The sequence below is a fragment of the Mobula birostris genome, chromosome 1 (assembly GCF_030028105.1).
Source record: "Mobula birostris isolate sMobBir1 chromosome 1, sMobBir1.hap1, whole genome shotgun sequence".
Classification (NCBI taxonomy): Eukaryota; Metazoa; Chordata; class Chondrichthyes; order Myliobatiformes; family Myliobatidae; genus Mobula; species Mobula birostris.
Window position 1 is genome coordinate 76,361,579 of NC_092370.1, and position 72,089 is coordinate 76,433,667.

The following is a 72,089-nucleotide window of genomic DNA, read 5'->3' on the forward strand; positions in this document are numbered from 1 at the left end:
GGGGGGGTGGGGCATTAGTGGAAGTCAGAGAAGTCAATGTTCATGCCATCAGGTTGGAGGCTACCCAGACGGAATATAAGGTGTTGTTCCTCCAACCTGAGTGTGACTGCGTCTTTACAGTAGAGGAGGCCGTGAATCGACATGTCAGAATGGGAATGGGATGTGGAATTAAAATGTGTGGCCACTGGGAGATCCTGCTTTCTCTGGCAGACAGAGTGTAGGTGTTCAGCAAAACGATCTCCCAGTCTGCGTCGGGCCTCACCAATATATAGAAGGCCACATTGGGAGCACCGGACGCAGTATATCACCCCAGCCAACTCACAGGTGAAGTGTCGCCTCACCTGGAAGGACTGTCTGGGGCCCTGAATGGTGGTAAGGGAGGAAGTGTAAGGGCATGTGTAGCACTTGTTCCGCTTACAAGGATAAGTGCCAGGAGGGAGATCAGTGGGGAGGGATGGGAGGGACGAATGGACAAGGGAGTCGCGTAGGGAGCGATCCCTGTGGAAAGCAGAGGAGGGGGGGAGGGAAAGATGTGCTTAGTGGTGGGATCCCGTTGGAGTTGGCGGAAGTTACGGAGAATTATATGTTGGACCCAGAGGCTGGTGGGGTGGCAGGTGAGGACAAGGGGAACCCTATTCCTAGTGGGGTGGCGGGAGGATGGAATGAGAGCAGATGTGCGTGAAATGGTGGAGATGCGTTTGAGAGCAGAGTCGATGGTGGAGGTAGGGAAGCCCTTTTCTTTAAAAAAGAGGACATCTCCCTTGTCCTGGAATGAAAAGCCTCATCCTGAGAGCAGATGCAGCAGAGACAGAGGAATTGTGAGAAGGGGATGGCATTCTTGCAAGAGACAGGGTGAGAAGAGGAATAGTCCAGATAGCTGTGAGAGTCCATAGGCTTATAGTAGACATCAGTAGATAACATCGACTTCTCAAACTTCCACTAATGCCCCACCTCCCCCTCATACCCCATCCATTATTTATTTATTTATATACTCACTTTCTTTTTCTCTCTCTCCTTTTTCTCCCTCTGTCCCTCTCACTATACCCCTTGCCCATCCTCTGGGCTTCCCCCTCCCCCTTTTCTTCCTCCCTAGGCCTCCTGTCCCATGATCCTCTCAAATTCCTTTCTCTTGGATACATCCCTCCCCCTCCTGTCTTCTCCTATCATTTCGGATCTCCCCCTCCCCCTCCCATTTTCAAATCTCTTACTAGCTCTTCTTTCAGTTAGTCCTGACGAAGGGTCTCGGCCCGAAATGTCGACTGTACCTCTTCCTAGAGATGCTGCCTGGCCTGCTGCGTTCACCAGCAACTTTGATGTGTGTTGCTTGGAATTGCAGCACCTGCAGATTTTCTCGTGTCTATGTTAGAAGAGTTGGGTTGATTGAAACTCTCAGATTCGGAATCAGATTTATTATCACATGACATGAAAGTCGTTTTTTTGCAGCAGCAGTACAGCACAAAGATAAAATTGCTATTAATTACCAAGTAAATAAATAGTTCATACAAAAAGAAATGAAAACAAAAGTTTGAGGATGACCTGCTTCCACCTCTGTGGGTCCTGAGGTGGCTGGTGAGCCCAGTGTTGGAACCACAGATTCTTGCAGAGATGGTGGACAGGGTGGGGAGGTGGCTCATTTGTGAGCTGTGCTCCTGCTTCACTGATTACAAGTTCAAGTTCAATGCCATCTGACTGTATATACATACAACCAAACAAAACATTGCTCTTCCAGACCGTGGTGCATCTACACAACATATATTACACACAGCACATCAAGCAAAATATTATACTAGAAATAAGTTAATAAATTATAATTCAAAATGCGTATATTAAAGAGCAGCACAGGTAAACAGTAAACAACTCCCTGCCCTCGTGACAAGATCTCAGTGGTGGCAGGGTATTCATTAGTCTAACAGGGAAGAAGCTGTTACCCAGTCTGGCAGTTATAGTCCTGATGCTTCTGTAACTCCTTCCTGATGGTAATTAATCAAAGAGATTGTGGGATGATTGGTAGGTATCATCAACAATACTTTGGGCCTTTTGTCTGCAATGCTCCTGGTAAATGTCACAACTAGTTGTGGGGGTGGGGGGGGGGGGAGACCTCAGAGATCTTTTTGGTGGTTTTTACTGTCCTCTGTAGGGTCCTGCAGTTTGATGCCTTGCAGCTTCCATACCACACAATGATGCGCCCAGACAGGACACTCCCAATGGTGCTCCTGTAGAAAGATGTTAGAATGGGGGTAGGGAACATTGCACACCTCAGCCTGCTCAGAAAGGGTAGACGCTGCTGTGTCTTCTTGACTAATGAGTAGGTGTTGTGGGTCCAGGTTAGATCGTCCATTATGTGGTCACCAAGAAATCCGAATCAGAATCACAATCACAATTAGATTTAATATTGCTGGAATATGCTGGAATATGGTCAGGCCACACTTAGATCCCCTCCAGTTCGCCTACCAGCCCCGACTAGGAGTTGAGGATGCCATTACCTTCCTGCTGAACCGTGTCTACGCCCACCTGGACAAGCCAGCAAGCACTGTGAGGGTCATGTTTATTGATTTCTCCGGTGCATTCCACACCATCCGCCCTGCTCTGCTGAGGGAGAAGCTGACAGCGATGCAGGTGGATGCTTTCCTGGTGTCATGGATTCTTGATTACCTGACTGGCAGACCACAGTACGTGTGCTTGCAACACTGTGTGTCCGACAGAGTGATCAGCAGCACTGGGGCTCCATAGGGGACTGTCTTGTCTCCCTTTCTCTTCACTATTTACACCTCGGACTTCAACTACTGCACGGAGTCTTGTCATCTCCAGAAGTTTTCGGATGACTCTGCCATAGTTGGATGCATCAGCAAGGGAGATGAGGCTGAGTACAGGGCTACAGTAGGAAACTTTGTCACATGCTGTGAGCAGAATTATCTGCACCTTAATGTGAAAAAGACTAAGGAGCTGGTGGTAGACCTGAGGAGAGCTAAGGTATCGGTGACCCCTGTTTCCATCCAGGGGGTCAGTGTGGACATGGTGGAGGATTACAAATACCTGGGGATACGAATTGACAATAAACTGGACTGGTCAAAGAACACTGAGGCTGTCTACAAGAAGGGTCAGAGCCGTCTCTATTTCCTGAGGAGACTGAGGTCCTTTAACATCTGCCGGACGATGCTGAGGATGTTCTACGAGTCTGTGGTGGCCAGTGCTATCATGTTTGATGTTGTGTGCTGGGGCAGCAAGCTGAGGGTGGCAGACACCAACAGAATCAACAAACTCATTTGTAAGGCTGGTAATGTTGTGGGGATGGAACTGGACTCTCTCACGGTGGTGTCTGAAAAGAGGATACTGTCCAAGTTGCATGTCATCTTGGTCAATGTCTCCCATCCACTACATAATGTACTGTGTGGGCACAGGAGTACATTCAGCCAGAGACTCATTCCACCGAGATGCAGCACTGAGCGTCATAGGAAGTCATTCCTGCCTGTGGCCATCAAACTTTACAACTCCTCCCTTGGAGGGTCAGACACCTTGAGCCAATAGGCTGGTCCTGGACTTATTTCATAATTTACTGGCATAATTTACATATTCCTATTTAACTATTTATGGTTCTATTACTATTTATTATTTATGGAGTAACTGTAACGAAAACCAATTTCCCCCGGGATTAATAAAGTATGACTATGAAATTTGTTGTCTTTGCCACAGCAGTACATTGCAGCACATAGAAAACATAGAAGAAACAACACAAAATACAATAAGTATATATAGGTTAAATAGTTAAGTAAGTAGTACAAAAATAGAAATACAAATGTAATGAGGTAGTGTTCATGGGTTCAATGTCCATTCAGAAATCAGATGACAGAAGGGAAGTTGCTGTTCCTTAATCACTGTGTGTGTGCTTTCAGGCTGCAGTACCTCATTCCTGATGGTAGCAATGAGAACAAGGCATGACCTGGGTGATGGGGAGTCCTTAATGATCGATGCCACCATTCTGAAGCATCACTCCTTAAAGATATCATGGATACTACAGGTCATTGAACTTTGTGCTCTTCACTCTCTCCACAGCAGAGCCATTAATGTGCAATGGAGAGAGATTGACCTGTCCCTTCCTGACATCCACAATCATCTCTTTTGTCTTGTCCATGTGGAAACTCAGTTTGTGGTTCTCACACTATTTGACAAGCCTCTCAACTTCCTCTCTGTATACTGCCTCATCATTGTTGCTGATGAGGCCAACCACTGTAGTATCAGCAGCAAACGTGATGATGCAGTTTGAGCTGAATCTGGCAATGCAAGTGTGAGCAGCAGCGGGCTGAACACATAACCCTGGGGGGCACCAGTACTCAGCATGATGGAGTTTGAGATGTTGCTGCCAACTTGGACTGACTGGGGCCTTTCTGTCTAGAAGTCCAAGACCCAGTTTTGAGTCCCAGTGAGAACAATTTACCCACCAGCATCTGTGGGATGATTGTGCTAACTCCTGAGCTGAAGTTGATAAACTACATCCTGGTGTACGACGCAAATTTTTCTAGGTGGGACAGGACAGTGTGGAGGGCCGAGGCTATGGCATCATTAGTGGACCAGTTTGAGCGGTAGGTGAACTGGAAAAAGTCCAATGTAGCTGGAAGGTGGGATTTTATACAATCCATTACCGGCCACTCAAAGCACTTCATCACTGTTGAAGTCGATGCCACTGGGCAGTAATCATTTGGACCAGTCACTGTTGCTCCCTTGGGCACCGGAATGATGGTGACTGCCTTGAAGCCTGCGGGGACAGTGGGCTATTTCAGAGAGATATTGAACATGTCCATTTAGTCCTCTGGTAGCTGAACTGTACTATCCCTTAGCACCATATCAGCTACATTGTCTGGCCCTGCAGCTTTGCTTGAATTTACCCTGGCTAGGGTCTTCCTCACCTTGGGTGCGGTCAGACAGGGTGTCTGTTTCTCAGGAAGAGAGGGGGTTTTCCTTAATGTCACATCATTCAATGTCAAATTGTGCATGGAAAGCAGGCAGCCTATCAGAAAGGGAGGCTTTGCTGTCGTTGACACGCAGGGTAGACTTGTAATCAGTTATGTTTTGTATAGCTTGCTTCTACTCTTCCCTCCAAGCTGCGTGGGTTTGCAGCTGCGCAGTAACTCAAATGCTCCTGCGCACATACCCTTCATTGCTGTGCAGCTGAAGTTTTCTTTTATATAATGTTAATATAATTTTGAAATTATACTAACAGAATTTGGAAATCTTTGTTAATATATTTGTGAAATACCCTGTAATTAATTATGTGCTAATGAACATAACCCATACATTTTCTAAATAATAAACATACCACAGCCTTTATATTGAAACATTTTAGAATTTCAATGTATTTACATTGTCAGTGTTTCAAGTTACAACACTGTTGCAAATTATAACAATAAAAACAGAATGGAAGTTGATAGCTCATTGTTAATAAACTGCCAGCCTGCTGAATGCCGGTGCCACCTAGTCAAAACATTTTGCTTTAGTCATTGAGCTTGTCAGTTGTTTTGACTGCCTGCTATCGTTTACTTGTGTTGTGTGTTGTGCTTTGTGTTTGTTTGATGTGCATATTACAAAAAAAATTCTAAAGTGCCGCACAGTTTTCAGGCCATGTAAAAGTTTCCTGCTCAGAGCAATGTTTGGATGGTGCAGCTGTAAAAAAACTAGAGGGAACATTGCTTGCCACATGTCCCTGGTGTCACGAAAGTGCCTGTGGATTTTCTGTGTATACTCATGCCTTGCTTTTCTAATGGCAGGGCAGGACATGGCTCTTGCTGACCTCAGTCAGGTCTCTGGCTCTGTGGCTCAGAAGGGAAGAAGGTAGATAAGGCAAGCTGTAGTGATAGGGGATTCTTTGGTTAGGGGAACAGGCAGGAGGTTTTGTGGATGAGAGTGAAATTCCTGAATGGTATATGGCCTCATGGGTGCCAGGATCAATGATATTTCTGATCGAGACCACGGAATTCTTAAGTGGAAGTTTGAGCAGATAGAGGTTGTTGTCCACATCCGTAACAATAGCCTGGGTAGGAAGGGTGGTGAGGTTGTACAAAGTGAGTTTAGGTGAGTTTGTGATCTCAGGATTGCTACCTAGGCCACAAGCTAGTGAGTTGAGAAATAGGAAGTTCATACAGTTTAACACATAGCTAAGGAAGTGGTGCAGGAGCAAAGGCTTCAGATTTTTGGATCACTGGGCTCTCTTCCAGGTAAGGTGGGACCTGTACAGAAGGGATGGTTTGCACCTGACCTGGAGGAGGACTAATTTACTGGCAGAAAGGTTTGCTACTGCTGCATGGGGAGTTTAAACTGGAGTTGCAGGGGGTTGGGAACCAGAGTGCCAGAGCAAATAATGAAGTGGTTTTGGGGAACAATGCTATAAGTTTGCATACCAAGTCAGGAACTAAAAGGTTGTGAATGGTGGGAACAATGTTCTGAGCTGCATATATTTCAATGCAAGGAATATTGCAGGAAAGGTGGATGAGCTTAGTGCATAGATCAGTACATGGAATTATGATATTATAACCATTAGTGAGACTTGGTTACAGGAGAGGCAGGGCTGGCAGCTCAATGATCCAGGCTTTGTTGTTTCAGACATGATAGAGTGGGAGGGATTAAAGGAGGAGGGTTGTCGTTATTCGTCAGGAAAAATATCATAGAGGTCTCAGACAGAACAGAATGGAGAAGTCATCTACTGGGCTATATGAGTGGATCTGAGGAATATGAAAGATATGACCTCATTAATAGGGTAATATTATAGACCACCCAATAGTCCATCGGATTTAGAGGAACAAATTTGTAGAGAGATTGGAGACTGTTGCAAGAAACATAAGGTTGTGATAGTTGGTGATTTCAACTTTGCACATATTGACTGGGACTCCCATACTGTAAAAGGGCTGGATGGAATAGAGTTTGTTTAATGTATTCAAAAGAGTTTCCTTAATCAGTACGTTGAGGTCTCAACTAGAGGGAGTGTGATACTAGATCTGCTATTAGGGAATGAGACAGGAATAGGGGAACACTTTGCATCTAGTGATCATATGCCATTAGTTTCAATGTAATTTTGGAGAAGGCTAGGTTTAGGCCTCAGGTTGAGATTTTAAATTGGAGAAAGACCAATTTGATGGTATCAGAAGGATCTGGTAATTGTGGATTGGGAAAGATTGTTTTCTGGCAAAGGTGTGCTTTGTAAGTGAGAGGCCTTCAAAAGTGAAATTTTGAGAATAGAGTTTGTATGTTCCCACCAGAGTAAAATGCAAGGATAACAGGTTTATTGAACATTGGTTTCTGAGAGATATTGAGATCCTCATTAAGGAAAAGAAGGAGGTGCTTAGGCAGGAAGGAGAAAATGTGGTACTTGTGTAGGAAATGCAAGAGAACACTTATGAAGGAAATCAGGTGGACTAAAAAAAGGCATGATGTTTCTCCAGATGAAGAAGAGTCCCAGTGGCTCCTGCAGATATATTAGAAGCAAAAGGATAGAAAGGGACAAAATTGTCCTCTGGAAGTTCAGAGTGGTTGATCTATGTAAGGAGCCAAAAGAGATGGAGGAGATTTTAAATGGATTTTTTGCATCTGTATTTGCTCAGGAGACAGACATGGACATGGAGTCTGTAGAAGTGAGGCAAAGCAGCAGTGAGGTCCAGGGTTTGTTGTCCTGAGTGGATAAATCCCCAAAGCCTGGCAAGGTGTGCCCTCGGAGCCTATGGGAGACCAGCACAGACATTTCAGGATTCCTAACAGAGATACTTAGCAACTCACATAAAAAATGCTGGTGAACGCAGCAGGCCAGGCAGCATCTATAGGAAGAGGAACAGTCGACGTTTCGGGCTGAGACCCTTCGTCAGGACTAACTGAAGAAAGAGATAGAAAGAGATTTAAACGTGGGAGGGGGAGATCCAAAATGATAGGAAAAGACAGGAGGGGGAGAGATGGAGCTAAGAGCTGGAAAGTTGATTGGCAAAGGAGATATGAGGACCTCTCCCTTCTCCAGCCTCATATCCCTTTTGCCAATCAACTTTCCAGCTCTTAGCTCCATCCCTCCCCCTCCTGCCTTCTCCTATCATTTCGGATCTCCCCCTCCCCCTCCCACTTTCAAAACTCTCTCAATCTCTTTCTATCTCTTCTTTCAGTTAGTCCTGACGAAGGGTCTCGACCCGAAATGTTGACTTTACCGCTTCCTATAGATGCTGCCTGGCCTGCTGTGTTCACCAGCATTTTTTATGTGTGTTGCTTGAATTTCCAGCATCTGCAGGTTTCCTCGTGTTTGAGAGATACTTAGAATGTCTTCAGCCAAAGGATTGGAAAAAAGCTAATGTTCTATTGTTTAAAAAAAGCTCTAAGAATAATCCAGAAAATTATAGGTTAGTAAACTATGATATTCTTTGACTCTATGACTCAGTGTCTTCCAGTTTTAGATTCCCCTTGACTGGGGAAAAAAGAAACTTTGGCTAGTTACATTATCTATGCCCCTCATTATTTTATTCACCTCTGTAAGCCAGTCCTCAGACTCCTATGCTCTATGGAAAGAAGTGTCAGCATACCTAGCCTCTTCATAATACTCAACCCCGCAGTCCTGGTAACTCTTGCACACTTTCCAATTTGCTGACATCCTTCTAATAGCAGGGCGACCAGACTTAATACTGTACAACAGTTGTGATCTTACCATTACTCGTGCAGCTTTAACACCCCTTCAGACACCTCAACTCCTGTATTCTGTAACTTTTTGTGGGACTCATGGTTTCTCAGCTGTCGGACAAGTCTCGATGTAGGATGACATAGAAGGCATTATTGGAAGTCTACGATATCCTTCAAAGCACCTGGTCACCTTCTCAAAGATCCAGCCAAACTGGTCAGATAGGATTTCCTCTTAACGAAGCCATGCAGGCTTTCTTAGATTAATCTGTGTCTTTTCAATTGCAGAATGATCATGTTCCTCTGACCTTTCCCTGATAATTTTATTACCACCGACATTTGACTTTCTCTGTAACTGTAACACTTCATTTTGCACTGTTACTGCTTTTCCCTTGTTCTGTCTCAGTGCACTGGGACCATGAAATGATCGCACAGATCGTTCGCAAAACAAAGTTTTTCACTGTACCTCGGTACATGTGATGACAATAAAGCAAATTACTCACTGGTCTGTCATTACCAGGCTTATTTCCATTGTCCTATTTGAATAAAGATACCACATGTGTTGTCTTCCAATCATCTGACACCTCTTCTGTGACCAGAAATTTTAACATTTTTGTCCCAACTTCAACAATCTCCTGCCTTGTTTTTGTAGAAGTCTAAGATACATTTCATGAGGCTCCCTCGGAAAACTGATACCGCCTGCTTTTCAATCTAGCAGTATCTGAACAACAGAAACATCGAGAACTAAAAGTGATTTTAAATGTATTTATTTTGTACACCCGAATCTCGGAGAAAGCAATATTTATTACTTTGGTAAACTATCATCGGCCAATGCAATTTTGTACGTTGCGGCGGCGCTTGCGGGCTGCGGAAATTGCGCCGAGTAGCCAGTTACAGGCGGAAGTTGTCGTGAGGTTATGACTTATGACCCGACGGGAATAAGCTCTACTCGCCGGTATAGTGGAGGCGGGGCTTACAGGCTTGTGCGCATTGGCCAGCGAGCCGTGACGTGGCCGGCTGAGACGCTGAGGGAAAGAGTGGTGAGAGGAGAGAGGTAGGAAGGAAGGATTGAGGTGATAGGGAGGGTTGACGTGTAGGGAGAGGTGGGAGGGAGGGATTGAGGTGTAGGGAAGGGAGGAGTACCGAGGGAGAGGGCAAGAGGCATAATACTGTCATAAAGGGAAGAGAGTGAATAGACAAGGGCAGAGGATAGAGAGAGTGAGGGGACAGAGAGCAGGGAGAGGATTGAATTAGAGTTGATGGAGGAGGGGGAGAGAATGAGAGTGCGTGATTGAGGGGTGGAGGCAGAATTCCAGCGACAAAGGAAGATAGTGTTTTCAAGATAGAACGAGAGGGAGATAGTAGAAGAGCAATCAAGAGTGTGGAGGGAAAGAAAGAGGGTGGAGGTGTTGAGGATCTTGAGGAAACAACAGTGAGTGGGATGGATCAATAAATTCCCGGACAAATGGCTGAGTTTGAGGAGGATAATCTTCAGAAACAAGTGAGTACTTCATTGTGTGTGTGTGTGTGTGTGTTTGTTTCTTTCTCTGTACTCGGTCTCTCCCGAATCTGTTATATGATGTCTTCTCAGGCCGTACCTGGGGTCTGGAGCTGGCTTATTTGGACCCTGAGGTGAACCATGAGGTCATTGTGAGAGCTGCAGGTTCTCCCACAGATGGGGCATGATGGGGCCAGTGTGATGGGCAGTTTGTCAGGCCCTTCCACCTACTCCTGACATGTGGCCTTGAAGTTCTTGGTACCCTCCAGAGGATGACTGCTCCTCCTTGCGGGTCAACAACTCAGGATTCTGTGTGGATGTTAACTTTTCCAAGGAGGATTTGAGAACATCCTTGAACCTTTTCCTCTGCTCACCTGGTAACTTCTTTTCACGGCTGAGCTCGGAATGGAGTTTTTTTTTAAGAGTCTGATGTCAGGCAGTCTAGTAATGTTGCCTGCCCCATTAGAACTGGCTAATTGTAATTGGGTCCTGAGAGAGGGCACTGATACTGATTTATCCTATCAAAGTGGAGCATATTTGGCATCTGCACTAGTGTATCTATGTATGCTCGTAGTGCAATCACTCGAGTCGAGTATGGTGTTTTCCTAAGGGGTTGTCTATTGGTGGGCCCTCAGGTGGCTATAGAGGCCAATCCAGGATCCGCATATTCTGGTGCCATGTGGGAAAGTGCAAGTGGTTGGGTCTTTTGGTTGTTCAGTCTCTCCTTTCGCAGCTGTCACTTCTTTTCCGTAGTACAGTAGAGGTCAGCTCTCTTGTGAACAGATTTCTTCCAGGTGTATTTCCCTCTCCAGGTGTCTTCCTAATTTGTAGATGTAATGTTGAATTTGATCAGGCTGATTTTGATGTTATCTTTGAAGTGTTAATGCATGTATGTGCAGATGCAATGAAGATCTTACTTGGATCACAGGCACAGAGCATCATATAAGTAGCATTCATAAGAAAAACAAATAAAATATTGGTAAATTAGTGTATTATTGTCACGTGTGCTGAAATATAGTGGAAGACTTGTCTTACAAACTGTTCATATGGACCAGATCATGAGACAGTGCGAGGTAAATGGTTACAATAACTGGTGGATACAGCCCAACCCATCAGAGGCAAAACTTGATAGTGTGGAGCACTACCACAAGCAGACAGTATTCATCATCAAAGACCCCCCCCCCCCCCCCACATTCTCGCAATTACGTCCCACACGACCAGGTCCCACAACAGTTATTACCCTCCGACCATTGGGTTCCTGAACCGGTGCGGATAACTTCATTCACCACAGCTCTGAAGCGGCCTACAGACTCGCTTTCAAAGATACTACAACTCATGCTCTCGTCTTATTTTTATTTCCACAGTTTGTCTTTTGCACATTGGTTGTTTGTCGGTCTTTGTTTATATATCATTTTTAGTAAAATTCTGTTGTATTTCTTTCTTCCTCTGTAAATGCTGAAGGCAAATGAATCTCAGTATATGGTAACACATACTTTGATAATAAGTTTATTTTGAACTTCAAGAGTGCAGAATAAAGTGTTACTGTTACAAAGGAAGTGCAGTGCAGGTAGACAATTGGGTGCAGGGTAGAAGGGTGAGGTTAGGAATCCATATTAAAATACCAGGGAACATTTACAAAGACGGTGCCAGGAGCTGAAGGACTGAGATGTGGGGAGAGGTTGGACAGGTCAGGACATTTTTTTGTTGGAGTGCAGGAGACTGAGAGGTGATCTAATAGAGATCTACAAAATGATGAGAGGGATAGATAGCATGAATATACTCCGTCTTTTTGCAGGGTTGCAGAATCAAGAACTAGAGGGCATTGGTTAAGGTGAGATGGTAAAGATTTAGTAAGAACTTGAGTGGCAACTTTTTCATCCAGACAGTGGTCAGTATATGGAATGCGCTGTCATGGGAAGTGATTAAGGCAGCTACAATAACAACTTTTAAAAGACATTTGGACAGGTACATGGATAGAAGGTTATGGGGCCAACACCAGCAAATGGGACCAGCTTGGATGAACATCTGTTCTTGTTTTCCCTTGTACTACTTCAATACACTCTTGTACTGAATTAATCTGTGTGAACAGTATGTAAGGCAAGTTTTCCACTGTACTTTGGTATATGTGACAACAATAAAGCAATTTGCCAAGGTAAAAGAAAAAGAAACATTTTTGCAATCTTTCCAGTTTAATGACATCTTTCATATTAGCAGAGTGACAAAAACTCCAAGTGCCTTGTGCATACACACTTCCCGACTTACATACTTCGTGCCCTGACTGATGCCGGCCAGTGTGCCAAGCACATTCTTCACCACACTGTGGACCTGTGTCTCCACTTTCAAGGAACCATGTACTTGTACTCCAAGGTCCCTCTGTTCTACAGGACTCACCAGGCCCTGCTATTCTACTTGGATTTGACTTTGCAAAATGTAACATCTTTCACTAACTAAATTAAACTCTATTTGCCAGTCTTTAGTCCATTTACACAACTGATCAAGAATCCTCTGTAATTTTGATAAGTTCTTTCATTGTTCACTATACTACCTATTTTAATGTCATCTGTAAATGTACCATTTGTACATTCTCTTTTCAATTATTGATACAGATGACAGACAACGATGGAGCCACATGACAATAGTAAACCAATGTCAATTCTGTAGCATCACACATCAAAGTTGCTGGTGAACGCAGCAGGCCAGGCAGCATCTCTAGGAAGAGGTACAGTCGACGTTTCAGGCCAAGACCCTTCGTCAGGACTAACTGAAGGAAGAGTTAGTAAGAGATTTGAAAGTGGGAGGGGGCTCTGTAGCATACTTGTGTTCAGTTCTGTTGACCTCAATAGGAAGGATCTGGAATCTTTAATGAGGGTGCAGAGCAAATTTATCAGGACACTGCCTGGATTAGAGAAAATGTTGAGTGAGCTGGGGCTTTTCTCTTTGGGGTGAAGGAGGATGAGAGGTGGCCTGATAGAAATGTATAGGATGATAAGAGGCATAGATAGAGTGGACAGGCGGCACCTTTATCCCCAGGGTAGAAGTGGCTAATACGATAGGGCATAATTTGAAGGTGAATGGTGGAAAGTATAGGGGGATAGAAACATAGAAAATAGGTGCAGGAGTAGGCCATTCGGCCCTTCGAACCTGCACCGCCATTCAGTACGATCATGGTTGATCATCCAACTCAGAACCCTGTGCCTGTCATGTCAGAGGTGTTTTTTTTTAACAGAGATTGGTGAGTGCAGGGAATGCATTGCTCGGGGTTAGTGGTAGAGGCAGATATATTAGGGATTTTTAAATGAATTGCAAGGCATCTGACCACAAGGATTGAGAAAATCACTGGTGACTCCGCAGGCCTGGGCAAGGTTGTATGGAAGACCAGCAGTTGCCCATGCTGCAAGTCTCCCCTCTCCACGACACCAATGTTGTCCAAGGGAAGGGCATTAGGACCCATACAGCTTGGCACCAGTGTCGTCGCAGAGCAATGTGTGATTAAGTGCCTTGCTCAAGGACACAACACGTTCCCTCGGCTGGGGCTTGAACTCACGACCTTCAGGCAGCTAGTTTAATGCCTTAACCACTTGGCCACGTGCTCACACATAAATGTTATTTTATGTTGTTTGTACTGTGGGTGGGTACCTTGGTCTGGAGGAACATTGTTTCATTTGGCTGCAGTACATGTATATGGGTGAATAACAATAAACTTCAACTGGAAACTTTTGGATAGGCAAGTGGATAAAAGACAAATTGAGAGCTATGTAGGAAGGAAAGGTTAACGCGATCTCAGAGTAGGTTAAAAGATGAGCACAACATTGTGAGCTGAAGGGTCTGTATTTTGTTGTGCACACTGTTGACACTGGGACAGGAGCAGAAATCAGCAGCTCAGTCCATGGAAACCCTCTCAGTGAGGTTATAGATGATCTGATCTTGGCCTCTGCCACTTCCCCAACCTTTCTATGTACCTCCTGTTGTACACGTCTGTCAATCTAAGTGGAGCTTCCCTTGTTTAGAAAATTTAGTCACTGTTAATTCATTTCTCAATGGTAAACAGCGTTGTGTTGTGGTTATTAAATCTCCAATTTTTTCTTCCTTTTCAGATTGATGAGATAGAAGCTCTGTCATCTATCTATGAGGATAATTGGACTGTTGTCGATGAGGCTGCGAGAATCTTTTCTATCAGGATTATTGATCCACTTCCTGAATGGACTATTTGCCTCCAGGTATCCTCAGTGTGTAAGACCACAATAGACAAGAGCTGAGTAAGGCCATTCACCCCATTGAGTCTTTTCCACCATTCCATTATGGCTGATTTATTTTTCCTCTCTACCCCATTCTCTTGCCTTTTCTCCATAACCTTTGATGCCCTTACTAATCAAGAACCTGTCAACCCCTGCTTTAAATATACCCATTTACTTGGCCTCCAGGGCCATACGTTTGCAAGAAAAAGTCTGTGAACCCTTTGCAATTGCCTGGTTTTCTGCATTAATTACTCATAAAGTCTGATCTTCATCTAAATCACAATAATAGACAAACACAACTGCCTAAACTAATTACATAAGCAAGCTGCCTCCAGACCTCCAACCATCAGTCATTGATCCCGCATTCCAAAACTTGCAGATGTCAGGCCTCCACTCTTTGGTCCTTGGCCCGGGTTCATAGATCCCTGACCTCCTGATACATTAACCCAGGGCTTTGACCTTCAAACCTTGACCAGATGGCAAACTCTTCTCTCTGTTCCTTATTCTCAGCTGGTGTACATCAGATCAAAGGCAGCAAGGGTCCTGGTTTCGACCCAAAATATAGGGATTTATTTTCCCCTCCCCCCAGATGCTGGTCGACTTGCTGAGTTCCTCCAACAAATATTCGTTGCTGTAGGCAGCAAGGATTCAGTGAGTTTTGATGTTTATGCAGAGAGAGTGGAAGAGATTCTGAAGAGTTACATACGTCTGTATCCATACGTTTCTAAGTTATACCTGGGTATAAATGACGGGGTTACAGACAGTAACATCACGATTCAAGAGCTGGGTGCAGGTGCTAGGAGATTACAAATACTTGTCATTTATTTCCTTTTAACTTTTCACAGTAAAGGGAGATCTACAGAAATGGGCCATTTTAACACTTGATCCTCTTTTATAGCTCAGAAACAGGCCTTTCAACCCTCTGCATGCCTGTTGATCATTGTTACCCACCCATTCTAATCCTAAAATGGGATGAGCATGGAACATGCTGGCACAAGCAGTGGTTGAGGCAAATAATGGAGATGATCTTAAACACAAAAGCATTGGCTTTATTTATTTTTCGGCAAAGCATGCATTTATTGCCAGACCCCAATTTCCCCTTAAGGACGAGGGGGTGAACTGCTTTCTTGAGCCACTACAGTCCTTCCGGTGAAGGTGCTCCCACTGGTGAAGGAGTTCCAGCAGTTAGTCCCAGTAGAGATAAAGAATCAAAGATGTATTACGAAATTGGGTTGGTGTGTGACTTGGGGAGAGTAATCTGTGTTCAATATACGTTTTATGTATATATAAACAGCTTATGCTCTTTGTATTCCAGGTGATGCTCCCTCCTGAATATCCAACAGCAGCACCACCTGTTTATCAGTTAAAGTAAGCATTGTATCTTCCTAAGCTTTGTGTTAACCCACCTGAACTAAACTTGTTAGGTGTTTGCAGTTGTGTCTGCTCTATCATGTAGAATTAACCCTCCTTAATTACTTTTCCAGTTCCTGCCCCAACCAAGAAGTTGACCACCTTGTTGGAAATTTGTAAGCAGCCAAGTGTTTCTCCTGGTATTGATGGTGAAATTATCAATGTTCACCATTGTTAATCCATGAACCCGGCAGCAATTTTGGAACCCCGTGCTGGTGGGCAATATTCCTGACATCACCACAGATTCGACTCTTGTCCTTCTTTATCCAGGGTTATATATAGTTTCACTACTGAATGCAAGGGATATTGACAAATTGTTGGGAATTCTAGATATTTACCCAGATATTCTAGTGATTTCTTGCATCCACATTTACATGGAGCCATAGAGTCATACCGCATGGAAACAAGCCCTTTGGTCCAACAAAGCAGTCAACGTTTTGGGCCGAGACCCTTCATTGGGCTCCTGATCTCGGTCTGAAATGTTGACTGTTTACTCTCCACCATAGATGCTGCCTGACTTGCTAAGTTCCTCTGGAATTTGTGTGTGTGTGTGCTTTGCTTAAGATTTCCAGCATCTGTAGAATCTCTTGTGTTTATGCATTGTAAACTGTTTAGCATTTTGAAACAGTGCTCTGCATTGGAGTATAATGTGTATTTCTGGTCATCAGACTTTAGTAATTCAGCCGGAGATGGTGCAGAACAGATCTACAAGGATGTCACGTGGACTGGAGGGCTTGAGCATTCAGCAGTGATCGGATAGTTTGAGTGTGTATTCCTCAGAGTGAAGGAGGCTGAAGGATGACCATGGTAGAGGTTTATAAAATCATGTGTTTGTTTCCCAGGGTCAGGGAGTCTAAAACCAGAGGGCATAGGTTTAGGGTGAGAGGGAAGCAGCTTATAGGAGCTATGTAAGGTACATTTCTCACGGGGTATCTGGAATGAGCTGCCAGAGGTGGTGGAGGCAGGAACAGTAACAACATTTTACTGGCATATTAACAGATACTTGAATGAGCAGGGAATTGAGACATTTGGAATTAATGCTGTCAAGTGGGGTTAGTATAGACATAGTGGGCTGAAGGGCTTGTTTCTAGTTCTATCTAGAGAAGGAAAGTGATTTGTTGCTTTACCAACTTTATTAAATAGCTGTTGGATGTCAGGATGCCTCTGAAGTGATGCGTGACAGTGGTGAAGTAAGACAAGAGGAACGCCATAAACCACAGACACAGCCAGATCCTGGGGCATCTTTCTTTGAGATCATCAACACTATTTCTTTGTTGCTGACCACAGAATTTAAGCTATTGTACTTCCATATAAGTCACAGAGCAATGTACTCTGAATCAGGCCGTTCGGCCCGTACCTCTCTAAATCCCGACCCTCCCTGTATCTTTCCAGGTGCTTAAATGCCTCAACCAGTTCCCCTACTCTTCCAGCCCATTCCTTGCACTCACCACCCTCTGCGCGATAAAGCTGCCCTTCAGGTCCCTTTTAGGTCTCTCCCCCTCATCTTAAATCTACGTGTCTTAGGTTTCGATACCACTGCTCTGGGGAAAAGACTGAAACCATCCACGTTGCCTCTGTCTCTCAATATCACTTTTATTTGTTTATTTCTCTTTGGTTTCAGTGCTCCTTGGCTGAGAGGTCATGAGCGGGCAGATCTGTCTAACGACCTGGAAGAAATCTACCTGTAAGTCAATTTCATTTCAAAGATGATGCAAATTAAGATTAATGCTCTCTTTAATTAACTTATATGAATTGAAAATGCTTACTGTAGTAAAGTAGTTAAGGTTTCTGGATCGGCAGCCAGAGTTGTAGACCTTTGATCCAAAGAACAAAATTGATAAATCAACAGAGGCTCCACTTAAAATTTGAGATTCAGATTTATCAGTCACATATGTATCAAAACACAAAGTGAAATACGTCATTTCAAAAGTTTCAAAGGTACATTTAATGTCTGAGAAATGTATACAACATACATCCTAAAATGCATTTTCTGCGTAACCATCCGCGAAAACAGAGGAGTGCCCCAGAGAATAAACGACAGTTAAATGTTAGAATCCCAAACCCCAGCTCCCCTCCCTCCTCCGTGTAAGCGCCGGCAAGCAACAATCCCCTCTCCCTCCACTGGCAAAAAAAAGTATTGGCACCCGCCACCAAGCACTCACGCGTGAGCAAACCAGCAGCAAAGACACAGACTTGCAGTTACCCCGAAAACTTTGTGTTTCACCCAGTATTCGACATACCGCAGGCTCTCTTTCCCTAATAAGGAAGAAGAAGGTGACTCTGTTTTACAGCGAGAGGGGAGACATAACAAACAACTCACTGGTTTATGATGTTAAAAGTCCGTTACATCGCTTTTTTCAAGCTCTGTGCCCAAAGATTTTGAGTCTCTGGGCACACAGCCATAGATATTCTGACTCCCCCCATACTGGCCCTATACTGTGCTGTGCGGTTCAATGTTCTTTGTTGCTTGTGGAGTTACTCAGTAGGTCAGGCAACATCTGTGAAGGTCAGGGGAAAGGTTCGAGACTTTGCATTAGGATTTCCTCCCAACATTTTCAATTTTGCTCCAGATTTCAGCATCTGCAGTCTCTTGTGTTTCCATTCATCCAAGAACATGGGTTTGAGACCTTCCACAGTGCTGAGGAATTTAAATTCGATGTTGAAATGAGACTGGAATTTAAACTTTGGTGTCAGTGATAGCGATCATGAAATTAGTAGATGGTTATAAATACCCAAAAGGTTCACTAGTGTCCTTTATGGAAGGAAATCTCCCACTTTCACTTCCTCTAAGCTGCTTCCTCAGACAGCCATACAGCAGGAAAACAGACCCTTTGACTAATACCAACTAAGGTAGTCCCATTGGCCTGTGTTTGGTTCATATATATTTAAACATTTCTTATCCATGTACCTGTCTTGAGTGTCTTTTAAACATTGTAATTGTACCCTCCTGTACCATTTCCTTTGCCAGCTTATTCCATATACGCACCACCCTTTGAGAGGAAAAATTTACCCCTATGCTCACCTTTGAATAGGCCATAAAAAGGTTCAAAAGTTCAGTTATTATCAAAGTATACAACAGTAAAAGTCTAAAATTCTTCTTCTCCAGATCCCAACAAAACCAAGAAAGCAAAGAATGGAAGCACAATCATCAACCCCAAATCCTCCTCCCCCACACACAGAAAAACAAGAATGATCGGGCAAAAGACACAGAATATATAAAACTTTAAGACTGATAAAAAAACATGGAAATATGATTGGTACTACTCACTGCAAACTTGGATAGAAATCCTTTAACTTTTATTACTGTCTTGTGTGACATGAAATGTGTTATTTTGTGCAGCAGCGCAGTGCAAGACATATAATTACTATAAATTACAAAATGTGTAGTACAAGATCAAAGGAATAATGAGGCAGTGCTAAAGCATCCATGGACTGTTCGGAAAACTAATGGCAGAGGGGAAGAAGCTGTTCCTGAATCATTGAATAAGATCTTCAGGTTCCTGTGCTTCCTCCTTGATGGTAGTATTGAGGAGAGGGCATGTCCTGAATGGTGATGGTCCTTAGAATGTTTTGCGTTTGTATAAGATAGCTGAGTGCCTCAAGAAGGCAGTGTCCATCACTATTTGCTTTTGAAACTAAAATGTTGACACTTTGAATTTTGTTACAAATTAGGATTGAACGCCAGAGTAGGTTTGAGGGACTTAAGCTCCTGATAAGAGTTTGTGTGACATGAGTGGTTGGGATTTGGACTTGTTCATGATACTGAGCAGCTGTAGATTCAATAGATGCCTGTAACTGGAAAGAGGATTGTAAGGAGACGGAGCTGAAGGAGCAGACAGGGGCCAATGGGGTCGTTTTACAAGAGGGATGGAAACTTGACAATTCATGGGGTGCTCCCCCTGTGTTGCAGTATTCTTGAATGGACTTGCCCTTCTTCGGGATGTGGGGGAAAACTGGAACTCCTGGCAGGTCTAGTGGCTGTGTTGTTGATTTGGTTAATCTGTTTCAGGCAAAATTCAGGCGACTGTGTTCTGTTCCTTTGGGTGCAAAAGATTCAGGAGTTTCTACAGGTGAAAGCTCAGTCAGATGCCGCAGGTAAAGTTCATGTATTCTGATATGTTGTTGTTTTGATGCTGCAGTTATAAGTCCAGGTTAATACAAACACATATTTTATCTACCTGGAGGTGCAATATGTAGTTATATCTGCCTAGATATAACCACATATTAGAAAACTTAAAGCATCTGTTTTTTGCAAATCAAAATGTTTGTTGAATTCCATTATCTTATCATAATACAGGAGGCCATTTGGTATCTTAACCGGTGTCAGCTCACAGAGAAATGCCAAACCCCCTGTTAACTTTCCTCATAAAACACTGAGGGCAATTTGCAGTGGCCAATTAGCTTAACAACTTGCTCTTTTCTGGGATGTGGGAGGAAACACATGTGGTCATGGGGAAAATATGCAAACTCAGCACAGACAGCACCAGAGGTTAGGGTCAAACCTGGGTCTATGACCTATCTACTAGTGAGCAGCTTGGAGTTTTGGGTGTTATCTTTATGCAGGTGTTTCACTCGTAGAACACAGTATATACCACAATGTTGTGCTGACCTTTTAACCTACTCCAAGATCAATATAACCCTTCCCTCTCACATGGCCCTCCATTTTTTCTTTCAACGATGTGCCTATCTAGGAGTTTCTTAAATGTCCATAGTATATCTGCCTCTTCCACTACCCCTGGTAGTGCTTTGCACACATTTACCATTCTTTATGTTAAAAAAAAACCCTACCTCTGACATTTCCCCCCTCCCCATAGTTCCTTCCAATTACTTTACACCATGCCATCTCGTATTAGCTGTTGCTACCCTGGCAAAACAGTGCTGACTGTCCACTCCAGCTATGTTTTTTATTTTATACACCTCTATCAAATCATCTCTCATCCTCCTTTCCTCCATACAGAAAAGCCCCAGCTCGCTCAACCTGTGTTCAAGACGTGCTCTCTAATCAAGGCAGCATCATGTAAATCTCCTTTGCACTCTTCAAAGCTTCCTCATCCTTCCTATAATGAAGCGCCCAGAATTGAACACAGTACTAACCAGAGTTAATGTTGTGTTCAGTGTGGTCTAAACAGAGTTTTATGGAGTTGCAACATTACCTCACAACCCTTGAACTCAATCCCCTGACTAATGAAGGCCAACACATCATGAACCTTCTCAACCCACACTATCATCTTGTGTAGTGATTTTAAGAGATCAATGGTCTTGGACCCCAAGATCCCTCTGTTCTTCCACACTACTAAGAATCCTGCCATTAATCGTGTCCTTTGCCTTCAAGTTTGACCTTCCAAACTGTATCAATTCACACTTTTTCAGCTTGAACTCCATCTGCCACTTCTCAGCCCAACTCTTCATCCTATCAATGTCACATTGTAAGCTAAGATAAACTTTTACAATATCCATAACACCACTAACATGAACCATCAACTGTCCATTTGTATCCCCTCTCCACAGAAGCTGCTTGATCCGCTGAGTTCCTCCAGCAGGCTGTTTGTTGCTTCAGATTCCAATGCGTGCTGTCTGTTGTGTTCCGAGCAATGTGTTTGGCTTGGGTCAGGTTGGAATTAATTTTATACCCAGGCAGATAGTCATAGTCATAGTCATACTTTATTGATCCTGGGGGAAATTGGATGTCTGTCATAGCAATCTAATGGAATAATTCAGCAGGTCAGACAGCATCTGGGGAAGCAGAGGGCTAATATCTGTGACAGGATTGAGTATGGAAAGGAAACTAGCCCTTCTGTGAAAGAGAGAAGGAGGGGTGTGAAAGAGGCTGCGAGGTGGAATCAGATGAAGGTGGTGGGAGGAGATAGTGGGCAGCTGAAGTCTTTAGGGAGAGATCTGTAGAGGCAGGCTGGTGGGTGATAGTGGAAAAAGACTGGGGGAAGGGCAGGAAATGAAAATATATGCGGTCTACAACTGGAGACATGAGAGCCCACAAATGCTGGAATCTGGAGCAACAAAATGCTGGAGGAATTCGGTGGGTCAGGCAGCATTTGTGGAGGGAAATGGATGGTTGATGTTTCAGATCAAGTTCATCTGGACTTGATGTGACTAGACTCCAGGTGAATAGTTTCAACCCAAAACGTCAACTGACCATGCACATTGTTGCAAAAGATCCGTTCATCGAGGTGTTACAAGGGAAAAGTAATGATAGAATGCAGAAAAAATGTTTTTGTTGCCAAAAAAGTGCGATGCGGGTAGACAGTATGGTTCAAGGGTCTCGATGAGATCGATTGGGAGTCAAGAGTTTATCTTTAATGTACAATAGATCCATTCAAGATTCTGGCAGCAGTGGTATAGAAGCTATTAGAGTCATAGGAAACTAGAGCACAGAAACAGACCCTTTGGCCTATCTAGTTCCTGTCAAACCATTTAAACTACCTAGTCCCATTGATCTGCACCCAGACCATAGCCCTCCATATCCCTCCCGTCCGTATATCTATCCAGCCTTCTCTTAAATGTTGAAATCAAAGTCATATCCACTACTTGCACTGGCAGCTAGTTCCACACTCTCGTGACCCTTTGAGTGAAGAGGTTTCCCCTCATGTTCTCCTTAAACATTCATCTTTCACCCATAACCAATGACCTCTGGTTGTAGCCCTCCCGGACCTCAGTGGAAAAAGCCTGCTTGCATTTACCTTATCTATACTTATCATAATTTTGTATACCTCTATCAAGTCTCCTCTCAATGTTCTACATTCTAGAGAATAAAATTCTAAACTATTCAATCTTTCCTTATAACTCGAGTCCTTCAGTCTTAGCAACATCCTTGTAAATTTTCTCTGTACCCTTTCAATCTTATTTAAGTCTTTCCTGTAGGTAGGTGATCAAAACCGCACATAATACTCCAAACTAGGCCTCAATGTCTTATACAACTTCAACATGGCATTCTGAGTTGAGTCATTGAGTGTGATGGTACATGAGTATGGTGGTACGTGCCTTCATGTTTTCGTATTTTCTGCTCAACTGTGTACAGTTTTGGTCACCTTGTTGACGTTACTAAGCCAGAAAGAATACAGAAATGATTTGCCAGGATGTTGCCTTGACTTTAGGGCCCAATTTATAAGGAGAAGTAACGTAGACGAGCACATCTGCCCACTATTGTAAGACTATTAGTTCCCTATTACAGTGTTGGACTCCTGACCTCACAATCTACCTTGTTATGATCTTGCACTTTATTGTTTTCTTGCACTTTCCCTTTCATTATTACACTTTATCTGGCATTATTACTGCTTTATTTTGTTCTACCTTGATGTACAGTGTAATGATGGGTAAAGCCTTTCCAACCATTGAGCACTCCTACGTGAAATGCTGTCAGAGGAAAGCAGCATCCATCATCAGATATTGCCACCAACCAGGCCGTGCTCTTTTCTTGCTGCTGCCATTGGGTAGGAGGTACAAGAGCCTCAGCTCTCACTCACACACCATGTTCGAGAACAGCTACTAGCCCTCAACCATCAGATTCTTGACAAAGGGGGCTATCTACACTCACTTAGCCCATCCATTGAGATATTTCCACAGCCAAAGATTTCACTTTAACTCTCATTGATCCTGTTATAGTTACTATTCTATAGGTTTGCTGAGCATGCCTGCAGGAAAATAATTCTCAGGGTTTTATGGGGAGTCCTAGAGTGTAGGTACTTTGATGATAAATTTACTTTGAACTTTAATGATCTGATCTATGTGAACAGTGTGCAAGACAAGTTTTTCATTGTATTCCGGTACATATAACAATAATAAACTAATTTCAATTCCAGTTTCAAACTTTGTACACTGGGATGTAGGAGACTGAGTGGGTGACCTAACAGGTACTGTATATAAAATCAAGAGTGGCATAGACAGGGCGAAAGTACAAAGCCTTTTTCTTAGTGAGAGTGTGCTAAAAGCAAGGCTTGAGATCAGAGGGAGATGTAAAATGCTTCTTCACGCAGAGAATGTTGTCTGTTTGGAATAAGCTGCCAGAAAAAGTGGTTGAGGCAGGCGCATTCTCAACATTTAAAAACCATCTAGGTAAGAGGGCTACGTTCCAAACATGGGCAGGTGGGACTAGCATTGATGAACGAGATGCTCCCTTCACGACAGTCTCCTGATTTAATGTTTACTGCTGCTGATTCCATCATTTCAGTTTAGATTTATTTAATAAGTTAAGTTTAATTTGCCAGCTGCTGGCGTGAAGTTGTGCTGTGCCTCCCAACATTCTGTTCAAGCCTCCGGATTGTGGTTAATGTCACGTGATTCACTCGGGATCTCTTTCACTTAAGGAGCGGGAATGTAGAGTTATTGAAAAATAATATTCTCAAACACTTGGACCAAAAAATTCGTAATTCTCCAAACCAACTCTGTGTAAACATCAGCTCCCCTTGTATAATTCTATCCTCGGCCTAAGTTGTACCAACTTGAGACGTGATATGTTCCTTGGAATGTAGGAGAATGAGGGGTGGCCGTATAGAAATGCTTAAAGTTGTGAGAGGTATAAGTAAAGTGGATGGTAACAATCTTCTCCCCAGGGTAGGGGAGTCCAAATCTAGGGGGCACAGATTTTGGGTGAGAGGGGAAAGATTTATGAGGGACCTGAGAGACAACTTTTTCATACAGCGAGTGATAAGTGTGTAGAACAAGCTGCCAATGGAAGTGTTTGAGGCAGGTACTGTCATGTCATTTAAGCAACATTTCGAAAAGCATACGGAGTGCAGGCCCTGGAGGGGTGTGGGCTGAACGCCAGAAATTTGGACTAATTGGGTGGGCACGGTGGTCGGCATTGACTAATTGGGCTGAAAGGCTGATATCCATGCTGCATTGCTCTGACTCCAAGTAGAAACATGAATAGGCCAGTTACCCCTTGGTTTTCTCTCCTCCATTCAGTATCAATAAAGTTTTTTTTATCTTGTTGTCTCCTTCCTGCACTAAGCCCCTCATACCTTCATTCTATCAATACCTAAAATTATCCATGTCTGAATTATATATACCAAATGACTGAGCAGAGCTATCAATCTGTATTTTGTATTGGACTTCTCTTTCCAAGTGACTGGGTCTCCACAACTTCTTAGGAAGAGCAATCCAAAGGATAATCATTCTGTGGATGAAGAAGTTTCTTCTCCCCCTTAGTTGGAGGCAGTGAGCCTTGGTTCCAGATCCCCAGTCAGAAGACATGTCAACTCAACGTCCCGTCAAGTACTGTAAGAATTTTTTTCACATTTTAATGAGATTATTTTTCTAAAATTAGGAGCACTGCCAAGTCTCAATCTTTTTTCCTTGGCCACCTTCTCATCCCGAGAAAGCGTATTGAACAAGTTCCAATTGCCCGCGTTTGGCCCATATCTGTCTGTACCTTTCATATCCATGTTCCTGTCCTTATAAACATTATAATTGTACCTGTCTCTACCATTTTCTCTGGCAGCTCATTCCACAAAACCCACCACCCTCTGTGGAAAAACTTGCTCTTTCAAATCTTTCCCCTCTGCCCTCTTGACTTAGATTTCTCCTCCCTGTTTTTTAAAGAAACATCCATATAGCGTAAGAATTTATAAACCTCTAAGGTCACCACTCAGCCTCCACTGTAAGCTCCTTGACTACCTTGCTGGGAATCGAACTCTTATGATAACAATAAACCAATTTTCAAAATAACCAGTAAGTTGGTCAGCATCTGAAATGAAGAGTAAGGTTAATGTTATAAGTCAGGCTGACTCTTTTGTTTAATGTATTGTATATACATTAAGGTTTAACAGAACATTGCAAAACTGTGCTATTAAATGCCATGCTTCAGTATGTGCTAGTTAAATGTGATCTGTCTGCAATAGCTCAAGGCACACAGAAGGAAACAGAGGAGGCTGATCACTGGGGATGCCAGTCGTCTTCTCAGCAAGTTGTACTTAAGGGGAACATCAGCGAAAGCTTGGATGGTGAGTGTTGGACACAGTTCTGCTTCTGAACAAGTTGGGATTGGGGACACCATTATCGAGGGGCAACAACTTGCATTTATTTTGTAATATCAGTGAACTGTTCTGATACATTTACCCTGAGAAATGAACAGACGCTGAGCAGGTGCAGAGACAGGTTGATCAGAGAGCAGGGTTAAGTGGTGGCTTGAAGGAGTGGAGTGCTGGAGCGATATGGAGATCAGCTGGTATTGAAACCCTGAGCCATGTTCTGCCCCACTAAGGCAATATGTTGAATACCTTTCTCCCTCACTACAGATTTCACTTTTTTCTAAAATCCATATCTCAATGGGCATTGAGTGCCTTTCAGGCATCACTGCGGTGCTTGTTGAATGCCATTGACTCCTGCTTGGGTTAAGCTTCTGCTTCAAGCTGCTAATCTTAGGGCAGTTGCTATCCCGTTCAATATAAGAATATTGAACATAACTCTTTTACAATATGATGGACTCTTGACCTTGCAAAATACTTCTTCGTGGCTCCTGCATCTTATTGTCTACCTGCACTGCACTTACTCTGTAATTGTGACACTTTATTCTGCATTCTGTTATTGCTTTTCCCTTGTACTATATGGATGCACTGTTGTAGTGAAATGATCTGTGTGGATGGCATGCAAAACAAAGTTTTCACTATGTTGGTACATGTGATAATACTAATCCAGTTCGCCAATTGTCCTGATGAAGGGTCTGACTGGGAACATCAACTGTTCATTTCCCTCCGTGGATGCTGCCTGACCCACTGAGTTCCTCTAGCATTTTGTGTATGTTACCAATTTAATCTTTTTTTTTTCCATATTCCACCATGATCTGAGCCTGCCTGTTACTGTAGCTTGCATGATTCCTGTTACCCTCCATTGTTCTCATAGAGATGACGGGTCCAGTCCATTCAATCGCTCCTCACGGGAGAGTCCCTCTGTATCCAATAGTCTGGTGAATCTTCAACCCCTCTACAGCAAGTAAGAGAGAGACTAGTTTACTTGCCACACGTACATTGAAACACCCAGTGAAACTTGTTTGGAACATGGGAGGAATCTGGAGCACCTGGGGGGAAGCCCAATGTGCAAACATTAAATTGACAATAAACTGGACTGGTCAAAGAACACTGAGGCTGTCTACAAGAAGGGTCAGAGCCGTCTCTATTTCCTGAGGAGACTGAGGTCCTTTAACATCTGCCGGACGATGCTGAGGATGTTCTACGAGTCTGTGGTGGCCAGTGCTATCATGTTTGCTGTTGTGTGCTGGGGCAGCAGGCTGAGGGTAGCAGACACCAATAAAATCAACAAACTCATTCGTAAGGCCAGTGATGTTGTGGGGATGGAACTGGACTCTCTCACGGTGGTGTCTGAAAAGAGGATGCTGTCTAAGTTGCATGCCATCTTGGTCAATGTCTCCCATCCACTACATAATGTACTGGGTGGGCACAGGAGTACATTCAGCCAGAGACCCATTCCTCCGAGATGCAGCACAGAGTGTCATAGGAAGTCATTACTGCCTGTGGCCATCAAACTTTACAACTCCTCCCTTGGAGGGTCAGACACCCTGAGCCGATAGGCTGGACCTGGACATTTCATAATTTACTGGCATAATTTACATATTACTATTTAACTATTTATTACTATTTTCTATTACTATTCTATTACTATTTATTATTTCTATGACTATTACTATTTACTATTTACTAATAGTAATATTACTATTACTATTTCTATTAATATTTATTATTTATGGTGCAACTAATGAAAACCACTTTCCCCCGGGATCAATAAAGTATGACTATGACTAAACTCCTGTGTGTTAGGTTGAAAGACACATCCACTCTTTATTTGCCCTTGAAATAGCAAAATCCTTTCAAAGTAAGAGATCTCATTAAAAACCCGAGGAAAGCTTCCGTCTCGGGTGATTTTTGAGAGGTTGTTTAACTTGCTACATAGTTGTGTACTGCAAGGACAGAAGATGCTTCCTTGGGTAAGGAAGCTGAATGGTGCACAATGCCCCGGGTGCAGTCTGCCAATGCAATTAAGCATGGTAGTAATACACCCATACTCTTATCCTCAAATCCTACTTTAATGTCATACTAGAGGTATCAATATTAAGGGGATAGGGTAAGGGGGAGAAGGTCCAGAGGGGATCTTGAGGGAGACCTTCTTCATACAGAGTGGTGAATACATGGAATACACTTCTGGAGGGTGGTTGTAGCTGGGTCACTGACAGAGATTAGCACATCTTTAGAAGAGTATTTGATTTGCTTGGACAATGAAAGTGATGGAGCTAGTACTGGGTGATGGGATTAATATGGAAGGGTGCCTGCTGATTAGCATGGGCAAGTTGGGCTGATTGGCCTGTTTCCCTGATGTACCCATTCTAGATCTAATGTGAGGGGAGCAGTTTTAAAGGGCATTTGAAGAGGTTTTTTTCATACAGAGAGAGGTTGATATCTGAGCTCATTGGCAGAAGAGTGGTGGAATCAGTCACCACATTTGAGAGATATTTAGGCAGATTTTAAATTGGCAAGACATAGAAATTTATAGTTCTAATGCAGATAATTGGGCTTAATGGAGATGGGCAACAAAGGCCAGCACGGACGCGGTGCGCAGAAGAGTGTTTTCAGTGCTGTACGACTCTGGATAGCATGCTATCATAGTGATTAGTGTAATGCTTTAAAGCACGGGTGATCTGGGTTTATTTTCTGCGCTGTCTATAAGAAGTTGGTACGTTCTTCATGAGACCATGTGGATTTCCTCCAGGTGCTCTGGTTTCCTCCCATATTCCAAAAGACATATGGGCTCGTAAGTTGTCGGCATGCTATGCTGGTGCTAGAAGCATGATGATACTTGTGGACTGTACACAGCACATTCTTGGACTGTGTTGGTTGGTGCAAGCGATACCTGTATATTTCACTGTATGTCTTGATCTACATGTGACAAATAAAACTGATCTAATCTTTATCTTAGTGAGTTTCTTCAGCTCTGTTAGTTGGTTTATACCTGTCTGTTGCATTGGCATGTTAGCTTTTAACTCTGTATAAGGATGCTCTGGTTCTGTGGGGCATCTCTTGTACCATTTAAAAAGCATCTAGAATTAATGTTTCATATACAACATGGTTTTACCTGTGATTCATTGGGTTCGTCAATTTTTAGATGCGGAAATTCCACCGATGGCCCATGGGGAGCCAATCACTGATCGACGGAGTACGTTCCAAGCACACCTTGCTCCTGTGGTGATGTTGAAACAGGTACAGCATGCTTGTCTTTACTAGCCAAGGCACTGAGTTCAAGAATCAGAACGCTATTTTACAGCTTTATGGAGCTCTGGTTAATTTGCATTTGGAGTATCTCATTTAGTTCTCAAGGATGTGGAGGCTTTGGGGAGGGTGCAGAAGAGGTTCACCATGATGCTGCCTTGATTAGAGGGCATATGCTATAAGGAGAGGTTGGACAAAGTTGAGTAGTTTTTTCTGGAACGTCAAAAGCTGAGGGGCAATCTGACAGAAGTTTTCTAAGATATTGATAGCGTAGACAGTCAGAATCTTGCACCCAGGGTGCAAAATGTCTAATTTCAGAGGGTGTGCATTTAAGATGTGCATTAAAAGAAGATGTATGGGGTAAGATTTTTACATGGAGACCGTTGGGTGTGTGAAAGATGCTGCCAAGAGTGGTGGTGGAGACAAATGTGATGGAGGCATTTAAGAGTCTTTTAGATAGACAGATGAATGTGCAGAGAATGGATGGGTATGAGTATTGTGTTGTGAGAAGGAATTAGTTTAGTTAGGCATTTTATTGCTAGTTTAATTAGTTAGGTACAACATTATGGGGCAAAGGGCCTGTGTTCTATGTACTATGTTTAAGTTGTCTTGAAGGAAAATGGTGCAAAGTATTCTCAGAAAGTGTGAGGAAAAAAAATTCAGGATACAGCAGATCTATTCTATTGGACCATGTGTAGAAGGTTCGGATGGGATATTGTTAGCCTAAATTTTGCAGCAACTTCACTGACCTTTCTTCCCAAAGGTCATGCTGTTAGATGATCAGCTCCTGTGGTTCTCTTTTTTTTTCTCTTCATTATTTGCTGTTGCACATGAGTTCAAAGAAATTCCTGCTGTTCAGTAGCAATGATGTCTCAGAACTGGCCATGCAATTGAGGGGTTTTCAGAGACCAGGGACATAAAGGACAAAAAGTAAAAATTGGAAACTGCAGATGTTGGAAATCTGAAATAAAATCAAATGCTGGTACAACTCAGATCAGGCAGCACCTGTGAGGTCAAATTCCCCTTTTCAAAATTGTATCAATAAAATCTTAGATATTTTAAGAATTTTTTTATAGATCTTAAAAACTTGTATATCAAAACTGGAATAAATTATTATAGTTTCTTGCAGTCAGAGGCGGAGCATTTGCCGTACCAAGCCATAATGCATCTGAACAGGTAATTGGGGACATGCTGAACTTAGCCTTATGAGGAAGTAGAGTTGCTGGGGAGGTTTCTTGGCTCTTCAAAGCATGGAAGTTTGCTAACAAAATAAATGTGGTATTAGTATACCAGTACAAACTCGCACAGTCAAACACAGCTGGATGGAGGATCTTCAGCCTGGGATGTTAACAGTTTATTTCTGCACAAGTGTTGCCTGGCTTGATGAGTGTTTTCAGCATTTCTGTTTCTATTCCAGTGATAGATAAGGTGCCCTATAACAGTCTCTTCTCCAGGGTAGATGTATGATCCCTCACCCTGAGTTCCGAGACTAATCGCCAGAAACACATTTGTCTTCTGCTAGTTCTCTCAAGGTCTGACGTGAGGTAGTCTACCTGGTAGAGAGGGATAATAAATCAGCCATGATGGAATGGCGGAGCAGACTCAATGGGACGAATGGCATAATTTTGCGCTGTTATTTTATACTCTTTTTACCAACCCCTTAAAACTAAAATGTTTAATTTTAAATAAAAATTAAATGTTTCCCAATAATTTGCCTGAAGATGTCTTAATCCCGATTTCCTAATCTTATTTTGGTCCTTGCATGAGAATTTGAGAAGAGAATGATCTTTTTTCAAATCTTTTTAAAAAGGCAGTGACTGCAAGTTCAATGTTAAGTTCATTGTCATACGTCCAATACCCTTATGCACAAGTGTAATTAAAAACTTAAATGCAGCAGCATTTTTCTCACGAGAAAAACATAAATTGTACAAGAGATTTTATAAAAATAACACAATTAGATTTTAAAAAACCTCCATTGTAGTACTAAATGGTCCTATACTGAGGCAATGATCAGTTTTGTGCCAGTTGGTTCAAGGACCAAATGGTTGAAGGGAAGTAGCTGTTGTTTCCTGAACCTGGTGCTGTCGGACTTCAGGCTTCTGCACACTCTGCTTGATGGTAGCTGTGAGAACGTGCCATGGGCTGGATGGTGGGATCTTTGATGGATGTTGCTTTCCTGAGGCAGCACCTCCTGTAGATACGACTAGTGGTCGGGAAGGATATGCCTGTGGATTTAAGGCAAGCTTTCAAAAGAGTTGGCTAGAAATTTGGACGCAAAATTTATGAGTCATTGGGAAAGAACAGGATTGGGACTAATTGGAGGGTACTTTGAGGGCTGACATGGGTACAATAGGCTGAATGGTTCCTTCCTGTGCCATTTTCAGCCTCTGGGCATTTGACTATTTCAACAAACTCATCAAAGCATTTCAACAGCAGTCTAAATGATTTTCTGATGAGTTTAATAATGAGTTAAGAGTTGCTGGAAAATATTTATTATTAAGAGGAAGATCTTTGTTTATAAGCATATCTCCTAAGAGAATTTAATTGAAATTTTATGAGGTCTTTAAGAACTTTTTGATTTGAAAAGAGGTTTTAATTTCTCATCGCTTAGTGTAAACCCCCACTGTATTAACCTGGCATTTGCATTCCTTGTCATTGCATTAATTCATAATGATGGTGAGAGATCAAATTAGGCCTTTGAAATCAAAGGAGCAACAACTTGATTAAAGCTGATTTGAAGCCTCATGAATACTTTTATGTCCATTTAGAATACAGCCCCCTGTATAATTTATGAGCTTGCAATAAACTGTGCCAAAAATGTGGAAAACAGCCTATTAAAAAGCCAAATGAAAAAAAAAATATTTGTGTCAGAGTTTTAACAGATGACAGTGCCAAGTATATTGTTAACTATTTGCAGTGATTTGTTCATATTTAATGCAAATTTGTAAAGATGTTTTTGTAAATTTGCTTTATTGTAGTGAGCTGTCTCTGGTACACCCTCTTGTTGCATCAATTATAGGTCACCAGGGTGGTAAGGAGGGCTTTTAGCTTCATCAGTAAGGACACTGAGTATAGAAGTTGGGATGTTATGTTGCAGTTCAAGTTCAAAGTAAATTTATTATGCCAAAGTATGGAAATGTTACCATATATTACCTTGAGATTAATTTTCTTACAGATATTTACAAGGGAAAAATACAGAAGAATTTTACAAAAAATATTCATAAACAAAAACTGACAAACACCAATGTACAGAAGACGAGCTGTGCGAATAAAAATGAGACTGAGAACATAAGTTATAAAAAGTCCTTGAAAGTGAGTCTGTAATCATAGTTCAAAGTAGTGATGAGTGAAGTTGGGATATCATGTTCAGAATTGATCATTCTGGAAAGAAACCATTAAGCTGGAAAGAGTGCAGGAAAGATTTTGAGGATATTGCCAGAACTTGTGGGATTGAGTGATAGAGGCTGAACAGGCTCGGAGATTGAGGGGTGACCCAGTAGAGTTATATAAAATCATGAGGGCCATAGATAGGGTGAATACACACAGTCTTATGGAAATCAAGAATGTGAGAGAGAGGGGAAAGATTTATTAAGAAATTGAGGGGCAATTTTTCACTGAGGGTGGTCCGTATATGGAATGAGTCGCCAAAGCAAGTGGGGAATGGAAAAAGAGAGAGAAGGGAGGAGAGAGAAGAAATTACCAGAAGCTGGAAAAAATTGATCAGGATGCCGTTCTTTTTTGTGCCGGGGGGGGGGGGGAGCATGGGTTTAATCATTCTTCTCTGGATGACTTTCATTTTCATTCTTTGTTTCTGACTGTATGGAGAAGACAAATTTCAGTTGTATATGGATACATGCTTTGAGAATGAATGAACCTTTGAACCTTTGAATGTAATACTGGAGGGTGTTGACAAAACTGATTTGGGCTGAAGTGCCTGCTTCCGTGGTGTATAACTCTGACTCCAAAATAGGAGCTGAGCTTCCATTAATGAGAACTGAACACAATGCATTAAGTGTGGTCTGATCGGAGTTTTATAGAGCATTACATTACCTCATGGCTCAATTCCCCCCAGTTAAGAATGGTCACCACACCGTATGATTTCTTAACCACTCTGTCAACTTGTGCAGCAACTTTGATTGATCCATGCACGTGGACTCGGTTCTCCCACATTGCTGAGAAACCTGTCATTAACCCTGTATTATGCCTTCAAGTTTAACCTTCCAAAGTGTACAGTGTCATTTGACGCACTTCCAGATTAAGCTCTGTCTGCCACTTCTCAGCTCAGTATTGCACTCATTAGTCTGAGATTTGTCTTTTCTATAAAGCCACGAAACAAAGACCCAGCACAAAAAAGAACGACATCCCAACTATCAACCTCTAAAACCCCACCCCATGCACAAAATGGAACAAGAACATCGACCACCAAACCCCCTCCCTTCACACAACAAAACTAATAACGTAGAGAACCATCGACCCCAACCCTCCCCTCGTACAGAACTAAGAGAACACAGTGAGAACATCAAACCCCCCATACAACAAAACTAACAGAACACAGTGAGAACCTTGACCCCCCCATACAACAAAACTAACAGAACACAGTGAGAACATCGGCCCCCCCATACAACAAAACTAACAATGCAGTGAGAACATCGACCCCCCCCATCCCCCCCTCCTACAACAAAACTAACAGAACACAGTGAGAACATCGACCCCCCGAACAACAAAACTGATAGAACACAGTGAGAACATCGACCCCCCATACAACAAAACTAACAATGCAGTGAGAACATCGACCCCCCCAATCCCCCCTCCTACAACAAAACTAACAATGCAGTGAGAACATCGACCCCCCCATACAACAAATCTAACAGAACACAGTGAGAACATCGACCCCCCCATGCAACAAAACTAACAGAACACAGTGAGAACATCGATTTCCACCCCCCCCTCCACCCGTACAACAAAACTAACAAAACGTAACAAAAACATCAGCCGCCGAGAGCAGGGATGACTGCTGATGTTCTGGGGTTTAGATATTTCCAATGGAACAGGGAGGAAGGTAAAAGACTTTCTGAATGAGCCTACCATTGGGTTCTTTGTCACATGCTTTAATAAAATCCGTTTGACCACCTCCATCTCTCTACTTCATCAATTTATTTTGTCCTTTGCCCTGCTGACTCCCTAGTCCACTATGCATCTGCAAATTCTCATAGTTCCTTTCTCTCAGAGTTCTCTCAACTAGTTCATCCACTATTGACACAACATTCAGTGTTCTATCCCAGAGTTATCCCTATTCCCTTTCATGAACAAAGGGATAACATTTGCCACCCTACAATCTTCTGGTACTACTCCTCTAGCCAGTGAGGACACGAAGCACATCACAAAGGCACGGCAACCTCTTCTGTTGCCTTCTGTAGTAACATGGGGTATATCCCATTCTGCCCCAGGGATTTGTCTATCCTAATGTTTTTCAAAAGTTCCAGTGCATCCTCTTCCTTAACGTCGACATGTTGAAGTATATCAACCTGGTTCACACAGTTCTCACATTTATCAAGGTCTGGTGAATACTGAAGCAAAGTATTCATTGAAGACCTCTCCTATCTCCTGTGATTCCAGGCACAGGTTTCCTCTTCTATCCCTGATTGGTCTTACTCGCAATCTAGTCATCCTCCTGTTCTTCATGTACGAGTAGAATGCCTTGGGGTTTTCCTTAATCCTATTTGCCAAGGCCTTCTCATGCCCCCTTCTAGCTCTCCTAAGTCCATTCTTAAATTCCTTCCTGGCTACTTTGTAACAACCTAGCATCCTGTCAGATCCCTGTTTTCAAAACCTTAAGTATGCTTTCTTGTTCCTCTTCACTAGATGTTTCACATCTCTTTTCAACCATGATTCCTTCACCCTACCATCCTTTCCTTACCTCAATGGGACATACCTATCCTGAAACCCCTACAAGTGCTCTTGAAATAACTTCCACATCTCTGTTGTGCATTTCCCTGAGTACATCTGTTCCCATTTTTCTGCCCAATAGTTTCATAATTCACCCTTTCACAATTAAATACTTTCCTATTGCAACTGCTCTTATACCTACCCAATGTAAGAATCAGTGAGATGTGGTCATTGTGTTTGTGAAATCTGTTATCTGACCAGGTTCATTGCCTAGTACCAGGATCCAATAAGGCCTCTCCTTTAGACAGCCTGTCTACATACTGTCAGGAATCCTTCTTGGATAAACCTAACAAATTTCACCCCATCTAAATATTTTGTACCAAGGAGAAACCAATCAATATTGAGGAAGTTGAAGTCGTGCATGACAACAACTCTGCTATTTTTGCATCTTTCCAAAACCTTCTCCAATCTGCACCTCAGTTTCTCTGTTGCTATGGGGGTGGGGGGGCGGGGGTTGGTGTTGTCTATAGCATGCTGCCAATAAAGTGATTGCTCCCTTCCTGATTAATGCTCCCACCTATACTAATTTTGGTAGGGGTATATGGGGCATCAGGGAGGGGTAGCACCTCTGGTGGGGGAACATGTTGCGTCCTTTTCAAGGCAGTTTGTCCACCTTTGGTCCCCACCTGGCACTCAGCTCTCACCTGTGGCTCCTCGTAGCTGTTTACATGTGACAGCGGCCACACCCCAGGCAACAGCTTCGACAAGCCGACTAAACCAGGTGAGGGTAGCCGACGGGTCTCAAAACCTCGGTGAGGTAGGGAGTTGTCTATCCCAGCATGTGAAGACAGACTCCAACAGATTGAGCGGACGAGACCAATGGAAGGTCCAATGGTCAAGAAGGCGGTCTCTGCAAGCGTCGTGGAACGTGTAGAGCAGGACAAGACACAGAAGACGTCCTGGTCATCTACTGCGCTAGTCCCATCTCCAGCCGTCTCGACTCTTTTCTTGCCACTGGATCCAGATGGGAATTGGGTAGAGAGAGTGAGGCTGACGCTGCGCAACTCTCCCTCACTTAAATCCAAATCAAGCACTAGTCTCGACACCATCAAGCTGGCTGGTGGTGCAGTGATATCAGTGCCGGACTCCGGGAGCGAAGGTTCCCGAGTTCGAATCCAGTCGGGCCGCTCCCGGGCACGCTTTCCATCCATACCGGGTTGGGTGTCGAGCTAGCAACTCGATCTCGTAAAAAAAAGTACTATATGGTGTCGCGGTCTTCATCGATGATGATGGACAAACCTATATTAATTTGGTAGACATCTTTCCTTTCTGCACCTGTGATACTATCCCTGATTAGCAATGCCACTCTCCTACTTCTTTTACCTTACTCCCTGTCCCACCCCAGAACATCCAGCAACCATTCCTGCTCTTGTGACAGCCAAGTCTCTGTACTGGCCACAAAGTCATAGTTCCATGTATTAACCCAAGCAGTTCAGTTCTGAAGAGAGACAGGGCCTGTGACCCCAGGAATGGCAGAGGTTAAGAGGGAACATGATTCAGGTATATAAGGTTATGAGAAGTATAGAAAAGGAAGACGACAGAAAAGTTTTTCCCGTATCAGTGGTAGATAAAACTAGAGGGCATAGCTTTAGGGTGAGGGGATCTGAGGGGGACTCTCTTCACTCCGAGTGGTGAATAGCTGGAACACTGCAAGAAAGAGTGGTGGAAACTGGGTCATTCACAGTGGATTGATGAGCATTTTAATCATTTAGACAGAGAGGGCAAGGGTTTAGGGTTAGAGGGAAAAGACTTAATGGGTACTGTATAAATGCAGGGACATTGCTTTTGTCAATTCCAGACCACAGGTAGTGGATGTGTACTTTTGCCTCCTTTTGTTCTTGGTAATCAGGTGACACCGTGACAGATGTTAGCAAAAGTTTAGCACAGATTCCTGCATTGGAAGTCTAAATGTACTTGAGACCCAAGCAGTTTAGTATTTGCGTTAATTGACTACGATTCCATTTTAGCAGTAAAGTAAATCGTGCTAACCAGACATCTTAAGCATCGTATTTGATTGTTATGCCATTTCTTGGTAGTTAATTCCAATTGTTTCTTTGAGAAAATGGCTGTGGAATAAATGCATCCTTGGGGATAATTCCATCCCTGGTTTCAGATGGTAGTGGTAAAACACTGCAGCTTTATGATATGTATCGAGCTGCATTTTACTATTATCAGACTGTAACTGCTACAAAGAATATCTGTTGTTCTGAGTTTAATTTGAAATATTAGAGCATAACTTGGCAAAAAGAGCTTGTAACAACCACCTCAGAGATTGACTTCATATGGTCTTACAATACAATTTAAGTTCTGGCTCGTTAAGATGTTTAATGCTGATGATAAGTGTACAATCTACATCGATAGTCTTCTACATCAAGAAAGAGAACTGTTAGACTTCAACTAAGTGACTATAGATACCTTTGCAACAGCCGTGTAACAGATCCTGAGACACTCATACATTGCAAGTGGCCCGAGGGTGCATCTGCCGTGAGTTTATAGTAGTGAGGAACAAGAGAGGAGTAAACCCTATCAGAACATACAACCGGCAGCTATAATTAATTAGCAGTTTGAGGAGATTTAGTATGTCACCAAAGATTCCAGCAGATTTCTACAGGTGCACCATGGAGAGCATTCTGACTGGTTGTATCACTACCTCATGGAGAGTCCAACATGCAGGATTGAAAAAGACTGCAGAGGGTCGCATACTCAGCTAGTTCCATCAACCCTCCCTACCTTCGAGGACATCTTCAACAGAAGGTGCCTTAAGAAGGCTCATCCAGCGTTAAGGACCCTCACCATCTGGTGCTTGCTCTGTGTTGGAGGTACAGGAACCTGAAGACTGACCCTCAATGTTTTAGGAACAGCTTCCCCTCTGCCATCAGATTTCTGAACAGTCCTTGAACCCATGAACACTACCTTACAATTCCTCTTTTGAACAAGTTCCAAGTAAATTTATTATCAAAGTGCATAAATGACACCATATTACAACCCCGAAATTCATTTTCTTGCGGGAATACTGGCTAAATGCAAAAACCATAATAGAATTAATGAAAGACTGCACTAACAAGACAGACGAACAGTGTGCAACAGGGAACGAACAGTGTGCAAATACAAAAGAAAGACAAGAACTTATAATAGTAAATAAGTAAACAATAAATATCAAGAACATGAGATGAAGAGTCTTTGAAAGTGAGTCCGTAAGTTGAGGGAACAATTCATTGATGGGGCAAGTGAAGTTATCTGCACTGGTTCAGGAGCCTTATAGTTGAGGGGTAATAACTATTCCTGAAACTGGTGGTGTGAGTCCTGGGGCTCCTGTATCTTCCTCCTGATGGCAGCAGTGAGAAGAGAGCATGAGCTGGGTGGTGTGATTCCCTGATGATGGACACTGCTTTCCTGCTCAGTGGTGGGGAGGACTTTACCTGTGATGGACTGGGTTGTATCTACTACATTATGTAAGATTTTCCATTCAAGAGCATTGGTGGTTCCATACCAGGCTGTAATGCAACCAATCAATATACTCTCCACCACACATCTATAGAAATTTGTCAAAGTTTTAGATATCATACTGAATCTTCACAAGCTTCTAAGGAAGTAGAGATGCTGCCGTGCTTTCTTCGTAATTGCACTTGCGTGCTGGGCCCAGGACAGATCCTCTGAATTAATAACACTGAGGGATTTAAAGGTACTGACCCTCTCCACCTCTGATCCCCCATTGAGGACTGCCTCGTGGACCTCCACTTCCCTCCTCCTGAAGTCAATAATCAGCTCCTTGGTCTTGCTGACATTGAGTAAGAAGTTGTTGTTGTGGCATCTACTCAGCAGGATTTTCATTCTCCTTCCTGTGTGCTGATTCATCCGCATATTTTTTTAATTGTAGCTTATAGTAATTTTTATGTCTTGCTGCCTTGAAACAACATTTCACAATTTATGACAGTGATGATAAATCTGATTCTGATTTTGACCCCATCCAGTTGTCGTTGAGGAGCTGAGAAATTTTCTGCACTCTTTTGCCGGTGTTTATTGTTCAGCCGGGTTATCAGGTCATAGTTACACAGCACAAAAACAGGGTCTTCGGCCTAACTGGTTCATACCAACTGAGATTCCCATCTTAACTCCATTTGCCCCCGTTTTATGATGGACAGTTTGTGCCAGCTATAGGAGGGAATGGAAGGGAGAAGTGGAGTTGGGAGATGGTGCTAGGTTGGATCATAGATAGAGGCAGACAAGTAGAGCTGTTTATAATCACATCCTCGTATTGGACAAAAGATATGAGATCATGTACCACCAGGCTCAAGCTCAGCTTCTATCCTGGTATTATCAGACTATTGACCAGTCCCCTAATAAAATAAGATGGTTCTTTGAATTCATAATCTATATCATTATGACCTTACAGCTTATTGTCGACCTGCACTACACTTCATTTTGCATTCTGCTATTTTCCTTGATGCACTGTTGTGATGAAGTCATCTGTATGGATAATATGCAAAACAAAGTTTATCACTGTACCTGGTATATGACAATAATAAAATAATTTGCCATTTTGGTCCATATCCTTTTAAACTTTGCCCATCCATGTGCCTGTCCATGGTCATTATCATGAGAGTTTGCTGTGCCCCAGCTTGTTGCTGCATTGCAACATTCAGTATAGAGGGACAGCACCAAGGGAGCACTCCACTGACAAGGAGGGGTTGCAGTCTTGTAGTTCAAAACTAAAGTGTGCTTGGACATCCTTATTGTGAGGTGCTTCAGAAATATGGGATTTCCCTTTGACGTTTTCCAAAGTCAAGTTTCAATGCAAACAGCAGCATCACAGGCATGCAGAGCATTGAATAAGCAACATTTGCAAGAGAAGCGTAAATTATACACAAGTTTTATGTGAAAGAACACACGTAGAACAAACAAAAAATGCAAGGAATTTTAGTGCATAGTGGTCATAGTGTTGCTAAACTGTAGTGACTAGGGTTTTATAGGTTGGTTCAAGAACTGAATGGTTGAAGAGAAGTCCCAATGGTTACAATGGAAGCCACTTTATTCAGACCACTTGATTTTGGAAATATAGATGCCAATTTTATCAAAGAGTCAAACAGCACCGAAACAGACCCTTGGGTCCAATTTACAGTGCCATGCAAAAGTTTGGGCACCCCCGGTCAAAATTTCTGTTACTGTGAATAGTTAAGTGAGTAGAAGATGAACTGATCTCCAAAAGTCATAAAGTTAAAGATGAAGCATTCTTTTCAACATTTTAAGCAAGATTAGTGTGTTATTTTTGTTTTGTACAATTTTAGAATGGAAAAAAGGAAAGGAGCACCATGCAAAAGTTTAGGCACCCCAAGAGATTTGAGCTCTCAGATAACTTTTACCAAGGTCTCAGACCTTAATTAGCTTGTTAGAGCTATGGCTTGTTCAGTCATCGTTAGGAAAGGCCAGGTGATGCAAATTTCAGAGCTTTACAAATACCCTGACTCCTCAAACCTTGTCCCAGCAATCAGCAGTCATGGGCTCCTCTAAGCAGATGCCTAGCACTCTGAAAATTAAAATAAATGATGCCCACAAAGCAGGAGAAGGCTATAAGAAGCTAGCAAAGCGTTTTAAGGTAGCCGTTTCCTCAGTCTGTGCTGTAATTAAGAAATGGCAGTTAACAGGAACCGTGGAGGTAAAGTTGAGGTCTGGAAGAACAAGAAAACTTTCTGAGAGAACTGCTCGTAGGATTGCTAGAAAGGCAAATCAAAACCCCTGTTTGACTGCAAAAGACCTTCAGGAAGATTTAGCAGACTCTGGAGTGGTGGTGCACTGTTCTACTGTGCAGCGACACCTGCACAAAAATTACCTTCATGGAAGAGTCAACGGAAGAAAACCCTTCCTGGGTCCTCACCGCAAAATTCAGCGTCAGAGATTTGCGAAGGAACATCTAAGCAAGCCCGATGCATTTTGGAAACAAGTCCTATGGACTGATGAAGTTAAAATAGAACCTTTTGGCCACAGTGAGCAAAGGTATGTTTGGAGAAAAAAGGGTGCAGAATTTCATGAAAAGAATATCTCTCCAACTGTTAAGCACAGGAAGTGGATCGATCATGCTTTGGGCTTGAGTTGCAGCCAGTGTCATGGGGAACATTTACTGGTAGAGGGAAGAATGAATTCAATTAAATACCAGCAAATTCTGGAAGCAAACATCACATCGTCTGTAAAAAAAAAAAAAATTAAGTTGAAGATGTAAAGAGGATGGCTTCTACAACAGGATAATGATCCTAAACACATCTCAAAATCCACAATGGACTACCTCAAGAGGCACAAGCTGAAGGTTTTGCCATGGCCCTCAGAGTCCCCTGACCTAAACATCATCGAAAATCTGTGGATAGATCTCAAAAGAGTAAGAATGCCAAAGAATCTCACAGAACTAGAAGCCTTTTGCAAGGAAAAATGGGCGAAAATCCCCCAAACAAGAATTGAAAGACTCTTAGCTGGCTACAGAATGCGTTTACAAGGTGTGATACTTGCCAAAGGGGGTGTTACTAAGTACTGACCATGCAGGGGCCCAAACTTTTGCTTCGTGCCCTTTTCCTTTTTTGTTATTTTGAAACTGTAAAAGATGGAAATAAAAAAGTAATCTTGCTTAAAACATTAAAGAAATGTGTCATCTTTAACATTATGCCTTTTGGAAATCAGCTCATCTTTTACTTGCTTAGCTATTCACAGTACAGAAATTTTGACCAGGGGTGCCCAAACTTTTGCATGCCAGTGTATCCATGCTGACCAAGATTCCCATTGCTCATGTTTGGCCCATATCCCTTTAAATCTTCTCATTTTTTTCCTACAGAATATGACCAGTTATGGAAGTCAAAAACAGCTATTTGTTTTCTTTCTGTTTCTCTTCAGGTGAAGCTATGTCTTCAGAAGCTATATGAGAACAAGAAGATTGCCAGTGCGACACACAACATATACGCGTACCGGTAGGAAAGAGACAAACAGACAGGAAAACATCATTATTAATGATCTAACTAAATAACAAATTTCACGTCCTACAAGTCAGTGATAATAAATCTGATTCTGAAGATGGAAACATAATGGGTAGAATGTGTTTGATTGATATCTCTTTGCAAGAGTCTCAGGCTAACTTTGAGGTAACTTGCTGGTTGAGTTGGTAATAACAGAGGCAGATGCACTGTTAGCATTCATTAGAGTCACAGAGCAGTATAGCAGGGAATCAGGCCCTTCAACCCCTCCACCTGGCTAGTGGCAATTTCCTGTGTTTGACTCGCATCCCCTTTGCTCCATCCCTCCAGGTACCTATCCAAGTGCTTCTTAAATGATACTATTGTACCTGCCTTAACCTCTTCCTCTGGCAGCTCGTTCCATCTGCTCAACATTCTCTGTGTAGAAAAAGTTGCCTATCAAGTTCCTCTTAAATCTTTCCCCTCCTACCCTAAACTTATGTCCCCTGGGTTTGGACTTCCCTACACTGGGGGAAAAAAAATTAGAGAGGACTAGAATATAAAGGCAAGGATGTATTGCTGAGACCATAAGACATAGGAGTAGAATTAGGCCATTTGGCCCATACAGTCTGCTCTGCTATTCCATCATGCCCGATTTATTATTCCTCTCAACCCTATTCTTGTGCCTTCTCCCCATAATCTTTGATGCAATGGCTAATAAAGAACTATTGACCTCTGCTTTAAATCTACTCAATCACTTGGCCTCCACAGCTGACCATGGCAATGAATTCCAAAGATTCACCATCGCCTGGTAAATAAATTCCTTCCCATCTCTGTTCTAAATGGATGTCCCTCAATCCTGAGGCTGTTCCCTCTGGTCCTAGTAGAGAGCTATCGACTATAGGAAACTTCCTTTCCACATCCAGGCTATCTAGGCTTTTCAATATTTGATAGGTTTCAATGAGGTCCCTCTTATTCTGCTAAACTCCAGCAAGTACAGGCCCAGAGCCTTCAAACGCTGCCTATACGCTAATCCTTTCATCTCCAGAATCATTCTCATAAACCCCTTCTGGACCCTCTCCAATACCAGTTCATCTTTTCTTAGATAAGGGGCCCAAAACAGCAGAGCAGACAATACTCCAAGTGCAGTCTGATCCATACCTTATAAAGCCTCAGCATTACATCCGTGCTCTTGTATCTTGGTCCTCTTGAAAAGAATGAATGGTAACATTGCATTTGTTTTCCTTACCACCAAGTCGACTTGCAAATTAATCTTTAGGAAATTCTGCTTAAGGACTCCTAAGTCCCTTTGCATCTCTGAGTTTTGAATTTTTTTCCCCATTTAGAAAATAATCTACGCCTTTATTCCTTCTACCAAAGTGTATGACTGTACATTTTTCTTCACCATATTCCATCTGCCACTTCTTTGCCCATTTTCCTAACGTCTGCGTCCTTCTACAGGTGTTGGTTAAGACGATTTAGAATATTGTGAGAAATTTTGGTCCCATATCCAAAGAAGTCTATGCTGACCCTTGAGAGGGTCCTGAGGAAGTTCATATGAATGATCCCAGAAATGAAAGGCTTAACAAAGGAGAGGTGTTTGATATCTTTGGGCCTGTACTCGCTGAAGTTCAGAAGGATGAAGGGGATCTCAATGAAACCTAGTGGAAAATGAAAGGCCTAGATAGAGTGGGCATTTTGAAAAGAGTCTAGTATCCAAGACATACCCTTGGAATAAAGAATATCCCTCTAGAATTGAGATGAGGAGGAATTTCTTCAGCCAGAGGGTGACGAATCTTTGGAATTCATTTCTACAGAGTGTTCTGGGGGCCAAGTCATCATTGGATGTATTTAAGACAGAGAGGGATAGGCCTTGATTGGTAAGAGTTTAACAGTTATGGGGAGAACGCAGGAGAATGAGGTTGGAAAAAAATCAGTTATAATTAAATAGCAGAGCAGACTTAATGGGCCAAATTGCCTAATTTTCCTCCTATATCTTGTGGTTTTATGAAGCTTGACCTCATTTCTTAAGTATTCCATTCCCCAACAAAACATTCCATTGGCTTTCCTAATTACTTGCTGTACCCACATATGATGGTTCATAAGCAGTTTCAAACTGTGCTGCATCTGGATCTCTCACTTCTGTAGGGTATTGGTGAAACCAGATCACGAGAGCTATGCACAGTATTGGTCTTATTTAAGCAAGGATTTCAATATAGTGGATTTCAAGAAGTGGAACCCTGTTATAGCCCTATAACAGGGGTCTATTTTTGTTCCACCCATTGCAATGTATATCAGGTTTCCCCCGCCATCTGAAGGTAGAGCGTTCCTAAGCCGAAATGTCGTAAAGCGAAGAAGCAATTACCATTTATTTATATGGGAAAATTTTGTGAGCGTTCGCAGACCCAAAAATAACCTACCAAATCATGCCACACAACACATAAAACCTAAAATAACAGTAACATATAGTGAAAGCAGGAATGATATGATAAATACACAGCCTATATAAAGTAGAAGTAAAGTAGTAGAAATACTTCTGTACAACAACTGCCTGCACAGATCTCCGTAGCGAAAATCTCACGCAAGCGCTGTTGGCATAAAGGGGCTCTCCAGTAACCTTTAAGCTATGAAGCTGCCAAATCTACTAAATAACATGTAAAAATACACAGCCTATATAAAGTAGAAATAATGTATGTACAGTGTAGTATCACTTACCGGAATGGGAAGACATCGAGCACACTGATGATGGTGTGTTAGACTGAGTCGTCGCAGGCTGGGTGGTGCAGTGGCCCTCACCCTCTGGGCTGCCAACTGATACATTGCCGCGAAGTATGCAGGGGTAGCCGGGAGGCACACAGCACACCTTTAAGAAAAAAGCCGAAATAAACATGCTAATTAATTAGGTGCTGCCCGGCACGTAAATGTCGGCGCAGATCAGAGGTGATAGCCGATTGCATCGGCACTGATCTGGGCCAACAATTATGTGCCAGGCGGCGCCTAATTAATTAGCATATTTATTTCGGCTTTTTTCTTAAAGATGTGCTGTGTGCATCCCAGCTACCGTTGCATTTTCCGCGAATCGGTATCTGTCTGTGGCCTGGGGGTTGGGGTGGTGGGACACTGGGGTGTCATCTGGTCGCTTGTTTCCATTAGAGCAGGCAGCTCATCTTCTATCTCTGCCCGCCTCGATGTCGAAGGTCAAGGTTAGTCGTCTGCTGTGGCTGATGTGGAAGGCTTGCTTGACTGCTGAGCCTCACGCATTTTTCTATCATACAGTTCTTTAATAAGGACTCAAACCATCCTGCAAATATCTCCTAAACTGACGTACCCTTTCAAAATCAAAGTCATACTTTATCATTACTCATTCGGTTTCGATTGTTATCCTTTTTTCTTCCAATTGCACCAGCTCTTCATCTGTCAGTTCTTGGTCATGGGATGCCAAAACCTCTTCAACATCATGTTCGTCAGCTTCCACAAACCAAACCCACGTTGTCCTTACTTCGTTCACCACGATCAAAACGCTTAATTATGTCTAGTTTTACTGTAAGTGTAACACCCTTACGAGCTCTTTTAGGCTTTTCCGATACCATAGAACTCATCTTGCAAACGGCTGCTCACAGGCACGTGTTAAAGCAAAGCAGTTCCCAGTTCGGGGCAGAGTGGCTGCTCGGGGTGCACTCTGCCTTTTATCGCGCGCTGAATTTTTTTCATAACAGTGAAAACACCTTCTGAAAGCGAAAACAGGGTACTAATGTAGGTCTTTCGTAACAGTGAGGTTTCGTAAATCGAACGTTCGAAAAGCGGGGGACACCTGTACTTGTACTGTATGTAATTGATTTGGGCAAAACCTAGATGGGCTGATTGGTAAGTTGCAAATGACACAAACATTGACCGAGGTGCAGATAGTGAGGAAGATTGTCAATAGATACAACAAGATGTAGACCAGCTGGAAATGTGGGCAGAGAGTTGGAAGATTGAGTATAACATTTTAGGAGGTTAAATGTAAGGCGAAAATGTACTGTCAATGGAAACACTAGGGACATTGATAATAAGAGGGATCTTGGGGTGTAAGTCTATACCTCCCTGAAGTAGTTAAGGTGGTAAAGGAAGAATATGGTGTGCTTGCCTTCATTGGTCAGGAAACTGAGTGTAAAAGTTAGGAAATCATGTTACTGTTCCATTGTTTGCTTAGGCCACATTTGTATTGTGTGCAGTTCTGATTGTCCCATTACAGGAAGAAAGTGGAGGCTTTGGAGGGGTTGCAAAGAGGTTTACCAGGATGCTGCCTGGATTAGGGACATTAGATACAAGGAGAGGTTGGACAAACTTTGATTGTTTTGTTGGGAACAAGAGAGGCTGAGGTGAGACATGACTGGAATTATTAGAGGCACAGATAAGGTTGATGCCCGGAGACTTTTTCTTGGTGTGGAAATGTCGAATACCAGAGTACGTAGCTTTAAGGTGAGGAACAGAAAGTTTCAAGATTTTCAGACAACTTTTTTTATACTGAAGGTAGTGGAAGCAGATATGATAGCAATGTTTAGGGGGTAGAGACATGAAAGTGCAGGGAAGAGAGGGATATAGGCCAAATGCAGGCAGGTGGGATTAGTCGCAAGCTGTTGACTACATGCTTTCTAGCAAAGGTGCCCCTACAATTCAGCTGGGTTGGGAATTTCAGACTTTGGACAGAGCAGCATTGGTGATGTGCACCCAGACAAGGTGAGAGGGTGGTTTGAAGAGAAAGGGACTCACATGCCCATTGTCCATGTCATCTTGGATAGCTGTGTCTAATGTCTAACCTCACCGACAAGCTCAACTGCAACCAAGCTTAAATGTAAAGCATATAAGTGCATTGGTTTTCATCACAGCATCAATAAAAATCAGTTGGGATCTTTCTCAATGTTAAAGCTGCTAAATAAAAGTGATTTCCTTCAATAGAAGTCAAATCATTAAATATTTTCAAGAAGGAATTGGATATTATCCTTGAAGCTAGAGGGATCCAGGGATATGGGAAGAACAGGAGACTTCAGTGCTGAGCTACAGAGAAAGGTGGAGCAGGCTAAAAATTTATTCTGTGGAGTGTAGGAAAATGAGGGTTCATCTCATAGATGTGTATAAAATCATGATGGTCATAGATGGGTCCTTTTTCTAGGGTTGAGGAGTCAAGAATTAGGAAGCACAGGATTAAGGTGAGACGGGAAAGATTTAATAGGAACCCAAGGGGCAACATTTTCACCTAGAAGCTATTCGGTAAATGGAATGAGCTGCCAGGAGAAGTGGTTGAGGCAGGTACATTGACACTGTTTATAAGCTACTCATACAAGTACATGGATAGGTGGCATATGGACCAAACACAAACAGATGAGATCAGCATTGATCGCACCTTGGTTGGCATGGACCTGTTGGACTGAAGGGTCTGTTTCAAGCTGTATGACTTGATTATTAATTTATACAATCACCCAGGGTCACTTTGATGGGTAGAAGCAGGATCAAAGGCTCAATGGTTTTCTCCTGCACTAGTATTTCTGGATACAAGATGGGCATCTCTCCTATGGTACTGGGGTTAAAGAAAACATTTTAAATCAATCCTCAGAGTTTGGTATTGCCAGTTATCTACTTTACTGATAGCAGTGTCCAAGTTTACACTTCTGGTTTGGTGACTGAGAAGAGTACAGCAGGAGCATTATTTCTCTAGGATATGCTGTGAAGACAAACGGACGTTCCTGCAGGACTGCGAGGATGATGGCGAGACTGCAGCTGGGGGCCGTTTGCTACATCTCATGCAGGTAACAGTAAGCTGAATGATACCTGATAGTTCTATCCTTTCGCAGAATCATCTGCACAGATTCCTTCCCTCTTATCCCTGCTTGTCCATGCTGCCGTGATGCCTCTCTATGCAATTCCCATTTGCCTGCAATATGTATATATTGCTCTAATCCTTTCCAACTCATGTTCGCAGTATTTACCTACACAGTTTATCGTTTGTACATAGGCAGACTGAGAAACGGCCAATGTAGTTTTTTGTAAAATTCTATTGTATTTCTTTTTTCCTATAAATGCCTGCAGGAAAATGAATCTCAAGGTAGTATTTGGTAACATACTTTACATAGTTTTATTATGTTTAATTTATACCAGTCCAAATACGATTTAAACATTATAATTGTGCCCACCGCTACCACTTCCTTTGGCAGCTCGCTCCATATGCCCACCATCCTCTGTGTGGAAAACCTGTCCCTTTAAATCTTTACCCTCTCATCTTAAACCTTTCTAATTCCAGGGACACTCCCCTACCTTGTGGAAAATAGATGGTGACCATCTATCCTGCCTATGCCCCCCAATATTTTATAAAATCCTAAATGGATGCATCCATTCAGCTTGTATGGCAGCCACTCGACCCCAGACCGCAAGAAACTGCAGAGAGTTGTGGACACAGCCCATTTCACACAAACCATTGACTCCATCTGCATTTCCCGCTGCCTCAGTAAAGCTCCCAGCGTAATTAAAGCCCCCCCTCTGCCTGGTTGTTCTCGCTTCTCCTCTCTCCCAATTAGGCAGAAGACACAAAAGCTTGAGAGCACGTATTACCGGGCTCGAGGACAGTGTCAATTGTGCTGTTATCAGACCCTTGAATGGACTTTCCTTACACTGAAAGATGAACTGTCGATCCCTCAGTCTAACTCATATGGTTATGTATTATTATCTGCCTGCACTGCACTTTCTCTGTAAATGCAGTACTGTACTGTGCTTTTCTTTCCTTTTTGCTACATGTTCGTCGCTATGTATGGAATGATCTGTCTGGATGATGTGCAAAGCAAAAGCTTTTCACTGTATCTTGGTATGTGTAACAATAATAACCTAATGCCAAGTCATCCCTCAGCTGCCAACGTTCTAGCATGTTGATACAATTCACATTGCTTTTGTCTGTCATTGTCAACCCTTATTATCAGTGAGTGCATTTCTTCACTGCTGCCTTGCTTCAACAGATTTTGGATGTCCGCAATGTGCTGGTGGTGGTTTCCCGGTGGTACGGGGGGATTTTGCTAGGACCCGACCGCTTCAAGCATATCAACAATTGTGCTAGAAACCTACTCGTTGATGAGGGTTACAGCGAACTTGGGGTAAGACCAGCTCTTTAGTCCAGTAAGTAATTGTGATTTAAGCAATGTAACCAGGAATAGGCTGCTCAGCCCCTTGCGCCTGCTATTCCATTCAATAACATCATAGAATCATGGAGTAACACAGTGTGGAAGTAGGCACTTTGTTTCCAGAATTGACCATTGTCCGTGACTAAGATGCCCAATTAAGCTAATCCCATCTGCCCGTGTTTGACCCATATTCCTCTGAGCATTTCCTATCTATGTACCTGTCCAAATGTTGTTATTGTACCTGCCTCAACCATTTTCTGTGGCAGCTTATTCCTTATACCCATTGCCCTCTGTGTGAAGAAGGTCCCTTTTAAATCTTTCCCCTCTCACCTGAAACCTATGTCTTCTGGTTTCTGATTACTTTTCCCAAGGAAAAAGACCGTATGCATTCAGCTTGTTTTCAGCCCTTGTGACTTTATACCCCTCTAAAGTCACCCCTCAGTCTCCTATGCTCCAAGCAGTAAAGTTCAACCTCTCCCTATTATTCTGTCCCTCATGCCCTGTTACCGCTGTCATAAATATTCTTTGAACTCTTTCCAGTTTAATGACGTCTTTCTTTTAACATGGCAATCAAAACTGAACTTAATACTCCAAAATGTACCCTCGGCAATGTCTTCTGCACCTGCAACATAACATTTCAGCTTCTGTACTCAACACCCTGACTGATGAATGTCAGTGAGCCGCAAGCATTCCTAACCACCCTGTCTACCTGTGACACAGACCAGATGTGTTTCAGAACTTTCAGGATTTTCATTGTAAAAGCCCTATTCTAATTTGTCTTCTGAAAATGAAGCACCTTGAGCTTCCACACCCCTGGAGTAGAGAATTCTAAAGATTCACCATCCTCGATTTGAGGAAACCTTTTCCTCTCTCTGTTCTGAATGGTGAGTCCCTTGTTTTGAGGCTGTGACCCCTGATTCAATACTCCCGGTGCAGAGGAAACATCAGACTGGATGGGCTGTTATGAGTTCCTGGATGGTGAGAAGGGACAAGGTGAAGGAGCAGTTGTACCTCTGTCAGTGGGAGGGGGAGGTGCATGAGTAGACCAATTAATTGCTAAGAGACCATTTGGACTGCTAAGAGGGGAATAGAAGGGAAGGTGTGTTGAATGGCGACGTCCAGTTAGAGCTGGTGGAAAATGTCATAGATAGTATTGAACAGCACAGGAACAGGCTCTGCAGCCCACCTTAGCTTTCTATGTTCCAATGAAAATAAACCCAGCCTATCCAATCTCAAAACTATAGCACTCCATTCCTGTGAGCCTCCTCTGTACTCTCTTTATTGCTACCACACTCTTCCTGTAATGGGACTGGATCTCTACATAATACTGTTTAACAGCTGCAACATGTCTTGCCGATGTGTTATACAACTCCAACATGACATCCCATCTCTGGTACTCAGGGCCTAACAAAACAGACCAAATGCCTTCTTCACTACCCTGTCTACCTGTGTACCTCTTTCAGTGACCTAAGGACTTCTACCCCAAGGTCCATCTGTATATCAAAACTCCTGTTGTCTCTACCATGTACTCTAAATGTCCCAGCTTTCCAGCTGCCTTGTGTCCCCCTATATTGTTGAACAACCTTCTTTCTTCTCTATGACTCCACCAATATGATCTTCAAACTTAGTAATCAAACCAACTCTGTTCTCATCCAAATCAATCAATGCCAGAGGTCGCATTGACAGACCTCCAGTTGGACAAGTGCCCATCCACCACCACCCTCTCCCTTTATTACTTCTTACTCACTACAATTTCTGATGATTGCTAAATCTCTTCAATTAGTTGCCAGCTTCTTGGCAATCTAAAATTACTCTGATTAATTTCTTTTGTGATCACGGGAGATGACTGTAATTTCAGATATTTAAACTGTATCTGCCGTAGCTTTGTCCACCCACTGAAGTTGTTGCAGTTCTTTTACATCCTCCTGCCTTCATCCTCACCTACTGCTGTTCTGCCTACCCCTACATGAATATACGTGCATCTCTCAAGGTCATAACACTGATAAAATTTTGTGTTAATCTTGTAGGGGGAAGTGTCAAAGACGCCAATAAAGAACAAAAAGCTAAAGAACAAGAAAGGAAAATAAATGAAGTAACATTGATATTTTCTAATTAATGGATAAGAACGATATCAGTTTGTCCAGAACTGCCCTACTGAAGCCAAAATGAAATACAGGAAAATATTCTTGCTGAATCCATTTGCTCTCTTTGTACTGTTGTACTCCAGGAATTTAATCCAAATCCTTTGCCTGCAACCAGTTGTATTTCTTCCTGCCTGTTGCTCTCAGCAAGTGGTCACTACTAGTTGATGACACCGCCCCCCACCAAGAAGATTCAGATCAAAACTTCTTGATTTCCAGAGCAAGCATCCACATGTCCATAAACATTGCTCATGAAAGGAGAGGGTTTGAGATTCAGCAGCGTTTTTCAGTCCACTGCCATGTTCCATTAACAATATTGATTCTTATTGGAATGTCAAGGCAAAGAAGAGTTGGTAGACATTCAGGCCTTCAAGTAGGTGCTAGCTCTTTGATTCTATTCAATTTGTTCCCTTCCCTTTTCTTTCTCCCACAGCTTTGCCTCTTTTCAGGAATTTCCAATTCCCTTCTGAACTGGCTTCCTCTACCTTTCCGGATACCAACTGGCTTGTCTCATTCCTGTCCAATTGTCAGTTGATTTCATGTGGTGCTGCATAGGGACTGGAGCTGTGAGGCAGCTGTGCCCTTGTGCTACCATGTCATCTGTTCTTAATCAATATTTGGTCCTGATCAATAGTACAATGAGATCAGTATATTTCTGGAATCCTTGGGTTGGATACAGGAAGATCTGAAGTTTGGTGAACTGTGCTCATAATGGGTTTTAATTTTACACCTGAACACGTTGTTTTATGAAACCCTAACTTTACAAATAGCTTCTTAATCTTTTGGATGAGACAGCAAATGCTCTAGTGATTTAAACAAATTGCTCATTTGCAGTGCTGAACCGTTGAACTGACCTGATACGATTTTTCTCTGCTTTAAATAGAAGTGGGAACTGAAGAGCAAATATTTAGTAGTTAATTGCCACATTTTCACTCTAAACTTCATGTTCTGAATAAAACATTAAAATTGATTCTAATCTGAATTTGTTCAATGAATTCCTTCCTTCACAACGACATGAACAAATGGGCTGGTAAACAATAACTTGGAGGTGGTTGTGCTGTTTTGGAGCCAAAACAATAGCAGGATCATTCTTCCAGAGCGGAGAGCAGTCACGTATAAACTGCATAAAATGGGTCTCAGTCACTGAATTTCCACATCTCGCACAAAGAACACAATACAGTCCCTGGAGCCATTCCCACTGCACTAACTGTACCCTAACAGACCAGGAATGAAGAAAAAAGAAGAAACTTACGAGATAACTACCTCACCCAAGCCTGATGATCCAAAGCCACTCTAAAAGTGGCCCACACACACCACCAACATATTTAGTGAAATTTGGTGTTTTGCGCAGCAGTACATTGTGTAATACATACTAATAAAAATGATAAATTTCAATAAAAAATATATAAAAAATTAAAGTGCAAAAAGACAGGGGAAAAAAGTACTGGGGAAGTGTTCATGGGTTCATTGTCCATTCAGAAATCTGATGGTGGAGGGAAGAAACCTACTGCACCAGTTGCTGAGTTTGCCAGTGGAATTATCCAATTATTTCCATTCATCTAGCTCCAGTTTTGCAACTATGTGCATCATTTTGTAAGATAGTTTTGAATGTGTAGGACTGAATTTTCATTTTAAGCTGTTGGTAAATTGTGAATACTGATTGTCGCCAGCTTACTTTCTACAGCAAGTTAAACGGACAGTTAATGCCAGCACACCACTGAGAGGTATACGGGTGATGCATATATGGAACAAGCTGCTGGGGGAACAACATTTCCAAATCATTTGGATGTTACATGGATAAGAAAGGTTTAAAGGGATATGGGCAAAATGTGGACATATGGGTCCAGCTTGGTGGGCATGGATGAGTTGGGCCAAATGGCCTGTTTCCTGCTGTATATTACTGTATGACTCAAAATCAGAATGGGTTCTGGAACTTAGTCATAGAAAACTATAGCACAGAAACAAGTCCTTCAGCCCATTGACTCTATGCCAAGCCATTTAAACAGCCTACGCCCATTGACTTGCACTGGGACCATAGCCCTCCATATCCCAACCATCCACATACCTATCCAAATTTCCCTTAAACTTTGAAACTGAGCTGTGTGCACCACTTGCGCTGGCAGCTCGTTCCACACTTCACAGCTCACACAATGCCTTCTCACTGCCTTGAGCTTGTCATCAGCTTGTCTATTAATAATATATTAATTGTTCAGGAAGATGCGTTCGGATTCTTTATATACCCACTCTACTGGAAGGTTTCCCTATTTAAGAGCCCTTATTGTTCGCCATCTTCACTATTTTCCAAGTGTTAAGATTAATATATTGATAGTGGAAGTTATAATCCCAAGGAATCAAAAGACTTATGCTCAAATAATGAGGAGTAGACCAAGTTTTGCTTTCTAACCATGACTTACCAATATGTGTACGAGTTCCCATCATTCAAGTCTAAAGTATGATGATGACTCAACTCTGTGTGAGCTTTACTCTCTCGTGATCAATATTGGTAAATGGGATGTGTTTAGAATAGCAGAGGTTTGGGGTTTTCTGAATGGAAAGGTTCTGTTCCTTTCTACAGGGAAGTTTGTAACTTGAAAAACTTTAGTTTGCAGTTTGATGGACCTTCCAGTTTCCCATACATGACCTAACTTCTGCACCTGACACCACACTGTGGAAAATAACTAGATACCAACAATATTAAACTTGCAAAGTTTTGTACCACAGTGGTTAGTTATATCACTGGGTTAGATTATTGATCCAAAGATAGCAGTTTGATTTCCATTGTGGCAGCTGGGCAATTGCTCTACCCGTGACCACAAAAAACTGCAGAGAGTAGTGTACAAGCTCAGCACATCATGGAAACTAGCCTCACCTCCATGGCTTCTGTCTCCACTTCTCACTGCGTAGGTAAAGCAGCCAGCATACTCAAAGACCCGGATGACCCTGGGCATTCTCACTTCTCCCCCCACCCCCATCATTTTCCCAGATCATGTTGAAAAGAAAACAATTTGAAGTGCTGGACACTTGAAATTTAACAAAAAACAGAAAGTGCTGGAAATACTGTGTAGGTCAGGTAACATCTGCAGAGAAAGAGAAAAAAGTTAACTTGCAGAACTGGGAATGTTCAGTAGGAGAGTAGGTAGAAAATGATCATCAGTAGGAACCTCACACCCAGTAAAGTTATTGATGCTCAGTCACTCAGTATATTCAGGGCAGATCAATGGAATTTTAGATATAAAAAGAATAAGGATTATGGGATCAATGAAGGAAAGTGGCACTGAGGTAAAAAGTAAACCATTATCTGAGTGAGGGGCTGAATGGTTGACTACTTCTATGTCTGACATGTTGCACTTGGAGCGTGTTCATTTTTGGTTGCCCTGCTAACGGAAAGGTGTTACTAAATTGGAAAGAGGGCAGAAAAGATTTACAAAGATGCTGCTAGGATTTGAGGGACTGAGTTATAGGGAGAGGTTAGACAAGCTAGGACTTTATTCCTTAGAGCGTAGGAGGATCTTATAGAGATGTATAAATTCATAGGGTGAATGCACTAGATCTTTTTCTCAGTGTTGGGGAACCAAGAGCAAAAGGGCAAACATTTAAGGTGAGATGAGAGAGATTTAATAGGAACTTGAGGGGTACCTTTTTAACACAAAAGGTGGTACATGTGCAGAATATATATATGCATAGTATATCGGCTGACTGCATCAAAGCCTGGTATGGAAACACCAATGCACTTGAATGGAAAATCCTACAAAAAGAAATGGATACAGACCTGTCCACTATTGAGCGCATCTACGCGAAACGTAGTCAGAGGAAAAGCAGCATCCATCATCAGGGACCCCCACCACTAAAGTCAACCTTTCTTCTCATTACTGCCATCAGGAAGAAGGTACAGGAGCCTCATGACTCTATCCACCAGGTTCAGGAACCATTGTTACCCCTCAACCATCAACCTCTTGAACCAGAGGGGATAATTTCATTCAACTTCATTAAGATGTTCCCACAACCTATGGACTTACTTTCAATGACTCTTCATCTCATGTTCTTGATAACTATTGCTTATTTATTTATTATTATTATTATTTCTTCCCTTTTTGCACAGTTTGTTGTCTTTTGCACACTGGTTGAACGCACAAGTTGCTGTGCTCTTTCATTGATTCTATTATGGTTATTATTCTGTTATAGATTTATTGAGCATGCTTGGAAGAAAATGAATCTCAGGGTTGTATATGGTGACATATGTATTTTGATAATAAATTTACTTTGAACTTTGAATGAGATGTCAGAGGAAGAGGTTGAGGAAGGTACAATGAGGAATGCGTGGGGATCTCATTGAAACCTACCGAATGTTGAAAGGACTAGATAGGGTGGATGTGGTGAAAGTGTTTCCTATAGTGGGGGTATCCAGAACTAGAGGGCACAGCCTCAAAATTGAGGGGCAGCTGTTTAGGACGATTTTTTTTAGCCGGAGAGTAATGAATCTGTGAAATGCTCTGCCACAGACTGCGGTGGAGGCCAAGTCCGTGGGTATTTTTAAGGTGGAAGTTGATAATTTCCTGATTGGTCAGGGCATCAAAGGATATGGTAGGAAGGAAGGTGTATGGGGTTGAGTGGGATGCTGGATCATCCATGATGGAATGGCGGAGCAGACTCAATGGGCTGAATGGCCTGATTCTGCTCCTATGTCGTATGGTCTTACGGTGATAACAACTTTTAGAACACAGTTGAATAGGAACATGGATTGGAAAGGTTGAGAAGGTTATGGGCCAAATACTGGCAAATGGGACTAGTTTAGATGGGGGACTTTGGTCAGCGTGGACTAGTTTGGCTGAAGGGCTGTTTATTTTAATTTTGCACAGTAACATACCCTTCTGGCCCAACACGACGGTACCCAGGTACACCATGTGACCAATTAAGCAACAAACCCATATGTCTTTGGATTGTGGGAGGAAACCGGAGTACCCAGAAGAAACTTGCACAGTCATGGGGCGGACTTACAGACAGCAGTGGGAACTGAACCTGTATCGCTGGTGCTAGAGCAGCATTTTGCTGAGTGCTGCTGAATTACTCTAAGTACAGTATAACAAAAAGCATTCCAGAAAGTTGAAGTGACATGGCGTTGATGCTCTGAGGAATCTTCTTCAAGATTCTCTGTGGATTGTAGGATCATAGGAAAGGGATGAGCGCAGGTCAGGGCCTGGACCAACACCTGCAATTGTGATATTGTAGCCATAGTGAGACTTGGTTGCAGGAGGGACAGGACAATATTCTGGGGTTCCATTGTTTCAGACGCAACAGAGTGGGAGGGATTAAACAAGGAAACCATTTGCTGTGTAAAAAAAACCTCCCTCTGACATTCCCCTAAACTTTCCTCCCATCACCTTAAAACTATGCCCCATCATTTACACTCTGGGGAAAAAAGTTCATTCTGCCTATGGGACTAGCTTTGTTGGGAATCTTGGTATAGATCAGTTAGGCCGAAGAACCTGTTTCTGGGCTATTTAACACTATTACTTTATACACTGAGTGAATAATGTGGCTGTTTTACCCATGTTGACGTGGTTGAGGATTTGCAAAAGGTGGAAGAACATCCAATACTGCTTTCTGAAGGGAATCGGACAAATAGTTGGAAGTGATCATTTCCAGGGGAAAGAGTGGGGAATGGAGTTGGAGGTATCCCCTTTCCTGTCGCATTCCGAAGCAACATAAAATTCCTGGATACTGGCTCCCTCAGGTGGATTAATAATGTAACATTACCAGCCAATAAATTCCTTCAATGAGACTCTTAATTGTGGTTCACTATTCAATCCAAAAAAGAAATGAACTCAAAATTAAAAACCCAGTTACAGTTCTCCCCCTTGGTGTTTGTGGGTTTGACAATAAAGGAGCAGATTAGATTATTAAACACCGACAGCAGTGCAGGAAATAGAGCCAATGCCTCACATCTCCAGTTAACCCGGTTCCTTCCCAACCTCCGATACTGTCAGTGTGGAGTTTGCACATTCTCCCTATGACCATGTAGCTTTTCCTGGGTTGTTCCAGTTTCTAACCCCATCCCAAAGGCGTGTAGGTCGGTAGATTAATCGGCTGCTGTAAATTGCCTGTAGCGTGCGGCTGGGTGGCAAAAGAATCAAAGGAGGCTTGCGTGAGACAGAGTAAATGGCAGGGCAACAGGGAAATAAGGAAGGAATCACTCTGATGAAGCTGGCATGGAACGAGCAGGCTGAATGGCCTTCTTCTGTCATATAGAACATAGAATAGTACAACACAGCACAGGAATAGGCCCTTTGACCCACAATGTTGTGCCAAACTAATTAAATGAAAGACACCTAATATCTTCTCTCCAATCTCTGCGCATTCATGTACCTGTCTAAGAGCCTCTGAAGCACCTCTTACCATATTTGCCTCCACCACCAACACTGGCAGTGCATTCTGTACCAGCGCACAACTCTGTGGGAAAAAAAACTTGCACCTCCTTCGAACTTGCCTCCCTTACCTTATATGAATGACCTCTCGTATTAGACGTTTCAACCCTGGGGGAAGGAAACCCACTGTCTATCCTATCTGCTTCTCCTAAGTAAGGAAGACAAACAAAGATTTTGAGGAATATCTATGAAATCGAGTACATGAAAGAACTTAAAACAACAGCAGGGAGATCAGGCTTAGGCACTGCGTCCATGTCAGTGCCCTGCACTGTGACTCTAGAAGTGGAGTAGGTACATCCAAGAACCATCAGTCCCATCATTGCAGACTATCCTATAGAACAGAGGGACCTAGGAGTATAAGTTCCGTGAAAGTAGCATCACTAGTAGACAGGGCTGTGAAGAAGGGATTTGGCTTGCTGGCTTTCATTAGTCAGGGCACTCCTATGGAGGTTTTGTTACAGTTGTACAAGATGTTGGTAAGGCCACATTTAGGGAATTGTGTTAAATTTTGGTCTCTGTGCTATTGGAAAGATAACATTAAGCTGGGAAAGAGTGCAAGGGTGATTCATGAGAATGTTGCTGAGAGTCAAGGGACTGAGAGGTTAACATGAGGAAATCTGCAGATGCTGGAAATTCAAGCAGCACACACAAAATGCTGGTGGAACGCAGCAGGCCAGACAGCATCCATAGAAAGAAGCACAGTCGACGTTTCAGGCCGAGTCCCTTCGTCAGGACTGTGCTTCTTCCTATGGACGCTGTCTGGCCTGCTGCATTCCACCAGCATTTTGTGTGGGCAGGCTGAGAGGTCAGGCAGGCTAGGACTTCATTCATTGGTGTATAGGAAACTGAGGGGTCATTTATAGCTAAATAGGAAGGGATTGTGGAGAAGAAGTGATGGGTTTAAAGAGCGGCTGGATAAACACACAAGGGAGAGAGGGGTGTAGGAAAGGCTGGGGGTAGATTGTAAATCCATTCTAATGGCTTCTTATAGATTGAGCCTGGACCTCTTAACATGCCATACATGTATTAGAAAAGTTGTCAGTTATAATCTGTGTCTGTTCTTCAGGAGAGGAAGCTGATGGGGTTGTCAGTGGGTAACTGTAAGGGAAGTCTGCTTTCTGAAGCCATTTGTAGTTCAGTTCTGGTTTATTTTTGAAGTTCCTCCTAGACCTTTAAATTGAGGGACGTTTTGACAAGTTTGTGAGTTTACACCATGATAAATTACCATCCCAGTTCTTAATAAGCCAGGATCAAGTTCTTTTGTCTGATATTTTAATCTGCTTGAAATAAGTATGCAAGGCGTGTGTGTGTGAAAAAAACAGACTCTGGAATTTGATACAAATGCATTCCCCACTCACTTGAACATGATGCCCAGGGAAAATTCCAGTCTGTTGCTCTCCCAAGATTCCCTCTGCAAGATCTCTAGTCTGTGACAATTCCCACTGTTCTGACAGCTCATTATTAAAGGAACAATAATCACTGAATCTGTTTGTCAGGGCTGGTTAGTAATATCAGGATATTGCTTCCCTTGCAGCATAGGACAATGAGAGGAGATTTGATAGAGGTACACAAAATTGGGTAAATGCAAGGAGGCTTTTTCTGCTAAGCTTGGGTGAGACTAGTGAAAGGATGAAAGGTGAATTTTTAAGGGGAACTTCTTCACTCAGAGGATGATGTGAGTGTAAGATGAGCTGCCAGCAGAAGTGGTGATGTGGATCTGATTACAATATTTGAGTGAAGTTTGAATGGGTATGTGGACAGAAGGGGTATGGTGGGCAATGGTCCAGGTATGGATCGATGGGATTAGGCATAATAACAGTTCAGCACAGACTAGAAGGGCTGAAGGGCCTGTTTCTGTGCTGGAGTGCTCTATGAGTTGATGGCACAGTGATACAGTGGGTAGAGCTGTTGGCTCACAGCTCCAGAGAACTGGGGTTCAATCCATTCCCCAGTGTTGTCTGTGTGGGGTTCGCATGTTCTCCCTGTGACTGTTTGGGCTTTCCCCCACCCCCGACTCCAGGGTGCTCTGGTTTCCTTCGACATCCCAAAGACATGCAGGGTCGAAGGGTTAATTGGCATCTGTGAATTGCCCTTTGTGTGTGTGATGGCGGGGTTGATGGGATTGTGGTGGTATCCACACTGCATTAGTGTAAGTGGGTGCTTGGTGGGCTGTAGAGTAATACAATGTAGAAGCAGGCCTCTCGGCTCACCTGATCCATGTCACCCAAGATGCCCTATCCAGCCTTTGACCTTCTATACCTGTCCAACTCCCTTTTTAAAGCCGTTATTGGCACTTCTTCTGTCAGCTCATTCCACATGCATACCACCCTCTGTGTAAAAGTCTTTTCCCTCACTTTCCTATTAAATCTTTCCCCTCTCATCTTAAACCTGTGCCTTCCAGTTGATACAGACAGGTAGTTAAGGGTCCAATTCCCTGTGGTATCTCTGTCTGTGACACAAAATATTATAATTGAATGTTAGAAGCTGAGTGGCTAATATTCTTTATTCTCCCTCTGGAAGAGTCTGGACTTTTATGACAAGGGTCTGGTCTAACATTTATGGTTTATGTCTGTTTTTGGTACAAACTTTATTACAGAGTTGGGTTGCCTGGTCCTTGGAAGAAAGTCCAGGTATTATCGTAAAAGGCCACAGAAATTGGCAGCAATGAGAAATCAGACAGTCTCAACCAGTTACGCTTTGCACAACTAACTTCCTTAACCTCTTAACTCCCAAAGTCTGAGTGACTGCTAGCCTCGTCTTCTTGTATCATTTTGTTTGATTGCTTTCTGAGCAACTCTTTCTGTGGTCTTACAACACACCGACGATAAATCACTCACAATTGTTACCAGATGGTGTGCTGTGATTAGGGGGAAAATGGCCATAATTGTCTAGAAGGGTGTACTATTATGAAATAACTGTGAATTAGCTCCACTTAGCCGTCACTGAGCTATTAATGTGGCATTTTCCACGAGCTTACATGATGATTTACTGCAACGATAAATTAAGCCGTCAAATTAAAGCATAGTTTCAGTAATTTAATTTAACAAGCTGGAAATTAAAGGCCATGATCTGTAAATGTAGGATTAGAATTGCTGGTGCCCTATTGTGGATTGGCAAAGACAAACAGAGTGGTAAGATCCATGGGGCAGGCAGATTGATTGACTGTGATCAAAGTGCTGCGGGTTCTACATCATATCTGGGACCACTATCCAATTCCAAATCACAGTATTTATTTAAGAGTCTCCAGGAATTATGTGTGATCACTCACACCAGAACCCACAGGAGGTTTTCATCTCATTTGTTTCCTTGGAGTTGAGTTAAAGTTTTGCTTTTATCTATTCACTTTCCATGATCTAAACATCAAAGGCAAGACCAGCAGATACTACCTTCCCTAACTGTCCCTTGAGAAGGTGGGCTCAGCACCCTTTTTGAACCACTGCAGTTCTTCTGGTGAATGTGCTTCCAAGGCCTAGTTCTGCCTCTATGTCTTATGGTCTTATGGTCTACTGTTGGGGAGGGAATTCCAGAATTTAGACCCAGTGACACTGAAGGAATGGCGATTCAATATATGGTGCCCTGTGGGAGAGGTGTTGAGTTTGGAAGGTGGTGTTGGAGTAGCTTGAGTACGTAACTGCAGAGGTGGAGGAAGAAAGTGTTTTAGAATATAGGACAACAGTACAGGCCCTTCAATCCACAATATTGTGCTGACCTTTTAACCTACTCTAAGATCAATTTAACCATCTCCTCCCACATAGCCCTACATTTTCCTTTCAACCATATGCCTATCTAAGTGTCTCTTAAATATATTTGCCTCTACCACTGCTGTGTGTTCCACACAGCCACCATTCTCTGTAAAAAAAAACTGTCTCTGACACCTCCATTATACTTCACTCCAATCACTTTAAAATGTTGTCCCCTTGTATTAGCCATTGCTGCCCTAGGAAAAAGTCTCTGGATGTCCAGTCTATCTATGCCTCTTATCATCTTGCACATCTCCATCAAGTCCTCTCATCCTCCTTTCCTGCAAAGAGAAAAACCCTATCTCACTCAATGTATCCTCATAAGATGTACTCTCTAAACCAGGCAGCATCCTGGCAAATCTCATCTGCACCCTTTCTAAAGCTTCCACATCCTTCCTATAATGAGGTAACCAGAAATGAGCTCAAGTGTTGGGTGGTGGCTGGGATGGCAGTCAAGGGAACTGTTTTGTCCTGGATGGTCTCAGGAATTGTTGGACCAACACCCATCCAGGCAATGGAGAGTGTTCCATCACACAGCTGACTTGTGCCTTGTAGATGGTGGAGAGGCTTTGGAGTGACAGGACTTGAGTCACTCACTGCAGGATTCTGAGTTTTGAAGTCATGGAAGGCTGCAGATGCTGGAATCTGGAGCAACGTATAAACTGCTGGAAGATGTCAGCTGTCCAGAATGTCATCAGTTCCTTTCCTCCAACTGATGCTGCTTGAGCCTCCGAGTTCTATCAGTAGGTTGTGTGTTACTGAGTTCTGACCTTGTAAGTAGTACAAGCAGCAGCCTCTATGTGCCAGAGACTACTCTATTTCTATTGCTGGAGATGGTCATTGTTTGACACTTGATGTGACCTGTCATTTAAAAACAGTTCTTGATTCGTGTAAAGGTCTTACTACATGCAGGCATGATCTATTTAGTGCAGACACACAGATTAGGTGCAAAAGGAGACTCCTCAGTCCTCAAACTGTCTCCAAAAGACAGCACATTTGTTTTGGCATGGACTGGTTGGGCCATACGTCTTGTATCCATGTTGACTCCTTGATTGATTTGACTTAGCTCAACACTGCATTCCTGTCTATTCCCAATAGCTTTTCACCCCTTTTCTAAAAATATTCAAAGACTGCTTCCCCTACACCTTGAGGAAGAGAGTTTCAAAGAGTCACCCTCAAAGAGTCAAACACAATTTATTACCTTACCTCTGTCCTAAATGGGTGATCCCTCACTTTATATCTTACTTTATGTGGCGGTGTAGTGATTAGTGTAACACTATTACAGTGCCAGCAGCCACCATCTGTAAAGATTTTGTACATTCTCCCCATGATCACAGGCTCTGGCTTCTTTCCACATTCCAAAGATGTACAGGTTAGTGGGTTAATTGTTCATATGGTGTAATTGGGCAGTGTCGGCTTGTTGGGCAAGAAGGGCCTGTCACTGTAAATAAATAAATAAATATCAAATGGATATCCTGGTTCTGGATTCTCCATGAGAGGAAATGTCCCATGACACTACTCCTCAGGACCTCATGTTTTAACCAAATCCCCTCTCACTCGTCTAAGTGCCAGGAGATACAAAGCCAGCCTGATGAACTGGACTCACCTTGTATCTGCTCTTAGGACAGTCCACCAGTTCCAGGTAGGAGTCTGGCTGAACTACTTCCAAGACATTAAGATCCTTCCTGAAATAAGGAAGCCAGATCTGTACACCTTCTCCAAATACAAATGTTTACACCAATGCCTCATAATGACCTATAGTGGTGGGCAAGTTGTTGGAGAAGATCCTGAGAGGCTGGTTTTATGAGCATTTGGAGCGACATAATCTGATTAGGGATAATCAGCACGGCTTTGTCAACGGCAGGTAATGCCTTACAACCCTGATTGAATCCCTTGAGGATGTAACAAAACACATTGATGAAGGTAGAGCAGTGGATGTGATGTATATGGATTTCAGTAAGGCATTTGATAAGGTACCCCATGCGAGGCTCATTCAGAAGGAAATGAGGCATGGGATCCAAGGAGACCTTGCTTTGTGGGTCCAGAATTGGCTTGACCACAGAAGGTGGTTGTGGATGGTTTGTATTCTGTATGGAGGACGGTGACCAGTGGTGTTCTGCAGGGATCTGTTCTGGGACCCTCCTCTTTGTAATTTTTATAAATGACCTGGATAATATTAATGGTAAGATTCTTGGCAGTGTGGAGGATCAGCGAGGTCTTAGGGTCCATGTCTATAGGACACTCAAAGCTGCTGTGCAAGTTAACAGTATTGTTAAGAAGGTGTATGGTGTGTTGGCCTTTATCAACTATGGGATTGAGTTCAAGAGCCATGAGGTAATGTTACAGCTCTATGAGACTTAAGTTAGACCCCACATGGAGTACTGTGTTCAGTTCTGGGCACCTCATTACAGGAAGGATGTGGATGCTATAGAAAGAGTGCGGGGATTTACGAGGATGTTGCCTGGATTGGAGAGCATACCTTATGAGAATAGGCTGAGTTAACTTGGCCTTTTCTCCTTGGAGCAAAGGAGGATGAGAGGTGATCTAATAGAGGTGTATAAGATGATGTGATGTTGATTGTGTGGATAGCCAGAGGCTTTTTCCCAGGGCTGAAATGGCTAACATGAGGGGGCATAGTTTTGAGGTACTTGAAAATAGTTACAAGGGAACTGTCAGAGATAAGTTTTTCACACAGAGAGAGTTGGGTGCGTGGAATGCACTGCCACCAAGTTGTTAGAGGCAGGGACAATAGGTTATTTTAAGAGACTCTTAGATAGATACATGGAACTTAGAAAAATAGAGGGCTATGCCTTAGAAAAATAGAGGGCTATGCAGCAGGTAAATTCTAGGCAGCTTCTAAAGTAGGTTACATGGTCGGCACAGCATTGTGAGCCGAAGGGCCTGTAATGTGCTGTAGATTTCTATTTTTCAATGTTTCTAATGCCAAGTCCTTGATTTATATATATAAAGTGGAGGTTTATAGGTTTTCAGTTAGTAAGGGTTTCAAAGGATATGGGAGTATTGGAATTGGTTTATTTTGTCACATACTGAAGTACAGCGTAAAAATTGTCTTACTCTTCATACGGATCAATTCTTTACCCTGTGCATTGAGGTAGAACAAAGTAAATCAATAAAAATGCCGAATAAAATATTACAGTTACAGAAAAGTGCCGTGTAGTCGGGCAATATAATGCAAGATCTTTACGAGGTAGATTGTGAGGTCAAGGGTACATATTATTGTACTATGGAACCATTTAATAGTCTTATAACAGTTGGGGAGAAGCTGTCCCTAACTGGAGAACCCGGTGGTACATGTTTTCAGGCTTTTGTATCTTCTGCCCAATGAAAGAAGGGAGACGTGGGAATGTTTGGGGTGGGTGGAGGATTTGATTATGTTGGCAATGAGATGTGTTGACAGAGTTTATAGCGAGAAGGCGCTTTATAAACTCTGTATTGCGCTGAGTTGTGTCTACAACACTCTGCAGTTTCTTGCGGTGCCAGTCATAGCAAACGATATGCATCTGGATAGGATACTTTGTGAGGTGCATCAAAAACATTGGCAAGGGTTGACAGAGACATACCTTTTTTTTTCAGGAAGTAGAGACATTGGTGAGCTTTTGACATTGGCATCTATGTGGATGGAACAGGGCAGGCTGTTGGTGATGTTCATACCTAGGATCTTGAATCTCTTAATCCTGTGTCAACTTCAGCACTGTGGATGTAGACAGGAGCATGTGCACGGGCCCCTACCTGAAGTCGTGACCAACTTTTTTTTTCTAACATCGATGGAAAGGTTGTTGTCATGACACTGTGTCACTAGGCTCTCTGTCTCCTTCCAGTACTCTAGATGGAGTTAGAGCAGAATCTGGCCAACCAATCATGAATATACAGGGAGTTGTTGACTATCATCAACAGATCTGGGTTAGGCTATTTACTATGCAACTTTAGTTAATGAAAGCTTGCACTTCATTGTCTCTACACAAACAATGTAACTATGTTGACCCTAGGCCAACAGCTTAGAACATGAATTCTACTGTTCCCTCTCTACTAATACTCACTCAGACCACTTCCCCAACTGATAGTACAGAAACAGAATATCTCCCATTGGTCAGACGATTGATCATTTCTTCTCCCAACCCCTGGCATGGGGGTTCTTCCTTGTGATATTTAGCTTTCCAGAGTTCTTGCCACTGAAGCTCCCTACTTTTAAACACTTCTTATCAGTTCAAATATTGTGCTTCAATCTTGTTGGTTCAAGTAATCTGAGTTAATTCACTAAGGAGAAGGATGTTGAATTGTGTAAGGTAAGGGAAACAAGAAGGGTAGTTATGGAAAGTATGATGATTAAAGAAGAGGAAGTACTGGAGCTTTTAAGGAATATAAATGTGGATAAGTCTCCAGGTCCTGACAGGATATTCCCTAGGACCTTGAGGGAAGTTAGTGTGGAAATAACAGGGGCTCTGACAGAAATATTTCAAATGGTATTAGAAACGGGGATGGTGCCGGAGAATTGGCGTATTGCTCATGTTGTTCCATTGTTTAAAAAGGGTTCTAAGAGTAAACCTAGCAATTATCAACCTGTGAGTTTAATGTCAGTGGTGGGTAAATTGATGGAAAGTATTCTTAGAGATGGTATATATAATTATCTGGATAGACAGGGTCTGATTAGGAACAGTCAACATGGATTTGTGCGTGGAAGGTCATGGTTGACAAACCTTACTGAATTTTTTGAAGAGGTTACTAGGAAAGTTCACGAGGGTAAAGCAGTGGATGTTGTCTATATGGACTTCAGTAAGGCCTTTGACAAGGTTCCACACAGAAGGTTAGGTAGGAAGGTTCAATCGTTAGGTATTAATATCGAAGTAGTAAAATGGATTCAGCAGTGGCTGGATGGGAGACGCCAGAGAGTAGTGGTGGATAACTGTTTGTCAGACTGGAGGCTGGTGTCTAGTGGTGTGCCTCAGGGATCTGTACTGGGTCCAATGTTGTTTGTCTTATATATTAATAATCTGGATGATGGGGTGGTAAATTGGATTGGTAGGTATGCAGATGATACTAAGATAGGTGGAGTTGTGGATAATGAAGTAGGTTTTCAAAGCTTGCAGAAAGATTTAGGCCAATTAGAAGAGTGGGCTGAAAGATGGCAGATGGAGTTTAATGCTGATAAATGTGAGGTGCTACATTTTGGTAGGACTAATCAAAATAGGACGTACATGGTACATGGTAGGGCATTGAAGAATGCAGTAGAACAGAGGGATCTAGGATTAATGGTGCATAGTCTCCTGAAGGTGGAATCTCATGTGGATAGGGTGGTGAAGAAAGCTTTTGGTATGCTGGCCTTTGTAAATCAGAGCATTGAGTATAGGAGTTGGGATGTAATGTTGAAATTGTACAAGGCATTGGTAAGGCCAAATTTGTAGTAGTGTGTACAGTTCTGGTCACCAAATTATAGGAAAGATGTCAACAAAATTGAGGGAGTACAGAGGAGATTTAATAGACAATAGGTGCAAGAGTAGGCCATTTGGCCCTTCGAGTCAGCACCACCATTCACTGTGATCATGGCTGATCATCCACTATCAGTATCCAGCCTGCCTTATCCCCATAACCTTTGATTCCGCTATCCTTAAGAGCTCTATCCATCTCTTTCTTGAAAACATCCAGAGACTTGGCCTCCACAGCCTTCTGGGGCAGAGCATTCCATATATCCACCACTCTCAGGGTGAAAAAGTTTTTCCTCAACTCAGTTCTAAATGGCCTACCCCTTATTCTTAAACTGTGGCCTCTGGTTCTGGACTCACCCATCAGCGGGAACATGCTTCCTGCCTCCAGCGTGTCCAATCCCTTAATAATCTTATGTGTTTCAATAAGATCCCCTCTCAGCCTTCTAAATTCCAGAGTATACAAGCCCAGTGGCTCCAATCTTTCGACATATGACAGTCCCGCCATCCCGGGAATTAACCTTGTGAACCTACGCTGCACTCCCTCAATAGCAAGAATGTCCTTCCTCAAATTTGGAGACTAAAACTGCACACAGTACTCCAGATGTGGTCTCCCCAGGGCCCTGTACAGCTGCAGAAGGACCTCTTTGCTCTTATACTCAATTCCCCTTGTTATGAAGGCCAGCATGCCATTAGCTTTCTTCACTGCCTGCTGTGCTTGCATGCTTGCTTTCAGTGACTGATGTACAAGAACACCTAGATCTCGTTGTGCTTCCCCTTTTCCTAACTTGACTCCATTTAGATAATAATCTGCCTTCCTGTTCTTACCACCAAAGTGGATAACCTCACATTTATCCACATTAAACTGCCTGCCATGTATCTGCCCACTCATCCAGCCTGTCCAAGTCACCCTGCATTCTCATATCATCCTCCTCACATTTCACACTGCCACCCAGCTTTGTGTCATCAGAAAATTTGCCAATGTTACTTTTAATTCCCTCATCTAAATCATTAATATATATTGTAAACAGCTGCGGTACCCCACTGGTCACCGCCTGCCATTCCGAAAGGGACCCGTTAATTGCTACTCTTTGTTTTCTGTCAGTCAGCCAATTTTCAATCCATGTCAGTACTCTGCCCCCAATACCATGTGCCCTAATTTTGCCCACTAATCTCCTATGTTACTAGAATGTTGCCTGGGTTTCATCTCCTAAGTTACAGAGAAAGGTTGAACAAGTTGGGTCTTTAGTCTTTGGAGCGTAGAAGGTTGAGGGGGAACTTGATAGAGGTATTTAAAATTATGAGGGGGATAGATAGAGTTGACGTGGATAGGCTTTTTCCATTGAGAGTAGGGGAGATTCAAACAAGAGGACGTGAGTTGAGAGTTAGGGGACAAAAGTTTAGGGGTAACACGAGGGGGAACTTCTTTACTCACAGAGTGGTAGCTGTGTGGAATGAGCTTCCAGCAGAAGTGGTTGAGGCAGGTTCAATGTTGCATTTAAAGTTAAATTGGATAGCTATATGGACAGGAAAGGAATGGAGGGTTATGGGCTGAGTGCAGGTCAGTGGGACTAGGTGAGAGTAAGAGTTTGGCATGGACAAGAAGGGCCAAGATGGCCTGTTTCCAGGCTGTAATTGTTATATGGTTATACTATATGGTTATATGATTAACCCATGTCAGATTCCCATTGGATGTAGTCCAAAGGCTACAGAACTTTGTGCCTTAGGCGACTTCTTTTATTTTATTTGACTCTGGTTCAAAACTGTCAAACTGGGTCTCCCGGACCCTGGGAGATAAGAAGATTACTTTCCAACTCTCCATTATACACGATAAACAGCTTATCTGAGAATGATTTCAGGTTTAGCAGATCAGTTGCAGAATCTCCTTTTGTCCACGTTCAATTGCTTTGATGTAAGTTCTCCCAGATCAAGAACCAGTTTCTCAAAAAGTTCACAAAATGCAAGTTACAGAGCAGCTTCACAAAATGGCAGCCTCCATTCCTTCAAGCACACGGCAAGAACAAAGACATCTGGTTTGGTCTCTTCCACTGTCCTTAATCCATTCAATTTAGATGTTTCCTTCCATATTTTAATTCCTCCATGGCTAATAGAGTAGGGGGGCTGTGGGCACAAGCTTGTTGAGCACCAGTGTTTAGAATAATCATGGCAGAGGTGTGTTGCTCATCCTTACTGATCATGGGCTGTTGTTCAGGCAGTCAAGGAGCCAATTGCAGAGGGAGGCATTGACTCCCGGCATCTGGAATTTAGTGATGAGTTTTTTGTGAAGACAAGAAAATGGGTTGAGAGGGAATAATAAATCAGCCAAGATTGACTGCTGGAGCAGACTTGATGGGCTATAGGGCCTAATTTTGCCTCAGGGCCTTACTGTCTTGTAGAGAGCCACAGGGTATAGAGACTGTACAGAAAGATCATTGGAGGTCGGGGTTGAACGTGGGTCCCTGGAGCAGTGAAGCACTAACAGGACAGGTATGGAGTCTAGTGTAGGGAAGTGTGTGGTTCCTTGGTCATGCTGACATTGTCAAAGAGGTTGTTATGACACCACTCAGTCAAATTTTCAATCTCCCTCTTGTTCACTGATTCATCGCCACCTTTGATAGTGGTGCCATCAGCAAACTTGAATATGGCATTGGAGCTGTGCTTAGTTACACAGCTAATGATGTAAAGCAGGGGACTAAACACACAGCCTTGCGGTGCACCTGTGCTGATGGAGACTGTGGAGGAAATGTCGTTGTAAATCAGAACTGACTGGGGTCTGCAGGTGAGGAACTCCAGGATCCAATTTTACAAGGAGGCACTGAGGCCAGAGTCTTGGAGCTTGTGATTAGTTTTACTGGAATGATGGTATTGAAAGCTGAACTGTAGTTATAACAGTACATTGAGGTAATACACAAAAAAACAACAGCAGCATATGGACTAAAGTGTAACAGTTACAGAGAAAATGCAGTGCAGATAGACAATAAGGTGCAAGGTCATAACAAAGTAGATTGTAAGGTCAGGAGTCTATCTTATCGTAGTATGAGACTGTTTAATAGTTTTAAAACAGTTGAGTAGAAGCTGTCCTTGAGGCTCTTGTATCTTCTGCCTGATGGGGGAGGGGGGGAGAGAATGTCCGAGGCGGTTAGTTTCTTTACTGAGGCAGCGAGAAGTGTAGATGGAATCATTGGAATGGAGGCTGGTTTCCACGGGGTGCTGGATTGTGTCCACAACTCTCTGTAATTTCTTGTGGTCATGGGCAGAGCAGCTAGGTTGTTTAGTCACGTTAAGGGTGCTGTCTAATTCCAATTGCTTATCTCCTTCTCCCCATGGTCTCTCCATGTTTGAACGATTTCTTTATCCTGCACTGTTAGTTTGTGACTGCAAATTACATTTGTCTGGGGCCAACTGCCTTTTCAGATGTTAATTAATTATCGTTGACTGTAACTTGGCTGGTTAGTGTGACTCAGAAAACAGACCGAGAAGTCTGCTAATAAATCTTTCTCATTCCCTGTGAGTAATTGCTCTTAAAGTTAGAATTTCAGACTGCTGACACTTTCGTGGCATTAATGGAAGGGTGACAGAATTTTGCTCTGGACTGTATCTGTGCAAAGCTTCTGCAGAGCTGGTCATGCTGACAAGGCGCGCTCACCAGTTCAACACAGACTCGTATCCAATGCCACACACCACCCAAGGGGACATATCAAGTGCTAATCACCATGTCATGATAGACGACATTAGGATGAGCAACCACTCGGACTGTGAGAGAGGTTTTATGGAGTGCCTCAGGGAACGATAGAAGGGGAGGTGGAGGTTCGAAGCAGGACCTCCAGATTTCAGCATCAGGAACGTGGCGATACCACCTGTACTCAAAATCAAGGATCACAGAGACAAAAAGGGATATATGAACCAGAAATAGTTACAGAGTTTAGGGGCTGAGGGGATTACAGAGATAGGGAGGGGTGTAGGGGCCAAAGGGGTTACAGAGATAGGGAGGAGTGTAGGGGCCGAGGGGATTACAGAGATAGGGAGGAGTGTAGGGGCTGAGGGGGTTACAGAGATAGGGAGAAGCATAGGGTTCAAGGAGGTTAGAGAGATAGGGTGGGGTGTAGGGATGGGAGCTGGTTACAGAGTTGGGGAGGGGTGCAGGGGCCAGGGGTTTTATGGAGATAGGGAGGGGTGTAGGGACCAGAACAAGGTACAGTGATAGGGATGGATGCAGGGGCTGAAAAGGTTACAGAGATAGGGAGGGGTGTAGGGGCCGAGGGGGTTACAGAGATAGTGAGGGGTGTAGGGGCCGAGGGGGTTACAGAGATAGGGAGGAGTGTAGGGACCAGATCTGGTTACAGAGTTAGGGGGGGGTGTAGGGGCTGAAAAGGTTACAGAGATAGGGAGGGGTGTAGGGGCCGAGGGGGTTACAGAGATAGGGAGGGCGTAGGGACCAGTGCAGGTGACAGAGATAGGGCGGGGTGTAGGGATGGGAGCTGGTTATAGAGATAGCGAGGGGTGTAGGGGCTGAGGCGGTTACAGAGACAGGGAGGGGTGTAGGGGCTGAGGGGGTTACAGAGTGGCTATACCTGCCGTGCTACTCCTGCAGATTTAATCCTGAGAAGATGCTGAGTGTGTGACCCAGGTGAGGGAGGTAAAACGGGGGGTGGAGCTGCACTACTAATCAGAGACAATACCACAGCTGCACTCAGAGGGGGCATTGTGGAAGGCTCTTCCATTGAGTTTATACGGTCAGAACTTCAGGCAGAAAGGGTGGGATTGTACTACAGCACCCCCCCCCCCCCAGTAGACATCGGGACATTGAGGAACAGATATGCAGGCAGATTAAGGAAAGGTGTGAACACGATAGGGTTGCTGCCATTTGGAAATCTTCATCTTCCCTAATATAAACTGGGACTTTCTTAGTGCAAGTGGTTTAGATGGGGCAGAATTTGTTATGTGCATCCAGGAGGCTATCTTAAATCAAATATAGATCGTCCAACAAGAGGAGGGGCTGTTGAGTAATGAGCCTGACCATGTGACTGACTGTTCAGTGGGTGAGCAGTTAGGGAACAGTGATCACAACTCCTTAGGTTTTAAGATAGCTATAGGTAAGGATAAGTATGGACTTTGCAGGAGAGTATTGAACTGAAGCAGGTCAAATTATGAGAGCATTAGGCAGGATCTAGGAAGAGTTCATTGGGAGCAGCTGTTTTTGGACAAGTCCACATCTGACATGTGGAGGATACTTAAAGACCAACTGCACAGATACAGAATGTTACAGTCAGAAGGAAGGACAAATGGCAAAATAAGGGAATCTTTGATGTTGAGGTGGGGTGATGA

General features: G+C 42.9%; 1 protein-coding gene across 1 annotated transcript; it reads left to right on the forward strand.

Annotated features, from left to right (window-relative positions):
* Positions 1–9,752: 9,752 nt before the first annotated feature.
* impact (impact RWD domain protein) lies at positions 9,753–52,140 on the forward strand. The gene is made up of 11 exons (XM_072257592.1): positions 9,753–10,132; positions 14,224–14,346; positions 15,680–15,732; positions 17,396–17,458; positions 19,784–19,869; positions 25,629–25,730; positions 28,900–28,994; positions 41,823–41,896; positions 47,574–47,664; positions 48,862–48,996; positions 51,051–52,140. Exons 1-11 carry the CDS (start codon positions 10,097–10,099, stop codon positions 51,108–51,110), a joined length of 918 nt encoding a protein of 305 aa, XP_072113693.1. The 5' UTR covers positions 9,753–10,096; the 3' UTR covers positions 51,111–52,140.
* Positions 52,141–72,089: the final 19,949 nt, after the last annotated feature.

Coding starts and splice junctions, on each gene's coding strand:
- impact (XM_072257592.1), top strand. CDS start 10,097: ATGGCTGAGTTTGAGGAGGATAATCTTCAGAAACAA. Junction 17,459..19,783: donor GACCTGGAAGAAATCTACCT/GTAAGTCAATTT, acceptor AATCTGTTTCAG/GCAAAATTCAGGCGACTGTG. Junction 41,897..47,573: donor CACAACATATACGCGTACCG/GTAGGAAAGAGA, acceptor TTATTTCTCTAG/GATATGCTGTGAAGACAAAC.